Source organism: Nicotiana tomentosiformis, chromosome 4, assembly GCF_000390325.3.
Source record: "Nicotiana tomentosiformis chromosome 4, ASM39032v3, whole genome shotgun sequence".
In the NCBI taxonomy this organism is placed as follows: domain Eukaryota; kingdom Viridiplantae; phylum Streptophyta; class Magnoliopsida; order Solanales; family Solanaceae; genus Nicotiana; species Nicotiana tomentosiformis.
The window spans coordinates 137,600,378-137,672,286 of NC_090815.1; the positions used below are offsets into that span (position 1 = coordinate 137,600,378).

Genomic DNA, 71,909 nt, shown 5'->3' on the forward strand with positions numbered 1-71,909 from the left:
TTAAGGATATTTCGCCTACACCGTAATGAATAAAATTAGGCATATACCTCGAGATTCAACAAGCTCTTCCAGTTATTAAATTGGGAACAGAACTATCAGAAACCTCAAGAAAAAATCCAACGTATATGAAGAAAAAATGATTCAGAAAGTTGTATTAGAAAATGTGTCTGAAAGTGTATCTTTAGCACTCCAAAACTATATTTATATAAGTGTTGTTTCAACTGCTAATTAATGGTTAGCTTGACTCTATTAAATATAAAATAATTTATTAACTAATAAATACATGTAAGTAATATTTGTAAGAAAAAATATTTTCCAAATTAAGATGGACAGACAAATTAACAGTCTTCTTTGTCTACTATAAATCGGGAAAATTCGTGGAGTCAACTCTTATTATATTGCTTGAGTTTCAAGCCTAAATCGTTTGAGGCGGTTCTGCGTAAGAGCTGACACAACCATGTACACACACGCGCGTCACACAAATCTAAAATCAGCACGTGTTCCACTTGAATCTTCTACCCACAGAATAGCCAACCTTGACCCTTGGCCAGTAAAGTTAGTAAACTCTTGCTCTGCGCAATGACGGCGTCACTTCCGTCACCCCCTCTCGTTTTCACTTTTTACGGTACTTCTCATTTTTACTTGTTTATTATTAATTTTGTATATTCATTAAAAAATAATAAATGAAGTATATACTCATATTAAATATTAATTGTTATACATTTTTAATGAATTTTAAAAAATAATTTGAAATGATAATTAATATTGTGGGTATAACTGAAAATCGTAAATTCGGTAGGAATAATCCCAAAATGTTATAAAATAAAAACTGTAAAGTAAAGACAAGTATAGAGAGAAACTGATATATTATTCAAACTTCAAACTTATGTACATAATGAACTGAAAACTCCTTTATTTATAGAAGAAAGGAAGCAGCTGCGAGGCTTTTCAGGAAGCAGCTGTAAAGCTTTTCTTTAGCTGCTTGTAAGTTGTCTGCATGAACTGCTTGCAACCTGCCTGTTTAATAAAAAACTGTTGCAAATCATTTCATTGAGTTGCTTGCAACCTGTCTGCATCAGCTGCTTGTAGATAAACTTCAACAGAGTACTAAATGGATAATCTTCTTCACGAAGATTATCTATAGCGGAGTAATAAATGAACATCCACAATATAATTATTTTCATAACACTCCCCCTTGGATGTTCATTAAAAGGTATTGTGCCTCGTTAAAACCTTACTAGGAAAAACCAAGTGGGAAAAATCCTAGTGAAGGAAAAAGAGTACACATATTTAGTAATACGCATTTCTAGCTGCCTCATTAAAAACCTTATAAGGAAAACCCTGTGGGAAAAAATTTTAGTAAGGAAAAAAGAGTACATCGCATATTTTACCCCCTGATGAAAATCTTGTTTCAAATATTTGAGTCTCCGCATTCCAATCTTGTATACCATCTTCTCAAAAGTTGAAGTTGGCAAAGATTTAGTGAATAAATCTGCCGGATTATCACTTGAACGGATTTGCTGCACAGCAATGTCACCATTTTTCTGAAGATCGTGTGTGTAGAATAATTTTGGTGAAATGTGCTTCGTTCTATCTCCTTTTATAAATCTTCCCTTCAATTGGGCTATGCATGCAGCATTGTCTTCGTATAAAATTGTGGATCTTTTATCACACTCCAAACCATATTTTTCTTGAATAAAATGAATCACTGATCTCAACCATACGCATTCCCTACTTGCTTCATGAATAGCTATTATCTCAGCATGATTTGAAGAAGTAGCAACAATTGACTGCTTTGTGAAGCGCCATGATATGACAGTACCTCCACATGTAAACACGTACCCGGTTTGAGATCGAGCTTTATGGGGATCAGATAAATAACCTGCATCTGCATAACCAACAAGATCTGCACTACCTTTGTTAGCATAAAACAAACCCATATCAAGAGTTCCCTTTAAATATGGCAAAATATGCTTAATCTCATTCCAATGTCTCCGAGTAGGAGAAGAGCTATATCTTGCTAGTAAATTAACAGAAAATGCGATGTCAGGCCTTGTAGCATTAGCAAGATACATAAGTGCACCAATTGCACTGAGATAAGGTGTTTCAGGACCAAGGAGTTCCCCATCCTCTTCTGGAGGTCGGAACGGGTCCTTATTCACTTCAAGTGATTGAACAACCATTGGTGTACTCAATGGGTGCGCTTTGTCCATGTAAAAGCGTTTTAAGACCCTTTCTATATAGGCATATTGATGCATAAAGATCTCGTTTGCTAAATGTTCAATTTGCAATCCAAGACAAAGTTTTGTTTTTCCAAGATCTTCCATCTCAGATTCTTTCTTAAGCTATTTAATTGCGTTTTGGAGCTCTTCTGGAGTTCCAACAAGATTTATGTCATCAGCATAAATAGCAAGTATAACAAATTCTGATGTCATTTTCTTTATAAAAATACATGAACAAATAACATCATTTATGTGACCCTCTTTCAGTAAATATTCACTAAGGCGATTATACCACATGCGCCCAGATTACTTTAAACCGTACAAAGATCTTTGTAATCTGATTGAATACATTTCCCGAGATTTCGAATATGCTTCAAGCATTTTAAATCCTTCAGGGATTTTTATGTAAATCTCATTATCAAGTGACCCATACAGATAAGTTGTAACCACATCCATCATATGTATTTCAAGTCTTTCACGTAAGGCTAAACTGATGAGATATCGAAATGTTATGGCATCCATAACTGGTGAATATATTTCTTCATAATCGACTCCAGGTCATTGTGATAATCCTTGTGCGACAAGGCGAGCCTTGTATCTTTCAAATTCATTTTGGTCATTCCTTTTTCGCACAAAAACTCATTTATGACCAACTGGTTTTACACTAGCAGGTGTTTGAACTACTGGTCCAAAGACCTCTCTTTTAGCAAGTGCGTTCAATTCTGATTGAATTGCCCCTTACCATTTTGGCCAATCAGATCTTTGTTGACATTTTTCAACAGATCGGGGTTCACAATCCTCATTATCTTGCATAATGTTAAGTGCAACATTATATGCAAAAATATTATCCACCACTATTTCAGATCGATTTAAATTAATCTCATCACCAGTAGAACTTATTAAAAGTTCCTCACTCACTTGAGTCTCGGGTTCATTGATTTCTTCAGGAATCTCAGAACTAATAAAATCTTGGGTCTCTTGAGGAGATCCCTTCATAATATCATTTTGATCATTTATCGATTTTCTTTTTCTAGAATTTCGATCCTTAGAACTCAAAGGCCTACCACGCTTCAGGCGTGCTTTAGGTTCACTAGTTCTTATGCTAGTAGATGGTCCTGCTGGGACATCAATTTGTATAAGCACATTCTCTGCAGGGATATGTGACTTAGTTATCCTTTCCAAATCAGTAAACGCGTCTGGCATTTGATTTGCTATATTTTGTAAATAAATAATCTTCTTGACCTCCTGATTACATATAGGGGTACATGGATCAAAATGAGATAATGGGTAACTTTTCACACAATTTCTCTTTTGATTTCCTTTTTGTCTCTCCTTAATTGTGGGAAATTTGTTTCATCAAATCGACAATCTGCAAATCGAGCAGTAAATAAATCTCCCATCAATGGTTCAAGATAGCGAATAATATAGGGTGATTCAAACCCAATATATATTCCTAACCTTCTTTGGGGGCTCATCTTACTGCGTTGTGGTGGTGCTACTGGCACATATACAGCACATCCAAAAATTCGTAGATGGGCAATATTTGGTTCATGACCAAAAACTAATTTGTGACGGAGAATATTTATTATAATGTATTGGTGTGAGACGGATAAGTGATATTGCGTGCAAGATAGCATAGCCCCAAACAGTAGTGGACAATTTTGTTTTCATAAGTAGTGGTCTTGCTATCAATTGCAGTCGCTTAATAAATGACTCTGGAAGGCCATTTTGAGTATGAACGTAAGCTACAGGATGTTCAACTTTTATTCCAACTGATAGACAGTAATTATCAAAAGCTTGAGATGAGAATTCTCCAGCATTATCAAGGCGAATAGCCTTTATAGGATAATCTGGGAATTGTTCCCTTAATCGAATTATTTGGGCTTATAACTTTGCAAACGCCAGGTTGCGAGATGATAGTAGGCAAACACGAGACCATCTTGAAGATGCATCTATTAGGACCATAAAATATCTAAACAGCCCATTTGGTGGGTGAATAGGTCCACATATATCCCCATGTATACGTTCTAAAAAGGTAGGGGACTCAATGCCAACCTTCATTGGTGATAGTCTAGTGATTATTTTGCCTTGATAACAAGCATCACAAGAAAATTCATCATTTGTAAGAATTTTCAAGTTCTTTAATAGATGCCCACTCGAATTTTCAGTAATTCGTCTCATCATTATTGATCTAGGATGGCCCAAACGGCCATGCCAAAGCACAAAAATATTTGAATCAGTAAACTTCTTGTTTACGATAGAGTGTGCTTCAACTGTACTAATCTTTGAATAGTATAAGCCAGAAGATAAAGTTGGTAACTTTTCTACAATGCATTTCTGGCCAGAAATATTCTTTGTAATACAAAGATATTCCACATTCATTTCATCTATTCTCTCAACATGATACCCATTTCGGCGGATATCTATAAAACTCAACAAGTTTCTTCGGGACTTGGAGGAGAATAATGCATTGTCTATAATAAATTTTGTTCCCTTAGACAGAAATACAATTGCTCTTCCGGAGCCTTCAATCAAACTTATATTACGAGAAATTGTAGAAACATTTGCTTTTTCCTTATGCAAATAAGAAAAGTATTTCTGATCTTTGAATATGGCATGAGTTGTTCCACTATCAATTACACAAATATCTTCATGATTGGTCTTTGATCCAAACATAATTTGAGGATAATCCATATTCTTCAAAATGACATAAATAAAATAAATATGATAGTAAACATTATTATCAAAGCATAACTTTTATTTATGTACAACAATTACATAATCATACTATCTACTACAAACAACAAAAATTAAAATATTTACATTTCTACAGATTTACTACCGGTCACATGACTTGTTTCTCCTTCTAGGAGTGCAAAATAATCAGCTACATCCAAATGCATGAAGTCTAAATTATCTTCAGAAATAAAATTTACTTCAGTATTTTTCTCTGTCTTCTTCAGGAAGGCTTGATACAGCTCAACCAGGTGCTTTGGCGTACGACATGTACGTCACCAGTGCCCTTTTCCTCCACACTCTATAGCATGCATTTTCTGGCTTTACTTCTTGCACCGCTTCATGCTTTTGTTCCTTCCTTTTCCACTGTTGGTGGTGATGAGGGTTCTTTGGTGCATTGTTATTACCACGATTAGAGTTTCCTCCCCGACCACGGCCATGACCACGACTGGGGCCACGTCCTCTTCCACGCTTAGCTTGGTGGAAGTTCGTCTCATTCACTTTAGGGAATGGACAAGAACCAGTAGGTCGTCTTTCATGGTTTTTCATTAATAGCCCATTATGTTGCTCGGCTACAAGAAGATGTGAGATAAGTTCAGAATACTTTTAAATCCCATCTCTCGATATTGTTGCTGCAGGAGTATATTCGAGGCATGAAAAGTGGTGAAAGTTTTCTTCAACATATCATGATCAGTAATATTATCACCACATAGTTTCAATTGGGAAATAATTCTGAACATAACAGAATTATACTCACTGATAGATTTAAAATCTTGTAGCCTTAAATGAGTCCAATCATAACGTGCCTGTGGAAGAACGACCATCTTCAGGTGGTCATATCTATCTTTCAAATTATTCCACAGTATGACTCGATCTTTAACAGTAAGATATTCCATTTTCAGGCCCTCATCAAGGTGATGGCATAGGAATATCATTGCTTTGGCACGGTCTTGGTTTGATGCCTGATTTTTATTTTTGATGGTGTCTGCCATACCCATCGCATCAAGATGAATTTCGGCATCAAGCACCCAAGACATGTAGCTTTTGCCCGATATATCCAGGGCTACAAACTCAAGTTTAGAAAGATTTGATATTATTTAGAAAAAGAAAGTTCGTACCTTTGATACTTTCAAAGTATTTTCTCGAGATGGCAGAGTCTCGTGCTGATAACGTGTTATAAAATAAAAACTATAAAGTAAAGACAAGTATAGAGAGAAACTGATATATTATTCAAACTTATAACTTATGTACATAATGAACTGAAAACTCCTCTATTTATAGAAGAAAGGAAGTAGCTGCGAGGCTTTTCAGGAAGCAGCTGCAAGGTTTTTCTTTAGCTGCTTGTAAGTTGTCTACATGAGCTGCTTGCAACCTGCATGTTTAATAAGAAGCTGCTGCAAATTATTTCATTGAGCTGCTTGCAACCTGCCTGCATCAGCTGCTTGTAGATAAACTTCAACAGAGTACTAAATGAATAATCTTATTCAGAAAGATTATCTATAATGGAGTAATAAATAAACATCCACAATATAATTATTTTCATAACAAAAAAAACATTATACAAAAACAAATAGAGAAAGAGGAGTTATTAGGGGACAGAGTCGTCGTGGACCCCACTCCCCAAATTGAAGAAAAAGGAAGGACAACGCGAGCTCTTGAATCTTTAAAAGGCTGGTCACCGCCTCATTTGCAGCCACAACATCTTTCACATTATTCACCCAAACCTGTCTTCCTCCTTCATCCAATTACGTAAACGGAATACATACATAGATGGGTGCTTGTTTGTCTTCCTCTTCCGTCATCGATTCAAAAGATCAGAAGCCCTCCTCCGCCTACGTGATCTCAACCAACGGTGAGCTCCGTCAATATACAGTTCCAATCAACGTCTCTCAAGTTCTTCAATCTGAGATACCTTCTGAGGCTTCCTTCATCTGCAATTCCGACCGTCTTTACTTTGACGATTTCATACCTCGTTTGGATTCAGAATACCAGCTTCAGCCCGGTCAGATCTATTTCGTGCTCCCTACTTCCAAGCTTCAGTATCGCCTGAGTGCGTCTGAAATGGCAGCTCTTGCCGTTAAAGCAAGCGCTGCACTCGAGGACCTCAATAAAAACAACCGTCGCCATTCTAAGAAGTTTATAAGGAAGAATAAGAAGAGCAATTCTCGGATTTCACCAATGCTTCTCCAAGTGGAAGATGAATGTCGAGATAATTATACTCAAAGTCAAAGCAATTATAGGGCTCCGTCCATGGGACTTGGGGTTTCCATGAGATCTGCTTCTGTCAGAAAATTGCAACGAATATCTTCGCGGCGGGCAAAGATGGCTGTGCGCTCCTTCAGGAAGCTTATGACCATTCAAGAAGGATCCGTTCTCTTGTTTACTTAACTAATTAATTACTTCATTATTTTATTTTATTTTTCTTTTGACGGGAGCGTGAAGGATAGAGGTTTCTTCTCGAGTTGAAAGGCTTTCTCCTCATTTTCACTTTCCATGGGCAGTAACATGCTATAGCTAGGTTGTAACGTGCCCTCATCTTCTCTCGCTCTCGGCATGTAAATAAAAATATGTGGGAGTTGCAGAGCATAAGATCAAATTAGGCTGTTTCTAAACTTGTTTAAGAAGAAATGTCCGTTTGTAATTAACCTTTTTGTGCAATTCCCTATTTTCTTGTGAATTGAAATAGTAAATGATCAAAATTAAACTAGTTGCATCGCCAAAAACATGGCCGCCAAGATTTAATCATGATCTGCAAATGGGCAATACTTCTTCGATCTTATACAGCATGTGTTTGAATTGTAATAGACTCAGATTAGAATTTGAAACTTATATGTCCTTTAAAGTCATTGGTTCTAAATTACTCCCCTTTCAATTTAGACGGGTTGTTTGACTCGGTACAGAGTTTTAAGGAAAAAGTAAGAAGATTTTTGAAATTTTGATTCTTATATTCTTAAGAGGTAAAAGTTTGGTGGGGTCATGATATTTGTGCGATTATAAAAGCTTCTCATTAAGGATAAAACGGATAAAATGAAAGAGTTTAAAGTTTAATTATTTCCAAATTTATAAATATGTTATTTATTTTGGAACAGACTAAAAAGAAAAGTATTTTATCTAAATTAAAACGAAGTAATATATATTAATATATATTAAATAAAAATTTAAAGATAAATAATTAAATATAAAATTTAAACTAAAGTAATTGGTTTAGGCGAATCGTACTACGCTATATAGTGCCTCCCCTGGATAGACTTTATTTCGATTCTCTTAGTTTTCCTTATTAACGAATTAAAGTTGTTATGTCAAGTACGAGTAGGTTACAAATAATTGGAGCATCTCCTTTTACAATCTATATTTGGAAAAAGTTGTTCTAAAAAAAAAAAAAATTTAGTCACATGGGTATAGTATGTCTAGACAAGGTGGGTTGCTAAGCGCCCTCCACTTCCAACCAAGAGGTTGTGAGTTCGAGTCACCCCAAAAGCAAGGTGGGAGTTCTTGGAGGGAAGGATGCTGAGTGAGTTCGAGTCACCCCAAAAGCAAGGTGGGAGTTCTTGGAGGGAAGGATGCTGAGTGAGTTCGAGTCACCCCAAAAGCAAGGTGGGAGTTCTTGGAGGGAAGGATGCTGAGGGTCTATTGAAAACAGTCTCTCTACCCCAGGGTAGAGGTAAGGTCTGCGTACACATTAATATCCCAAGATTCCACTAGTGAAATTATACTGGTTGTTGTTGTTGGTTATAGTATGTCAAAAGTCATAGCTGGATGATGGATTTTAGGAGGAATGGAGTAGAAAGAAATTAACGTGTGGAGAAGTCGTCGCTTACTATTAATTAAATGGAAATGAGGAATCCTAGTGGGAGAGAACTTTCTCTAAGGGCCAGGCAAAAACAGCGGCCAATTCCATTCTTAGGCAAAACAACAAAAGTTCAAGTGTGGGGTTGGCGAATTAATTAATTAGATTGAAATTTTAGGATAACGGCTTTGAATTATTTTAGTTGTTCACATCCTTTACTACTTCTCCTCCAAGTTTTACTTTACATCTTCTGATGCATCACAACGGGAATTGCCGTGTCAAATTAATTACTACAATATTCTTGCAATAGTTTCAAACTTACAGATCTCGTGGTCCTTAAACTGCTTTTCCAATTCTTACGGCATACGGTTTTGTCCCCCAAATCCATTGCGAAAATTAGGGTACAAAACGAACCGGAAAATCGCACCAAATCGAAAAGTCAAACTAAATCGAGTAAAAAATCCGACTAGGTTTGATTTGATTTGATATTGAGTAAAAAAATCCGAACCAAACCGACATATAAATATATAATTTTTATATAAACTTTTAAGACTTTATATATAATTTTCTTTACAAAAATTTTAGAAATATTTGGGATTCTCTTATGGATGTAATATTTAATAGAATATGAACTACTCTATTTTTATTAACCTTAAGTAATGAGTTATACGATCACTTTCTTATAAATTGTTACTAAAATGCGTCAATCACTTTATTCTTCCATGTTCATATGTCAATATTTATTAAATTCTTATATCTTTTTCGAATTTGAAGTGATATTTCGACAATCTAAAATTAAATAGAACATATCATTAATTAGGTATCATATTAATTTTTATGTTTAATTAGTAAATCCGTTTAACCTTGAAAGTATACATCAACGAAAATTTATTGTCAGACGACTAACGTTACTACCAAAGTGTTATTAACAAAATTTTCCCATAAAATTATTTTAATAGATCATATGTTTGTCAATTTTTTAATTTTTACTAAACATATATTTACTTATAAAAAATTAACAAATTAATATTGAAATAATATTCATGTAAAAAAACCCGAAAAAATCGAAAAACCAAACCAATCCAAACCGATATAATTGGTTTGATTTGGTTTTAATAAAAATCGAACCAACTCGGTCCATGTACATCTCTGTCAAAAACTATGTGCTAGCCAATACACATTTCAATCGCGGACTTGAATATTAAGCAAAATTTCTTCTATCAAATATTAGTTTAGATGGCAGTTGGAGAATATTTGGGCTGAAGTTGGAGACAAGAGTTTTTGAATTGAAGGTAGATTAAAATTGTGGAAGACGTTGCGTCTAGACAAGAAATTCACTTGGCAACAAAATAGAACTTTTTGAATGAAAACCAATAACCTTCCCCCTAAAATATATCGTCAAACGAGTATTTCAAATTTCGTTTGAAATTCAAACATTGAAATCTGATAGTTGCAAATAGTACTCTTGGAGAAATAAATATATTTGCAAATGCTGAAATATATGACCAAACAGGCATTAATCGCTCAACATGCTCAAATGAACAGTAACTCAGGGCAATCAACTAAAGCATTTGCTTTAGGCCTCGCCCTTCTGGGCGCCCAAATTTTACCCATCGTAGACTTTAGTTAAATTTGTATTAAGTATTTTAAGTAAAAGGGTACAATTCTTTATTAAATAAAGAAGAATTAACCCGATTAGCCGATTAACTGATTAGCCAATTAGCCGATAAGCTGATTACCCGGTCACTCAATCGATTAAACTAAAAATAACTAGTGGAGATATAATATATATAATTTATGTTTAATATGTGTATAATCATGTATAGTCAATATATAAGCTATGTATATAGCTGGCTACTTGTGTAAAGATCCCTTAAATAAAAAAAAAAAAGTAACATTTTAATTTGTGATTGATTATATCGCTTCAGCAAAAAACTGGTAATGTAAATCTTCCCCCTAAACCCTTTAGGTGTGAATAAATTGAGGAATGTGTCTGCATGAGTTTCTCTCTTTACTTTTCCTCAACAGAAAATATGTAGTACATTTTATAATCTCTTTCTTGATTTTTCTAAATAATTAATAACCTTTTATACCTTTCTCATCAGAACATGTAATATATCATTTGTAATAAACTTCTTGAATCATATTTTATTATTTTGAATTTTCTAGTTTTGCTTTAGAGTTTGTGTTTTTGATATTTTTAATTAAGAAGTATTTTTTCTCTTTTAATTATTTATTATAATTTAAATATGTCAACTAAAAAATAATTACATTACTAGAAACATATATGATTTTAGGAACAAATGAATATTAGTACAAATTTAAGAGATCTATTAGTACAAGGGATTCAACAGAATTTTTCAAAGAATAAATTTTTCATGACCTAGCCAATGAACTGATGTTGATAAATGGATTGACTATCATCTAGAAACTTACTAGAAGAAATTCATTATAAAAAAATATTTACCTCTCAAAATGTTAAAAATATAGATTTCAAACAAAAATAAATATTTTTTTTTAATAAAGCCTCTCATTAAAGTTAGGCTTTAGGCCACCAAACCTATTGAGCCTCCCCTGACAGTAACAAGATTAAAAAGTTAATAAGGAAAGACAAATTTAAAAGAGAAAAAAGAAATTGAAGTTGCCTGTTTACTACGTATACGTATTGGTTTTCATCATCATCATTCTATAAAGATATTACCCAAAGAAGCTGGATAAGATGATATGATCAAACGCATGAAGATTGAAGGGTGTAGTCTATTACCCAAAGTCCTTCATTGAAGTTTTCAAATAAGATAAAGATGAGAGTATGCGACTATGAATGTTATTCAAACTAAAGCGACGCTATTAATTATCTCTATCTCTATAGCCAAAGGTAACACGGCGTTGTTTGGGAGTGGTCCTACATGTGTTCTTTTTCCCACGGCAGGAGAGGCTATGTTGACCCAAGGGGCCGATCTAGAGAGCTAAATGCGGGTTCGGCAGAACTTAGTAATTTTAGTTCGAATTATGTATTTGTTTTAAAAAATTCATCAAATATGTATAAATTATTATTTTAGAATCCAGTAATTTAAAATAATTAAAATTCCAAACTCATAAGATTGAAATTCTGGTTCCGCCTCTGGTTGACCCTCCTCTTTTATTTAGATTGCTTCCTGCCTTCTTGTGCTTCAAGGCACATTGCCTACTTTATTTTTATTTCTTTATTGTTATTTGACTTCATCAAAACAATATCAACATATTTCGTATAATATTTTTTTGTATCACCAACATTATCTTGGAGATGCAAAATGATTTCTTCCTTGCACCTAATTAGTGTAATATAATTCATAGCGAAACTTTCAGTTTAGATCTTTTTGCCTCATCTCTTTAAGTGGGAGTTTGGAGATAAGAATTGTAAAATTCCAAAATAGGGGGAAAATTTTTTCAAGTGAAAATAGTCTTTGAAATTTAGAGTTGTGTTTGGACATGAATATAATTTTGGATTGTTTTTGAAGTTTTGTGAGTGAAAATTTTGAAAAACAGATTTTTGGAGTTTTTTAAATTTTCGAAAATTTTCAAAATGCATATTCAAGTGAAAATTGGAAATTTTATGAACAAACGCTGATTTCGAAAAAAATAATTTTTTTTTAAAAAGGAAAAAATTTATTATGTCCAAACGGGCACTAAACTACTACAAAATTTAAAATACTGTACATAGATTTTCATATAGTTTAAATGATTTAATTATGTACATTTTTTAAAAATATTTTGTTCCGTGTTTAAGACATATAAAAACCATTTGTTTTTCAATGTTAGCGTTAAGATAGATCTAGTTCTCTCTGTGACAGAAATCGATGATATAAAGATAGTGGGATATTACCAGAGAAACAAGGTTTACTCCTCAGAAGACATTAAGCTCTTTTTCATTTTTAATTTTTAATTTTGTACCAAATGTTCTTATTCATTTAAGAAAACTACAAATTGGAAAATAGTATTTGGAGAAACGACCTTATTATTGTTATACAAAACACGCACGCCCAAATTTGATAGAGGAAAATGGTTTCTTCCTCTATCGCGTTGTATTTGACGGCGCCTTCCAAATCTAAACTTAATTGCTTTTGCTTAATTCTTCTAACAGGACCTTGCCTGGGTTTGACGACAAATACGCATGGGAAGCTGATCAAATACTGGGCCTTGTGCTCTTAGCTATGAACCAACATTTACTTAACGGGCTGGTGTTTGGAATTGCACAGGTATCTCACCCACCTATAAGGTAGTCCACAATCTGGGCTTTACCAAAGCAAATGCAGCTCTTATACAGCGGCGTACGTATAGATGTGTATCCAGAAGTTTAAAAACATGAGAGTACTATTACAAAGAGATGGATCTTCAACTTTTAGGTGAACTCATTACGTTTTTTTTTTATAATTATAGGTTCAAAATTATTATTATTATTATTATTAGTTATTATTTTAATGACTTTTTACATGTGTCCGTATAAAAATTCTTGAAATCAGTCAAACTCATTAACTATATGTTACATTCCTCCACCGCTGCTCATTTTAATGTAGACATTCATTTGATTATACAAATTTTAACAATAATGATAGAAGGAGAACATGAATTTTAATTGTCAAACTTGGGGATTTGAAAAAAAAAATTACTTAATATAATGCAAGAGGACAGATAATGCATGTCAGTCCCTATGGATGGACCCAATCCCCCCCCCCCCCCCCCAAACAAAAGAAAGATAAGACTCGAGCCTCTGGGCTCAATTCTAGAAAAAGAAGGAAAAAATAACAAGATAAACGTGAGATTTGGAGTTCAACTTTACGTGTAAAATTACATCCAATGATTATTGTACATAAGACTATTTGAACTTGGGTATACATACACGCACGCGCGCACATACATATATATTAAAAAATATAATATTGTTATGCATAATCTAGGAAGAATAAGTTGGTTCAAATAAACCCCTACCTTCCCTTGTGGATATGCCGTGCGTGGGTAGTTACGTAACTTCACATAGACTTCCTAGCTAATAAAGGTTATATGCATGCAGACGATATGATAATTTGGGATGTTGCTCTCAAAGAAATGGAGTTTTTCCTCCTCGTTGATTCAAACCATGTAGATTTTGAATGATATTAAGTAGCTAAATTATTTTTTACGCAACAATCAAACATCAGTAATTTATTTTTGTGATAATATATTTCATGAAAAGTAACTTCTGCCATATCAAATACATTCTTAGGGTTCGTTTGGTTGGGAAACAAATTATCCCAAAATTTATTATCTCGAGATTAGTTATCCGGAGATTATTATCCTACCATCCCATATGAATAAAAATAACACTATAATTTTGAAATAACTAATCTTGGAATTAGTTATATCATGATTTTATTTTAACCAAACATAGGATAAACTCATGTAAAATTTAATTTCGAGGTTAATTAGTCATTATCCCTAGTATCAAACGAGCTCTTTGTGTGTTTTTGCAAATGGGAAAAAAAAACCTCCAAAGAAAGAGTTGTTAAAGAGGAGGGAGTAGGCAAAAACAAAAGCAGCGAGTCTCGCTATCACCGGACATGGAGGACCCATTTCTCCTGCACCTGCACTCGGAATCATCAATGCTAATTGATTCCCCCCTACTACTCCCTCGCAACCCAATTACCTGCTGCCCCGTCATCCTTTAATTTGATTACCAGTAGCGTAAATGCGTAATATACTGAATTTTAAGAATTAAGTAGGCCTACTTCATTAATGCTACTCCATTACTCCTAATTTATCTATTCTGCCTACCGTAGTTGCATAATATATCAGACATTAAACTATTGCCCCACCATGCGTAATTATGATAGTATTATTATTGTTGTTGATATATTATTACACTTATTTTATTTTTTTTATCTTACAGATACGTACATGAGTAAAGATGTTTTATTAGGTAGTCTTTGGATGGTTTTGTGTTGTTACGTTTTTATTTTATTTTTCGGAAAACAACTTTGTGTATGTTGTAAGAATTGTTTTTTTTTTTTTTAATTTGCTTGAAAAAATAGTAGTTTGCTACAATTTATAGTCAGGGAGTATTATAAATGTGTGTTTCTCCATTCATAAAGTATTGGGGGACCCTCTCACGTTGGCCAGTTCACTTTTGCCCTGGGAGGAGTGCAAGTGGCTAATTAATTAGACATTACATGCGATGCTGTATTATATTTATTTCTAGCTCTAAATCCAACAACAATAATACAATAACTTTACTGTAATAAGAAATATAAAATGCTCACTGACATTGATGATAGTAATACACTGTGGGAATTTAATGCATTTGGTTTACCCACTAAATTCTCTAACTCACTTCCCCTATCCCTACTCCATCTTCTCCGCTTTCTTTGTCAATTCCCTACGAAACCTGGGCCTTGCCAGCTCTCAATGATTTACCTAGCTATATACACACAAGATATTTCCATATTCCTATTCCTATTCCTATTGTAGCAACAAGTTAACTGCTTCTGTCGGTGAAAGATGCTGCAGCTAGATTGTCCCTCTCCTGCTCCTTGCCATTCTTCTCCATCTTACCGGTTACGTATTCTTCACTCTCCATTCTCTATCTATTAGTATTTAGTACTAATTACTAAGAAGCTTTTTCATTAATTATCAACTTTACATGACTCGATTCATTCTTTATTACAGTACTAGTGCTGGTGGCCATAAGCTGCCCTGGGATCATGTGCTCAATATGTCGCCCCGACCTTCCCACCATGTAAGTCTTTGACTCTAGCCTTTCTTCTTGCTCAAAGTTATTCGAGCTTTTCCTGGAAGTGTGGCATTAGAAATGGTTGATTCCATTAATGATAGCGATTAAAATGGTCCAATGCCCATAAGTAGCTGAGCAGTTTCCTTCGCTTCCCACTTTGCTCACCGTATTGCAAAAAGATTACAGATTTTGGATCCCCCATTAACTCGATTAAGTACATTCAAGTCCTTACAGAATGATTTTGTTTACTTAGCTGCACTGCCTAATGATGACAGAGTGCCTTCTTACAGGATGTCCGTGCGGAGAGACCACTAGTTGATCACTCTTCTTTTTGCTGGGATTATAAGAAGGAGCACTCTCATACTCCTCTTTCAAATGAAACTCCAAAATTCGAGGTACTAGTTATACATTGCTTTCATGCCACAGGCCAGTGACATCATGTAGTAGAGTTATGGAGTTCTCAGCTAACTAATCCATGAATAATTATACTACTTTGTAGTTTGTATGCAGCAATTGTGTGCTGTTCTAAGATAGAATCTAATCTGTAAATATTGCTTTCCTGGCAGACGGATGTTTAATTTTTAGACAATTCTCAAAAATAGGAGCAACATTATGATTCAATGTCTGTTAATCTCTGTACACATGCAACTTCTTTTTTGTTGATATATTGTTGCTTTGCGCTGCTATTAACAATCAAATTCTTTTGGGAATATAGAACTACATGATCCTCTTGTTCTGAACTCATTCTTGGTTGTATCTGAAACCTTATGAGTTAAGCTAGTATTTAAAGTTTATTCTTATCTTATATGGCCGAGCATAAGTTTGACCTCATAATTTGTCTAATTGATGTGTCTCTATGCGTATCCATTTTTTTTATGATTTCCTTGAACATCGTTTTATTGCCAGCAATTACAAACTATGGTTTGTTATTTTCTCCTTTCTTTCATTTCATGACCTTTATGTCCACACTCTATTCTCTTAGATGGGAAATGATTTGACATAGCTAAGGGAACCAGTGCATTCAGAATGAATCCAATATTTGCTATATTCAAAACGAATCCAGTTTCCGTAACTGCTGTATTACATTGTTCTATGGAGAAAGCTGGCTTTCAGATTCATGATTGACTTATTGCTTCAGGTGTGTGGTCAGAGTTCAGCAAACTTCAAGCTGAACCATGCCTTATATATGAAACTCTTTGGTATTTCAAGTAAAGAGAGAGTTTCCTAAGTATCATATTGTGTGAACATCTGCGGGACAATTATCTTTTTAGTATTCTGTTCCATGAATGAAAAAAACGCAACTATGCCCCATCTCAACTCTTAACCACTTCCTTTAGACATTTTGTCTGATATTGGAACATTGGACATGATATTAATGAGTCTGTCATGACTTTGTTGCTCATATTTGAAGGGTCTTAATGGCATTACAGTTTCTGTGGTGCTTTTCTTTTTTCCAATATGCAATTCCCTTTTCAGCGCAACTGTGTTTCCTTGCAGTGTTCCATGGAATTGATGAAAGAGATTGCTACTCTCGAAATTGAAATAATGCGTTTGGAACGATATCTACTCTCACTTTACCGGGCTGCTTTTCAGCAGAATCTCCCAGCTTTATTGGAAACACAGAAAAGCCATTTACGGGGCAAGATAAACTCACCTACCCAGCGTACAACTGACCAATCATATTCCAGTTTGGAAATAGATATGTCAAAATGTGATACGGACCAATATGATCGAATCTCCACTACATCTGCTTTGGCTGGTTCAAGTGATCAGATGCAGAATGCTAAGAAGTCATCATCTAGAAGGGTTATACATCCAACTTCTGAACATTTACATATAGCTAAATTGGTGTTACATTATATGTTATTTCAGTTAGAATTCTCTCTGTTGTCTTTCTTCAAGGCATAAATGAGTGACAAAGTATCTATTATGAGTAACTGCAGGAAAAGTTTGCTGATTCTGTCCACCGTAGCCTTGCGGATCATCTTAGTGCCTCTCGCATGGATGACATTCTTAGTTATCCTGATAGGCTATCTGAAGAAATAGTCAGATGCATATCTTGTATATACTGCAAATTTGCCAGCCCTGAAATTCTAGCTCAAAAGGGGTTGTCAGTTTCTTCTAGTTCATCATTGTCATCATCAAGCACATTTTCTCCTAGAAATTTTTCTGGCAGCTGGAGCCCACATCACAATGAGGATATTACTGAGCAATTGGAATTTGAAGTCTGTAAAGATGATAGGCCATATTCTACAATGATAGAAATTCTGAAGATATGTCTAGATGATGATAGTTTCAATTATGCCACAACAATGCTGCATAAGTTCAGGTTATTCACTTCAAACACAAGTAGTTCAAATTTAATACTATTTCTAGAGTTTAAGAGTATTAGGATCTTCAATACCTGCTAGTGTGGACTTGATTAAGAAACGAATGTTAAGAACTGCTTGAGCCTTGAGAAGCTTACCTATATAAATCGATCAGTTTAAACTTCTCTTCCTTTTCTCTCTACTAATTTGAAAACCGTAAAGGTACCATCTGGGGAAAAAAATTATTGTAAGTTTTACAGCATCTGAGATTATTTCCAACTGTGTAGGTTGTTTTTCTCCCTCCCTTTCTCCACTAATCAAGGCTAAAGAGCGGATGCAACTTCTAAACGGAGAAATGATTAGAAACAATGTGGAAATACCCAATATATTTAGAAGTTTATTCTTACTAATTTTATGATCTGCAGGTCTTTGGTTAAGAGCCTTGAAAAGGTTGACCCAAGAAACATGAAGCGTGAAGAAAAGCTAACGTTTTGGATCAATATTCACAATGCCCTAGTGATGCATGTATGATTTTCTTAAAAGTTTCTTTCGAACATTAACTTATTACTCCATTTTACCTTAAAACAAAATGATCTGGATTATCCCATATATTGATGGAAAGAACTTACGAATCTACAAAATCATCTAAGGTGGCACTTTTGCTTTAGAATTTCAACCTTTTCAATTTTCATACTCTTTCTGGGAGAATGACACTCTCAGTTACAGTTCTCATCGACAGTACACCAGTATCATTCCAGGACTAAATGTGTTGTTCAATAATCATATAAAGTGCCAATCTAGAATGCAATATACTTCCTTTCAATTGGCTAAGTATAATTTGTACCTGTATCAACTATTCATGCACTCATTGGTCAAGACTAACATTTGATATGGCCTCTTGGCCTCCTAATCTGGTGGTTACAGTGTTTGTCTTTCTTTTTAACCATTTTATCTTTCCTTTTGAGACCTGTTATGAGGTTCTATATGACTTCTTCGCAGGCTTATTTAGCCTATGGAACTCAAAATTCTGTGAGAAGTCCTTCAATCTTGAAGGTAAAAGGAATAGCCTACTTTTTATACTCCTGTATCTTTACTAGTCTATATATAGATAGTATTAGGAAATTTGAGATTTGTTGTAAGAATATTGCAGGCAGCTTATAATGTGGGTGGGCATTGCGTAAATGCTTATGTCATACAGAGCTCCATATTTGGGATACGACCACACTATTCTGCACCGGTATGCTTAATTCTAGCAACATCTTATTACTACTAGGCTCACATGCATATGTAATTCCATGATAAAACCACAGGTTTCTTTAGCACTTCTAGATTCTTCTTTTTTGCCATCCATCTTACCTGACTCGAGCGTCAGCATTATATTTTTTAAGTAATGAATTGTTGGCGGATACTATTTTAGTTAGAGAAATGCTTGGGAATATTTGCATACTTTACTTGATAAAAAAGATGCTTGGTAATATTTGCTTAATATTTTGTCCTCATCAGTTTGAGGAAGGCGTGTTCTGACAAGGAGGAGATGCCAATAAAGTACAAATGTAATTTCTAACACCTGTTATCCTCGAACTTGAACTAGTATACTGGACGAACATGACTGTCATAGTGTTGCTGTCTTCAGTTTTGCTATAACTGTGCAACAGCATAGTGATGGTAACCTGGTTTACACGATAAGAAAAGAAAAATGCAGATGAAAACAAACAAGTATAGCTTGTTAAACAGTTAAAGCATACTTATGCTACACAACTTGCTCATTGTCTTATCCAACTTCTTTTTTTTCTAAAGTGTATTCCCGTTCCAGCTTTGCATCTCCGACGTTGTAACTTTTGAATTCAGATCCTAATGATATAAGATTCATGACCCATACGGACCAGCATTTTACATGCAAAAGAGTGGGATAGGGAAAAACTTTTGTCTAAAACGAAGAGGGGGGATCTTTTGTAGCATGCGTTGCTATTACTGTTTCAAAATTCTATATTAAATGTATATTTTATATTTTATATATGGACTACTGGATGGCTTCTCTAACACAATATTAATGCAGTGGCTACAGACGCTGTTTTCTCCAGGGAAAAAGCTTGTGGCAGGAAATTCCAGACACACCTACGGCATTGAGTACCCTGAACCACTTGTTCATTTTGCACTCTGTTTGGGTGCATCTTCTGATCCTGCGGTAATGTTCCTGCAAGCTAGCTAAAAGATTTTATGGACTTCACGTTATTAGCATGAATATTCAATGTCACCATGTGCATTGTGAGAATAAATTTCAATCTGACCGTATAATCTGCTGGGCATATGCAGATCCGGGTTTACACAGCGAAGAATGTATTTCAGGATCTTAAGGCAGCGAAAGAGGAGTTTATACGAGGTACTGTTTGCATTAACAAGGACACAAGGATTTATCTTCCCAAAATCATATGCTATTTCGCAAAAGATATGTCTCTGAGCATGGATGGACTACTTGAAACTGTCATGGGATCTCTTCCGGAAACTCAAAGGAAACTAGTCAGATCCTGCATGAAGAGCAGTCCCGATAAGTTCATTTATTGGTTACCACAAAGTTGGACGTTTAGATATTTGATTCAGAAACAAGTAATCCAAGGAAGATTATCTATTTAACTGTCAATATCAGCTTACTACTTATTCCTCTTCTTTAATTGCTAGGACGTGTGAGCACTCGTCTGTTGGATATTCATTAAATTAAAAGGAGATATGACAGTTTAAAAGATGGGGATATGTCTTACCATAGTAAATTAAGGACTCTTGTATCTTTCGCTTTACTACCACAGTGTCTCCAGTATACGGTATATACTTAAAATTATGTCAAGACGACTTGTCTATTTTGAACAATTACTCTTACTGTTCTTTTCCCCCGTGAAATTCTTGTTAAGGTTGTACGCCTAAATACACGATAAACTGGTAACACGATCCTCCCCAAATGAGCATACAGTTTCACAAGCTTTTTTTACTACACAAAAACGATTCCTCCCCGGTAAAAACTAAAAAGTGGTCCACCAGTGGAACTTGCCTTGTTGGGGTACGGCTTTTTCATGATTCGTGATGGGGGTATTTTTAACATAATAGCATAATATATCATACTTATTATTTTACACTTTGGCTTGTCAACATATACAAATAAATCAAATATCGTTTTGACTTACACTCTTGACATGCAAAATTAAGGCTTAAAGGAAAATAGAGGAGATGGGTCTGCTTCAAACCCTTAAACATGGGCATTCTAAAATTGAAAAATGAATTTTCCTTATACCAAGAGCTCCTTATCCTCCCCCTCCCCCTGCGTTCTCTATGTCAGTCATTAGTGATCCTAGGAGCTACATGTATCAAAGATGGCGCATATAACCATATCATTACCTTCTTCAAATGTTATAGTATCCTGAATACTAATGTCATTATCATCAGGTATGTATCTACAATACTAGTGTCATTACCATCAGAAGTGGAGCCTGAAAATCCATCAAATGATGTTAGTAGATAACAATATACATGGATAGATCATGCCAGGTGCATCAGAGAGTCGATCCATTGGATGGTGATAGTTCTTTGCCTAAGGATGCTTCTCCATCTTTGATGCTGATAGCGATTTGGTATATACTGCGTGTAATTCTAAGGAGATCAATGCATTGCATGGCCACGATTTGTGCTTCTCTTGAGATCCAATCAAATAGCATTTGGTCTTCTCCAAATAATATTGGCTCACTTTTCAAGCACTCCTGAACACATTAGGATGACACACAAGTCATCTTTTAAGTCACATATGCTCAACGAAAAAATAAAAATACGACTGGTGGCAATTTCAACAACAATTTAAAAAAAAAATGCTTTTTGAAAATTAAGAACTAAAATGAAACATATTGTCTACATTATGAACTATTTGGTAATTAACTTCGCCTATATCTTTTATGCAAACTTTGAAAAATAAGGTGGAAAAAACAGTCAAATAATCAAATAGATGCCTTTAGTTGCATGGATTTGTGTTCCCGGCCTCCCAACTTCATGAGATTTTATACACACACTTTAACTTGTTCAAAATTAATACTTTGAATACCCGTGATCAATGATCGAACTTTTGTGGCATTTTTAATTGAGCTGGATATAATGCATAGTATACACGTATGTACAAAAAGATTAATAGTTCAAAAAAAGAGGTTAATCCGCTCTCCCTCACCTTTCTCTTATTCTTCGAATCTTAACACAATTCTCTTCCTTATTTCTCTCAAAACCCATTATGAACCTTTGAATTAGACAAACAAATAATCCATCGGGAAATCTTTGAATCATCATTAGTGACGGAGATCACCAACGGGAAATGACCACCACAACCTTTTCTTCTTCATCACATCTTTATAATCGAAAACAAATTAAAATATCTTTCTTAGAAACTCCACAAACCACCGAAAATAGTGAAGAACTCACCGATAGTTAACTGAAAAATCTTCTCCAATGAGTCCACATTTGCCCCTACGTGTTCGTTTTTCAAAGTTGAACGCTATAGAAATGCTGAAAAGAAGGGTCTTGAGAAAAAAGAAGGAAACAAAGATGAAAAGGGGGCTCAAAATCTCTGGCTAAGATCGCTATTTTTATTTTATTTTGTGAGGATTCTGATGCAGATAGCTTTTTATAGTGCGCTGAAGTTTTTTTTTTAAATCATATTTTGTGGAGTCGCTTTTTTGACACTAAACAATGGTATGTGTATTTAAAATATTAATATCGTGACAAGTGACGTGGATCTAATGTGTCATTTGGACAAGTAAGAAAATCTAAGAGGTAAGACCTCCTCCAATCGACCCTAACTTTCATTATTGAGCTAAAGGAATTTTCTGGCCCTTCGAGTTTACATATTGATCCCTTTATAATGACATTCTTCCTTTACGACCCTACGATACAACGAAAGCTTACACTATCGTAGTATCGTTACACAAGGGCTAAGCCTAAGGGGTTTAAAATATGAATTTTGAACAAACTCAGGTGTCTTGATGATAATTCATGAAGTTAGAGGATAAGGAACACAATCCCGTGCAACCTGAAGTGCCTATTTGTCTATTCTCCCCTTGAAAAAAAGCAGAAGGGGAAAGTAAAGAAAACGAAGGAAACAGGGGGGAAGAAAACATAAGCGGAGGCTGCCTCGTCGGCAGTGAGACTACTAAGAATCGGAAGCTGTAGTGCCGGCAAAGCGCCGTCTCCTCTTCGAGGGCTTCCTCAGTAATCACGGAGCTTCGAGTGCCTTGAAAATGGTTCTTCCTTTCAACCCTTTCATATCTTTTAGTATTTTTTAACGACGTCAGTGACTGAATCTATCTTTAAGCTTTTACCTGTCAGAGTGAAGAAGACGATGCTATAAGACGGTTAGAAGAAGCAGTTGTGGACGATCCTTCGCTCCACTTTGATCTCGGGGTCTTGTTATGGGATAAGGGAGGAGACATTCAGGAAAAAGCCGCTCAACATTTTCTCATAGCGGCGAAGCTCAACCCACAAAACGGTGCTGCTTTCAGATATTTGGGACATTACTATACTCGAGTGGCTGTCGACTCTCAGAGGGCTCTCAAGTGTTATCTGAGAGCCGTCAACCTTAATCCCGATGATTCAATTGCTGGGGTTTGCCGCATATTTCTTTGCTAAATTACATTTTCTTACTCACAACAGAATCATATTGATTTTTCTCCCTCTCTCTATCAGGAAGCAATATGTGATATACTGGACGGAAGTGGAAAAGAGAGCTTGGAGATAGCTATATGCCGTGAAGCTTCAGAGAAGTCACCCAGGGCTTTTTGGGCTTTATGCAGATTGGGTTACCTTTTGGTTATTGCTCATCATCCTAATCTTCTACTTCAACTTGTACATTATAGGGTTCGGTTCCCTGAAACAATTCCCCCACCCTTGGTTAGGTCAACCAAAAGAAGTGGTCCGAAGCAGTGCAGAGTCTTCAGCAAGCCATTAGAGGCTATCCCACATGTGCTGATTTGTGGGAGGTTATTTTCCTCTTTTGTTTCTCATTAGTCCGTTTTAGTTGCTGTGTAGTTTATTCCGTCATGGTGTCTCTCAGTGTCTTTGTCCATCTTGCACTTATCCAGGCTCTGGGTCTTTCCTACCAGCAAATGGGCATGTTTACAGCCGCTGTTAAGGTAATTACCTTTGTTTTAGTTCACAAGGGGCAGTTAGAGAAGTTAAAAATCCGCGAGATGGGGGTGGGGGATGGGCGGTGGGGTGGGATGATTAGTTCATCTATGGAAACATTCAGTTCAAGTACATACGTAAGGAGAGCTAGTGACCTTTTTCTCCCAATAAAGAAGGATGGCATGCCGTAAAGGATATGGACATCTGTAAATATGCTAATATTACAATTTGTTTATAATTTACTGTTTCAAAGCTTTGGATTATAGATCCATAGATGTATATGTATTAAAAATTGTTGGATGGAATAAGATGTTTGTATAGTTTATTGCATTGTGTCACAATGATAGTACATCCCTTTGATGTCTGTTACTCGTTGCTCAATCTTGTCTTCTCATTATAACAGTCCTATGCAAGAGCTATTGAATTGGAGGAATCAAGAGTATTTGCATTGGTGGAAAGTGGAAATGTCCATCTGATGCTTGGTTCATTTCGAAAGGTAAAATTTCTCCTTGTGTCTGGACCATGCTCCATTTTATGCAATTATTAACAAGCTTGATATATGTAGTTTAATTGTGGGTTTGGATTGGTACTCCTAAACATGGGCTGGTTTAGTAGACTGTTGCTTGAACGCAAATTATCAGGTTGTCGGCATTATGTCTCTTGGAAATATCGTAGCACGTATTATTCTTCCAAAGAAAGTCATGTAAGGATAGACATAAAGGTTTTTTTTTTCTTATTAAAAAAAAAAAAGAAAAATTCTCCCACTAAAAGAAAAAAAAACTTCTCCTAGTAAAAGAAAAAAGAAAACTTCTGTTAGAGTAAGGCTATATGTCTATGAGCTCATATGAGCGAGTACTTGCATAAGCCTTATTTAGGCTCAGCCTCAATGAGTTACAGTGAGTAGCATAAAAGATCTCATGATAATTCAGCGCGATCATACCTATAAAAGATATTCGGATTCTTTTAATGTTTCTTTCTTTACTCTTCCATCCTGAATGAAGGGAATAGAGCAGTTTCGGCAAGCTTTACTAATCTCACCTCTGAATTTGTCTGCGCATCATGGGCTTGCCTCTGCACTCCTTAGTTTGGCAAAGGAATCTATTGATTCTGGTGCCTTTAAATGGGGAGCTTCACTCTTAGAGGTTAGTGATCCAGTAATTTTGAAGTTTCACCTGCTTCTGTAGTATTATGGTGCAGAAGGACATACTTATTCTATTCCTTCTCCCTTCTTCTTTTGGTTGAGATTTTTTTCAAGCGATTTGCTTAATTTCAGGAAGCCTCGAAAGTGGCTCTAGCAAGTACTTCCATTGTTGGCAATATGTCTTGTTCTTGGAAGCTGCATGGAGATATTCAGGTAGCGTCCGGTGAATTTTGTTTTTTCTTTGCATAATGCCATTCATTTTCGTGCAATTTTCTGTACTCTTCCATTTCCCAACCCTTCATGCCTTCCTACAGTGTCATATGGAGTTTGTCAAGCCTATCCCCATCAAATTACTTTACTACATTGATGCTTTGGTGTTGACTGGTTGACAATGGTGCTGCTTCTTTCCTTTGTTAGCTCATATACGCGAAATGTTTTCCATGGATGGATGAAGGATTGGGATCAGGAGCTGATGAAAAATCATTCAGTAGTTCAATCCTGTCATGGAAGAGAAACTGCTGCTTAGCAGCCAGATCTGCTTGTCGCTCCTACCAGCGGGCTTTGCATTTGTCCCCTTGGCAAGCTAATGTGTATACTGATGTTGCCATTGCATCTGAGCTTCTTTTATCGTTAAAGGAGAACTGTAAAGATGACATTAACTCTTGGTATATCTTTTGTTTTATTGCTTAATGTATAATTACATTTGTACTAGGATAAGCTTTTAAAGACACTAGTTCATTCAACAGGTTTGTGTCTGAAAAGATGTGCCTTGGAGGATTATTACTTGAAGGTTGCAATAGCGAGTTCTGGGTAGCCTTAGGATGTTTATCTGATCATTCTGCATTGAAACAACATGCTTTCATACGGGCGGTGCAGTTGGAAGTTTCTCTTGCAGTTGCATGGGCACATCTTGGAAAGGTAACATGCTGCATTAGTTTCCAAGATTATCTGTTTTCGTTTATCTCTCAAAGCTGTCAGAGTTTAGGAGGAATAAGAGATAAGAAGTTAACTCACGAAACTAAATATTTTAGTAGAGTAATTAATCTTTTTCTCTATATTGCTGCTTGAAGATTCTTTGGTAACAATAAGTGATTGATGGATTTGTATCATGGATCACGTAATTACTGTCCCATTTATTGAATATCGATGCTAGAATCTATAGAATTTGGACAGCACTTCTTCCTCCGATCTTGAGAACAACTCGTGGAGTTTGCCAAAATGCATGTAAATTGGTTTATGATAAGATATTCAATCACAAGAGTCAACAACAACAACAACAAACCCAGTATAATCCCACAAGTGGGGTTTGGGGAGAAATAGTGTGTACGCAGACCTTATCCCTACCTTGAAGGTAGAGAGTCTGTTTCCGATAGACCCTCGGCTCAAGGAAAGATGAAAAGAAAGCAGTAGCACAAGCATTAACAACAACAAGATAATAAGAAAACGAAGCAAAAGGAACAATACGCAGTATTAGAAATCTTACAATAATAGAACACCAGACTAACACTAATACTACTGGTATGTGAAACACCAGACTAACAAGAGCAATATGCCTGAAAAAAATCATTCTTTTTCTGCATGAACTGTTAGAAAATTTAGCTTGGGCGTGCAATTAGTTTCCTCATTGGAGTCTTAAAGGTGGATCGATTCCTCAATTTATTAATTTGGTGGTTTAGGGCTCAAACCCATGAATTTCCATGTTCAAATCCTTCAAATCAAATCTAACCTTTGGTATAATATCATCATCTAAGCTGAAGTATTTCACTTGAATCTTAAATATTGATTTGATACCCATCTCAAAGAGAGCACATGGATTACTAGTTACTATGAATGGAGATTACTGGCTGTTTTTTGGGGTTTGTTGAGCACGTCTTGATTTGTATAACTTTACTTAGATTTAGGCTCTCCTCTTTTCCCCCAAAACTTCTGTAGCTGCTGCAATGGAGAAGCTGTAGCACTTATTTTCCCCCATTCTCTTTCGCTGTCTCAAAGAAGACCAAGCAGAATGCTTGTATTTGCAACCCCAAGTTCAACCCTTCCTGTTGCCATCAGCTATACACCATAACATTTGGCTGGCCCCTTATTATTATATCATTATATATGTACCTGTGAAGCACTTATATGCTGCTAAATAAAGAATACCTTTCAGATCTGAAAAATTGCCCCAAACGCTCTTCCTCCCTTTGTCAATGTTCCAGCAAAGGAGGGAACTTGGTCTATTGGATTTCATGTGCAAAGCTTGTATCAATTCCCTCTTTTGAGACACCTCACATGTGACATGACTATTCTTTCCCAAACAATTCAGTTTTGAATTCTAATTCAAAGAGATATTAAACCATCACATAACATTTGACTTGCCCAAAACTTCACTTTATTACATTTCTAATTCCATTGCTCTTTTTGGACTTGCTAGCCACACTTCTTTTCTCTAAATATTGCTGATTTATGGATAAATATTAAGCACTATTTCCACCTCAAAGCCGTTATACAAAGTTTCACTTATCTTTGTCGTTAAAGGTCCAATTTTTCACCGTGATTGCCCATGGGTGTCAACGATCATTGACAGTAATTGTCATTCCATTTTTATTTTCAATAGTTGGGCAGAAGATGTCCAACTATAGGTATTTGGGTGGATCACAACCCGAATTTTTTTGGACGTGCTAAAAGAGGCATCCATGTCGGAATGGGCTTGCTCTCTTTCCCTAAGCGAGGATCCTCTCCCAAGAAAACTAGGATCTTAAATTATCAGTTTCGATTTCTGATTTCAAGTCCCACATGTTTTTGTTTTTGTTTTTGTGTTTTCGTTTGTCTATCGATCATGCAAATAACTTGTAAGGTTAAAGTTTGTCATGAATGGTCAACAATGGGTTTACTTTTCCAGCAGTTGTTTAGATGAAGTCTAAGATATTTGTTATCCCATGAACAACATGTAAAGCGATTATACTTTATAATGTTGATACTAAATGAGCAATTTGGTGATTAGTTCAATAAATTGTCATCCCTAATTCTTACTTTATCAAAAAAATTTGTCATCCCTGATTATTGTTAGTGAAAATAATATAAAACCGTGATTGCCACCAATAGCCTTCGGAACTCGGCGGTGATGGGCCCGCCCCTCTACCCTTCTCTACTGAAATATCATGCTTAGTTCGTATGTATGAAGGACACTCAATCTTCTATGCTTAAAGAAATCTCATGGGTACACCACAACATAATAAGAAAAAACATGTTACTCCTCAAATGTATAAAGTCCTTCTCTATTCCATCAAAAGCTCTCCTATTTCTCTCTCCAAATGATCCACATGATTGCAAGTGGAGCGACATCCCAAGGTTTGCGTCTTCTCCTCCTCCTTCTGAATGTCCAGTTGGACATTACTTCTTTACTGTGCCTGACATCACCCATTGAAGTCCAAACCAACCCAACACTTCACACCACAAACATTCACACCACAAACAAAATGCAATCTGACAATATAAAAGATGGCAATCTATATCTTCGCCCGAGCACTTGCACATGAAACCAACTGACACTTGTAACTCTCCTCTTCTTCAAATTCTCAGCCATTAGAATCACCCCCTCGTAGCTAGACATGTGAAGAAGCACACCTTTCTCGGTACTCTAGGAATCCAAACTGAGAGATAAAGAAAGATTGCTTCCCGTCTACCCAAAAGTAAACGATTAAATGTCCTTCAAACACCCCAAACAATTAAATGTCCTTTATGCTCGCAATGGCAAGCGTTACTGGGAAGTTGAAGAGGCTTCAATGGAATTTCTTGTGGGGCACATAAAAGGGGATAAAATGTCATTTAATGAACTAGAATGTGGCTACAAGCCCTATAAGGTATGAAGGGTGTGGAGTGCAAGATTTGAGGATGTTCAAGAAAGCCTTATTGGGAAGTGGCTCTAGAGGTTCGCTAAGAAATGTTAAGAAAAATTTACCTTCAAAAGTCAGCTCTTAGTCTTGCAGGTTTCCAAGACTATATACAGATTAGTTTTCCAACACATGTATTGCACGTGTATTCCATGCTATAAGTGTAAATTTCTTAAAATGATATAAATAATATTAAAATAAGTGTGCGCTGAGTTACACAAAATTAGAAAGTAGAAAGTGCAAGCTCAAACTGAATATCAAATATTCAACATAACAGTTTTCTTGTTTGTGATATTTAGCAACCCATGGTTTAAATTTGAATATGAGCAGCGTCGGCTATGGTTGCAAATGCTTCATGTCTTAAAGTTTGTGCCATGTCTTTAAGGAATTGTAACCTTCGCCTTTTTACAGTGGCATACATTTCAAGAAGCTGTTGTCGAATAAAAGTAATAGATACTTATTAGTTACTGACGTCAAAAGATTCAATTGATATATACAAATCATAATTGCCCGTAGAGTTATCCTTTGTCTGATTCAAACTTATAAGCCTTTCATATTATTAGTTTACAAATATGTATAGTGTAGTCTTGTCCCACATTGGAAGATAAGTAATATGTCCTTGTAGTGTATAGCTATAAATAGGGACCTCATGTACTGTATTCATGTTCTAATATCAATAATATATTTCTTTCTCACATGGTATCAGAGCAATTGTGAGATATTTATCGCTGTGCATAAATTTCAGCGATTCCGGAAAGAGAAATCAGTGAGCGGAAGTCTTTTTCCGGCTACTCTTTTAAGGCTGTTTTGCGTTTGCTTCGTCTCCGTCAGTGTTGTACAAAAACCAACACTACCCCAAGAGTTGTCATTGTTCGGCGACCAAACCCCAGTGAAAATCTCCGGCAGCAGCTTCCTCACGCGTCTCCACGCGCCACCAGAAGCTCACGCGCGTGAGCTCACGCGCCGGCGCATACGACCACTTCCGGCCATTTTTTGAAAAACTTCCTTCAGAACAGTTGGGTCGCCTGGTAATTCCGATCCTACCCCTACTGTTTTCATTTCATTCCGACCACTTTGAGTTTTTTCCGGTAGCTACAGTACTATTCTGACAACTACAGTAGGATTCCGGCAGCTACAATATTTCCTTATTCTGTTTCTGTGTTTCCTTACTCTGTTTCAGTGGATTACAGTTAATTCTTTCTCTTATTTGGTAATAATTTGCAACGATATCTTTGGGATTTGATGCTTTTGGGTCTAGAAACATGAGTTCTGGAAGCTCTAGTGCTATTATTACCTCGGAACCTTTAATGGGAGGTTCAAACTACTTAGCTTGGGATTCATCTGTCGAGTTGTGGTGTAGAGGCCAAGGTGTTCAAGATCATCTAATCAAAAAGTCTAGCGAAGGAGATGAAAAGGCAATAGCACTTTGGGCAAAGATCGATGCTCAGTATGTCTGCTTTACATACAAGTGGTACTTGGGAGCTTGTTCCTCTTCCTTCAGGTAAATCTACTGTTGGTTGTCGTTGGGTTTATGCAGTCAAAGTTGGTCCCGATGGCCAGGTTGATCGACTTAAGGCCCGTCTTGTTGCCAAAGGCTATTCTCAGATATTTGGGCTCGATTACAGTGATACGTTCTCTCCCGTGGCTAAAGTCGCATCAGTCCGCATTTTTCTATCCATGGCTGCGGTTCGTCATTGGCCTCTCTATCAGTTGGACATTAAGAATGCCTTTCTTCACGGTGATCTTGAGGATGAGGTTTATATGGAGCAACCACCTGATTTTGTTGCTTAGGGGGAGTCTCGTAACCTTGTATGTCGCCTGCGTCGATCACTTTATGGTCTAAAGTAGTCTCCTCGAGCCTGATTTGGTAAGTTTAGCACGGTTATCCAGGAGTTTGGCATGACTCGTAGTGAAGCTGATCACTCTGTATTTTATCGGCACTCTGCTTCAAGTCTCTGTATTTATCTGGTAGTCTATGTTGATGATATTGTTATTACTGGCAATGATCAGGATGGTATTACCAATCTGAAGCAGCATCTCTTCCAATACTTCCAAACTAAGGATCTAGGCAGATTGAAGTACTTTTTAGGAATTGAGGTTGCTCAATCTTGCTCAGGTATTGTTATTTCTCAAAGAAAATATGCATTAGACATTCTTGAGGAGACAAGGATGATAGGTTGCAGACCTGTTGACACTCCGATGGATCCGAATTCCAAACTTCTGCTAGGACAGGGGGAGCCGCTTAGCGATCCTGCAAGCTATAGGCGGCTGGTTGGTAAATTAAATTATCTCACAGTGACTAGACCCGACATTTCTTATCCTGTGAGTGTTGTAAGTCAGTTTATGAATTCTCGCTGTGATAGTCATTGGGATGCAGTTGTCCGCATTATGAATTCTCCCTTGTTAACTTTATCGAAGCTTTAAAAAAATGGAATAGCAGGAAAATTTCCTAAAACCCAATTGCAACTTTAGTCAATAATCAAGGTTTATTGACTATATTTATGAACAAAGTCAACAATCAAGGTTTAGAAAAGTAAATTCAGTTTGCTAATGTGTGAAACTATTCAATTATTTATTAACGTATTAAATACCATCTAAAAATAGGAATATAACAAAATTTTGAAATAATGGTCATTTAAGGTTTCCTCTTTCAAAAACAATTGTTAATTTACTATCCAAACGTTTAATTTAAAATTTGGAAAAAAGACAAAAATAAAGTATGCAAATACATTATAATCGGTTTTGGTACTCTGATTTTCCTATTTGTTGATGGTCACTTATTTTGTCTTCTTATGATATCTTAAATAAGTTCAATGTTATGGAATATTAATATTAATGTGAAAACTTAGCTAACGTTTGGACATAGATTTGGTTCAAACTTGAAAAACATATTTTTAAAATTGTGTTAAAAAATAATTTTGAAAGTTGAAGTTGTGTCTGGACATGCATTTTATTTGAAAAGAACTTGAAGTTTTGTTAGTGGACGAAAAAATCTCACCCAATAGCTACCGTAAACCAGATTTTGGGAATTTGAAAAAAAAGCAATTGTTTTTTCAAAAATCAATCATATTCTTTGAAAAAAGGTTACCAAAATCTATGGTTAAACGGGAGCTTAGTATAACGAATTTGAGTTATACTAAAAATAAGGATGTTATCCTTTATGATACCAATAATATTCTCTTTTATACACCACCGCGTTTTCAATTAAGTCCTTATAAAATTCACACAAAATTATAAAAGCCAAAGTAGAAACGAATTCAATTCTGTTGATTGTGTAGGATGAAAGTGAGTTTATTTGTCAACTATTTTTATTAGATAAATTGAGATTTAAAAGAAAAACTTACCCATTTCTGATTGGAGAAGCAAATATCATTTCTATTCCATGATAGTCCTTAATAAATTACGAACCTAAGAATAAATAGACAAAGTTCAGAGAAAAACCTCATCTGAATTGGCTTAATCACCACGAGAAGTCGCACATCTTAATTGACATCCAATAACTACTACAAACTAAAGTTTTATTGAACAATAGTTAATTGGAGGTTAATAAGCAGCCCTCGATTTGGCCGACATGTAATCGTATATGCCAGTGTTGTCAAAGGCTCATTTAAGACGCGCTTAAGCCCTGAAGCTCAGAAAAGTTCAGGGAGGGCGCTTCATCTCGCTTTAGCTGCGCTTCAGTGTAGGCAAGACACTAAGGTGTGCGCCTCATTGCCGATGAGTTCTATCTTGAATCGAGCGGGTACTGAAGACAATATTATCAGCGAATAAGTGTTTATTAGTTGTTGACGAAGACATTAGGAATGAGTTTGTTCCTTTTTCTTGAATGACATATGTATTTTTATTTTTTTCCCTTAGTTGCGCCTTTTTTTATTTTTTATTAAAACCCACATTTTAGTTGCGCTTTGCGTTTAAAGCCCCAATCGAACTGGAGTGCTTTTTAGAGCTTTTCGCTTTTGACAAGACCGGTATATGCAACATGTAAGTATTAAGTGTCAGATAATATGTTAAGCAATTTTTTTGGAAGCTTAAGTGTCATTAAAAGTTCGTATCTTTACACAAATGCCGGGTCATATTTACTGATTACTTTTTCTAGACATATACATAGATTATACATTATTTATACATAATTAATACATAAATTATGTATATATTATACCTCCACGGGCTATTTTTAGTTTAAGCAGTTGGACGAGCTGTTATTTGGGTTAATTTTTCTTAAAAGTTGGATCTGGACTCCACATGCTTTAGGCAAAAGTTGCATGACTTCTTCCATGTAGTACCTTGAATCATCAGGTTTTGTGGGGTAGTCTTGAAACTTGATCAACAAAGAGGGGCTATTATGGGCCAGACAAGCAAGCATGTTGATGACACGGATAGCTCAAGTAGCTCAACTGTGCCTTCTAATATATGTATATATTGTACCTCCACCGACTATTTTTAGTTTAAGCAGTTGGACGAGCTGTTATTTGGGTTAATTTTTCTTAAAAGTTGGATCTGGACTCCACATGCTTTAGGCAAAAGTTGCATGACTTCATCGACGGAAATCCTTGAATCATCAGGTTTTGTGGGGTAGTCTTGAAACTTGATCAACAAAGAGGGGCTATTATGGGCCAGACAAGCAAGCATGTTGATGACACGGATAGCTCAAGTAGCTCAACTGTGCCTTCTAATATATGTATATATTGTACCTCCACCGACTATTTTTAGTTTAAGCAGTTGGACGAGCTGTTATTTGGGTTAATTTTTCTTAAAAGTTGGATCTGGACTCCACATGCTTTAGGCAAAAGTTGCATGACTTCATCGACGGAAATCCTTGAATCATCAGGTTTTGTGGGGTAGTCTTGAAACTTGATCAACAAAGAGGGGCTATTATGGGCCAGACAAGCAAGCATGTTGATGACACGGATAGCTCAAGTAGCTCAACTGTGCCTTCTAATATATGTATATATTGTACCTCCACCGACTATTTTTAGTTTAAGCAGTTGGACGAGCTGTTATTTGGGTTAATTTTTCTTAAAAGTTGGATTTGGACTCCACATGCTTTAGGCAAAAGTTGCATGACTTCATCGACGGAAATCCTTGAATCATCAGGTTTTGTGGGGTAGTCTTGAAACTTGATCAACAAAGAGGGGCTATTATGGGCCAGACAAGCAAGCATGTTGATGACACAGATAGCTCAAGTAGCTCAACTGTGCCTTCTAATGTAAGAGATATCATATACAACATCAATAACTTATTAGTGTATTCATCTTTTTTTTTTTTTTGACAATGAAATTATTACTGTATTTTTATCTGCAGCAACAAAGTAAAAATGAACATGTTCTGGCTGTTCACTTGTTTTTTTTCTTTCTTTTCACCTGCTTCCCTCTTTTTCTATTTTTTTGGGGGTTCTCCTTCTCCAATGTGCTGAACTATTCAGCATTGCAAGTCATGATCATACTGTAGATTAAGGTTTGTGTTGTTATGTAAATTGATCGATCCATGTGAGATGATTAGAGTCGTCTAAAGTTGGGTATTTATAGCTTTATCGGCTGGAGGGGGAAAGTCAATTGGCTCAGCTAGCATTTGATCGTGCAAGAAGTATTGATCCTTCACTTTCATTGCCATGGGCAGGCATGTCAGCTGATGCTGCTGCAAGGTAAATTCATTTATGTTATATAAAAGATCATAAAGAATGATGCATTTACATCTTTTATGTGAAATATAAAGCTGAATACGCTTCTTAAACAGGAATCTGAAACCAGACGAGGCTTATGAGTGCTGTCTTCGGGCGGTTCAGATCTTTCCAGTACATTCTCTCTTTCAGTGTTGTTTTCAGAAATTTTTTGAACTTTCACTTTTTTTTTTTAACAAGATGTTTGAACTTTCACCTTGCCTGGGAGTTTTTCATGTTGCTTTTGTATCTAAAGTTTGTATCAGGTGAGCATCATGATGCTTCTGAAAACAAACTTTAGAGTTCAGATACAAACGTATATACAGGCGATTTTCCCAACAAATTGTACATGGTTTTTTCCAGTTGTTCATTGTCCAATTTGGAGGTTCTTACAGTGCCTGTGTATGAATAGCTTGCAGAATTCCAAACTGGTCTAGTTAAGCTTGCTCTGCAGTCTGGTTATCTGCGGTCTTCAGAGGTACTTAAGCACTCGGTTTACAATCGATTCTTGTCTGTTTAGGCTCTGAGTAATTGACAAGGGAGTACTTTGGATAGCATTGAGTCTATAAGAACAACAATAACAACAACAAATCCAGTGTAATCTCACAAGTGGGGTGTGGGAGGGTAGTTTGTACGCAGGCCTTACCCCTACCTTGTGAAGGTAGTCAGATAGCATTGAGTCTAAGTTTTTATAATTGTTATACCAGGCATTTGGAGCCATCCAGCAGGCTTTGCAGCGTTCACCTCAGTATCCTGAATCTCACAATCTGAAAGGGCTAGTTTGTGAGGCACGAGGTGATTATGAAAGTGCTGTTGCCTCGTATAGACTGGCACGCCTTGCTGCCAGAGTTTTTGCAGGAAAAGTTTTAAAATCGTATCCAGCATATATATCTATTAATTTGACCAGGTCGCTTTGTATGGTAATATACTTTATCACATCTTTTCAGGTTCAAATGGTTTTACTTCAGATTCAATTTGCAATGCTACTCTCTTTTTTTCTCACTGTGTCTGGGTGCTTTGATCAACTCTATTTTATGCAAGTTCTGAAATGCTATCCATACAGGCAGGAAATGCTGATGCAGCTATCCAAGAATGTAAATATTTGGAAAACAAAGGTATGATTCTACTGTTCTGCTTTCTGCTAAAGAAAAATATCTTGGTGAAGAAAACAATAAAAAACTATCATGGTGATGCATTAGTGTGCTGCTTGTCTGTGAGCAAATAATGATTATGAATTAAAATTTTACACGAGTGCTGAACTTCTTATTGGTGCAGAATTGTTAGGCATTGGTATGTCTTAGAGTTCGCTTTAGCTGGTTTTGCTGAAATCATGGAGTAGCTTCTTGTATAAAAATTTTATTTTTGAATTTTCTCTTTCCTGCTTGCCTGCTTTTGCTCTCATCCAATCTAGAGTGCTATGGCGATGTTTGGTCTCTTAAACCTGTAAATTCCATTTTCGCTAGGTCTTCTGGATGTAGAAGGTTTGCAGCTTTATGCGCTTTCTTATTGGAAACTTGGCAAGTATGACCTTGCTCTTTCAGTGGCAAAAAGACTGGCCTCGTCTGCTTTACCAACAGAACATTCATTGGCTGCTGCCTCCATCAGTTTCGTCTGTAGATTAGTGTATCATACGTCAGGGCAGGAATTAGCTATTAGAAACATTTTGCAACTGCCCAGAAGAGCCTTCGAGAGTTCAAAAGTTAGGCTTGTAGCATCTGCTATTCATGCATTAGATGAAAGTCATCAGCTTGACTCAGTTGTTTCAAGTGTTCGTGAGTCTCTTTCATCTAGCAAAGAGATTGCTGCACTGGATTTCCTAGCCACACTTGGCTTACTAGTAAGTCTTCTATTTCAGTTGCCTCTTTTGACTTGATGTTGGGTCCCTAAGTGTAAATCAGGATTTTCTTATCGGGGTTTTAGGTCAAACATGGATCTAACGACTGCTTAGGAGTTCAGAAGGGAGTCAATTATCTAAGAAGAGCTCTTCATGTTTCTCCAAACAGTAATTTGATAAGGTGGTTACCTGAGCAGCTACATTTTCATGTTCTCCCACTCTGTGCATGAACTAGTGAATTGTGATTGTTCGTAGCACTTCACGTTAGTGTTCTCCATTTATTTGAATTGTGATTTGCTTGAGATTGAAGGGTTGGCTAATTTTGAATGCAATTTTGGTGGCTCTTCCTGATTGAAGTTAGAAAAGAAGTGTGAGATTCTGTTTTTATATTAGAAAGCATCTGTTTCCTTTTCTTTTTTTAAAACAAAAGATTTTCTTGCCGTGGTTTTAGCCAGAAGAAATTTATTGGTTGTGCTCAAGTCCGTTTGTGTTTGATGAAACTAGCATGAGTTATCGTGGTTTTTTTTCATGTCAATTCGAAGGAGCTCAATTAAGCTCCTCGCTGAGACAGGGATGCAAAATGACTATTTGTACATGCATGTTCCAAGTTACATGAGACCCATCATAGAGAAGTGTTGGTGTCGACAAGTTTTGGCAGTACAGCTGTTTTTACTAGTAGAGGGCTCAAATGAACTTGGAAAGAACAAAAAGCTAATAAACAACAGAAGAGATGTCCTAATATGTGCAAGTCATATTCCAACACTTCAAAAGCTTTTTGTTCGTTTTCCTCCAAATTATCCAGTACCCACATAAGTGATAGCGGGGTGACATTCCACGCTTTACATTGTTTTCTTCTTCACATGAATACCCAACGATGCATTCCCCCTCCACTGTCTCAAGTATTACTCCCTATACTGCATACAAATTCAGGGCTGTCCACCATAGTTGACTGGCCACCTTGCAATGCACTAGTAGATGGTTCACTTTTCTACCCGAACACTTGCACATGAAGAACCAACTGACTTATTTGATTTTCGTTCTCCTCAAATTCCTGTCGTCAAGATTACTTCCCTAGCCGCTAACTATGTAACAAGCAGACCTTTCTTGGCTCTATCAGGATCTAGATTAATAAGTATGGAAATTCCGGATCCACCCTCTTCAATAGCCCGGTCTATAAGGACTATAGCATGTTAAGATTCAAGTCTTTTGACTTAGATACATAAGCCAAAAAACTTATGCTACCTTGGGACTTGTCAGTGTTTTTAAGCTACCCGGAAGCCGGAAATTTGTAATCTGAAGAAATATTGAACACAAATGAAAAGAACTGCAATACATAACGTTGCTCTGGTGGGACACCGTACACTTGACAGAAAGTCCAAAGATTTTCAATCAGGACATCTTTAATACTAGATATAATTTTGGACATGACATGTAAAAACATGCATGAACTGGATGCCCATTTCACTTCAGCATCAAGGTATGTAAAATCAGTCCAAAAACTTACCTTGAATATTCCAATTTAATGGCATTTAAGTTAGAGGAGAAATTGTTATTGAAAAGGAGTGGAGGAGGTTGTGGAGGAGAAGAAAAACCTATGTTTTCCTCAAAAAAAGAGAAGAAAGACCTAATTGTAAAATGTTTATCCCATAAATCTAATTTTCTGAAATAGTTTCTACTTGATCTTCACAGTGCCCATTATTATGTCTAAAACTTAAGACTGGCCTTTGGAAAAACTTCCCACCTTATTATGTGGTATAGGAATAATCCAAGAACTACATTGCTTTCTTCATAGACGTTATGGTGGTTTGTAGGAGGAGCAAGATTTCCACATTATAAGTATAAGTTATTGGCAGTACTTTTTTAGTGGAAGGTGTTCCTTTTATTTGGCAAGTAACAAAGTACTTTTCATAGCCTCCAGGGCTTTGTCTAGTGGTAAAAACACATTGGTGATATGTGGGTTAGGCACATGTCACGAGTTCGAGCGCTGCCGTAGACAAAAACTTGGTATTTAAGTGGAGAAGAGTATAGGGATGGACTCATTTTCCATCGAGTTTCAAACCTTGAGCCACTAGCTTGGGATTTTCTTGGTTATAAAAAAAAAGAGTACTTTTCAGTTTTCACAACTGCAAGCAGCAAAGTTGCTTCTACCTTTTGATTGTCTAATATGTTGAAACTTCGTCCTTATTAATGTAAATTATAAAAAAGTTATGGCTTTGCACACAAAGGTGTGGCCTAGCGGTCAATGAAAGTTGAAATGGACCATGGGAGTCCAAGGTTCAAATCTCAGCAAGATGCAAAAAAATGCTAGGTGAATTCGTCCCGTTATATAAGCCTTGATGAGCTGAGTTACTCTTGGGAGATAGTAGGTACGATTGGTCGAGGTGAGTGTAAGCCGGTATGGACACTATTGTTATAAAAAGAAAATAAATAAATTATGAAAGTTCTGGCTCTTGGTGTCAGCCTGTCAGTTTCTAAGTTAACTCCTGCAAAGAATTCAATCTTTCCATAGCTTCACTTAAGTTACACAGCAATGTCCAGTTGTCCACGGTTTTCTTTTAACTTGGGGGGTGGGGGTGGGGGTGGAGTGGATTCCCTCACCCTTTGAAAATATTCACATCGTTGCCCTGTTCTTCATGTTCAAGCATTCTTGCTGAATATCGTTGGTCAGTTTTCTCTCATTTTGCACAATTGATTTGTTCTGTTCATAATTTTCATTCTTGTTTTCCAATAATTGTAAATTTCAATTATGGGCTAGTTCGTTTGAATTACTTGCCATATTTATCTTGATACTTGATAGAATTTAGCAAATGTATTGTTGATTTGCTATTCCCTGTATGAAAATTCTTACCATATGTAAAGTTGCATTTTCTGCTCTTAGTATGATGATCAAAGTTGATTGATCTGCTGTAATATTCTGGTGAATAGGAACCTTCTTGGTTATCTATTATTATCCAGCAAAGAATGGAAAGATGTTCACATTTCAGCTCGATGCTTCATAGTGGATCCTTCTGAACATCAGAAGCAGGAAGGTGTTAAATCCAGTGTTGAGATTTTTGGTGCTGGAGCAGTTGCTTGCTGTACTATGGGGAGCAGCAAGAAGACATTACCCATGTTCATCTGTAGAGAAAGTTTGACATCGGGGTGCAAAACAATCCAGCTGCTGCAGAAGTACTGTTCTTTATCCACGTGGCTTCGGACTTCATTTATGAAATTATTTCTATTATACACTATGTGCAGCTTGCTTTACTGATATATGAATCTGATACTCCTGATGCAATGGAGGAAGACATGGAATTTTTGTCCATGACATATATGCCATAGCTGTTCCGTGCATCTAATTCGACTGTTTATCTTTATAGGTGTGTCCATCAGCAGCCTTGGGACCATACTTCCTATTACCTGCTTATACTAAACTATCTGCAAAAGGCGCGGGAGGAGAAATTTCCGCATAACATGTGTGTTGTTCTTGAGCGGTTAATAAGTGTGGCCCTTCAAAATGAGCTTTATGCGAAGGAAGACATTTCGTACCAATACCAAAAGTTCCAGCTTCTGCTTTGTGCTGCGGAGGTTAGTTTGCAATGTGGGAATAATTTCAATTGCATTATGCGTGCAAAAAGTGCTCTAGAGATGCAGCTTTCAGATAACTACCTCTTCTTTGCACACTTGCTACTGTGTCGTGCCTATGCTGTGGAAGGTAATTATATTGGGCTTCATGAAGAGTACGTTAGGTGCTTGGAGCTCAAAACTGATTATCATATTGGTTGGATTTGCCTTAAGTTTCTTGAAAGTCAATACAAGCTGCACTCAGATTCCAGTTCACTAGCCTTGGCCTTTCAAGAGTGTTGCAAAGAGATAAAGACTTCGTGGAACATGTGGATTGCTATATATAATTTGGTTCAAGGTCTAACTGCAGTTTGGAATGGGGAATTTATTGACGCAGAAGAGTCAATTGCACAAGCTTGCTCGTTAGCTGGTGGCGAGAGTGGCCTTTTTCTCAGCCATGGTAACATTTCCTGAACTAACTCCCTTTCTTTTGGGTGGTAATTGCAAATAATTGATTCAAATTTTAAATGGTCAATTATTGGAAATGGAGGGAATCTATCAAATATATTGGGCCAACAGAGAAGACATTCCAAATTTCTGATACTTTGAAAATTTAATTTTCCAGAATTGAATACACTTGATTTCTTTTGACTGGTCAAGTTGAGAAATGAGCATTTAAATATTATATGCTTTGATATCCTTGTAAAATGGGATCTTCCTCTCTCTATTTCTTTTTTCTTTTGATAATATAATACTTGTATTGATGTTGTAAAAAAATCTTTGGTATACAATTAATTGGTAGACAAAAATTAGAGAACTTAGGCCAAAACATGGTTCTCTTCAAAAGACAGCCAATCGTCTATACAAATTGGAATCTCATGGGTGTACCAAAAATGTAGAAGGAGCAAATGATGAGCTCTCTTTTTTTTTTCTCCTTTCCTTCCCTTCTGAAAAGGTAATAACTTTATATTTATAAGCAACACAAAGTTAGTGCTGGAGTTTCTGTATAGTGAGGAAAACACCAAAAGTATGGCTCTTCTTCTAATCCTAGAGAGCCTCTATGGTTCTAGCATAATTTCTGCCTCATTTACGTATTCCTTTTTTCATAAAAAATGAAATAACATGATAAGCTGTAACTTAGTCCTCTGAACTGATTTGTTCTTCTCTTTAAAACATCTTGAACTGATTTGTTTTTCTGTTCAAAACATCTGGAATCTTAATATAGCATTGAATAGCTTGGTGAACCTTTCTACTCCAACCTCTCCAAGACACTTCCAAGCCTCTATGGAGAAACTAGCTGGACCACAAGCTTTTTTAATCCTCATATTTTTCATGGTATCCTTTACCTTTGTTGGCCTAAGTTTACGAGTGTAGCTAAAGTTTCATGGCATCCTTTACCTCTATGCACAAACATGTGGAGGTCCAAAATGTCATTCTCTTGGTTCGAGTTGAACAATTGATCAAAATAGCCTCTCCATCTCTTTTAGACCTCAGTATCTCCTCTCAACACTTGTTGAGAATTGTCTTTAATACACTTCACCTGGTTTAAACCCTTACCCTTCTTTTCTTTCAGTCGTGCTATCTTTAACATTTCTTTCTCCGCTTCTCGTATCCCTAGCTTCTGGTACAAGCCATCTAGAGTTTCTCTCGGACTTTACTTCTGGCCTTCTTAGCTTCTCTCTTGGCTCTCTTATATTCCTCAAAGGTTTCTTCGTTTTTTGCCTTTGACAACTTCCTGTACCACTCTCGTTTAGCCCTAATAGCTGTTTATACCTCCTCATTCCACAGCCAGGATTCATGTAGTTGAGGTCATAGATCTTTAGACAAACGTAATACCTCAATTGTTACTTTTTTCTAATGCAACCTGACATTTCCTAGGATGTCCGCCTCCCCCTTAAGTCCCAAGCTCCCTTATCTCGTAGTTTTTCTTGAAATGCTAACTGGTTAGCGCCCTTTAAAGCCCACCACCTAATTCGTGATTGTTTGCAGGTCGTCTTGTTTTTCACTCTACTCTTGAGTTTTACATCTAAGACCATTAACCTATGTTGGGTGGTCATTGTTTCTCCTAAAATAACTTTACAGTCCTTACATGTAGTTCATCACGTCTTCTTTTAAGGATAAAGTCTATTTGGTTATGGTTTTGCCCTCTGTTATAAACTCTACTTGTGTGAGTTTGCTCACAAATAAGCTAAGGACCTTATAAATACCCATGATAGAAGCAAGTTCCCACTAAATAGATCTTTTTCGGAGCCACTATTAGGTGCATACACACTTGTCAAGTAGCAGGAACAGTATGTAGCAAAGAAGTTAACTTGATAGTGACACAGTGTTCCCCGTAGCCACCATTTCCCCATCCCAATTTCTCCTATCCCACATAACCAAAATCATACCCTAGTGCCACTGGCCTCCATTGCTTTTGTGACCCACATCTACTTGCCCAAATTTGTCTAACAAAAATACCTGAATCCCCTTCAAGTTGTTTCCTGGAGACATAAGAAGTCTGTTCTCCATTTATGAACTAGCATATTCACAACCCCCTCACAAATGATGAGCCATCATTTGGACAAAAGGGTATTCTACCTCTTTCAAAACTTCTCCTATTTCTCTCCCGAGAATCCACATAAGCGCCCAGGGGGTTGCATTCCATGGTCTGCACTTTGTTTCCCTCTATCCGGTTTCCTGCCTTTCCCTCTGTGTGTGTATCAAATGCTGATGGTATTTATGGTCCCGTTGGGTAATGGAGATTTGATTATTCAGGTGCTATTTGCATGGAGATTGCCAGACAACAGTCCGATTCAGAGTTTCTATCACTTGCTATGAGAAGTCTGAAGAAAGCAAAAGATAGTTCTTCGATGCCGTTACCCTTTGTCTCACTACTACTGGCGCAAGCAGAAGCTAGCCTCGGCTCTGAATCAAAGTGGGAAAAAAACCTCATTGAGGAATGGTCATCTTGGCCACCAGGTTTGATATTTTATCCCTTTGTAAATCAGTTTTGTTTTATTCCGAGCAGTTAAGTTTGGACTGTGGTTGAGAACATTGCTCGACTCAATACTGAGTGCAGTATCCAGTAATAGTGGGTTGCTGACCTTTTAGTCCATTCTTGCCAGAGTGCGAGCCTACTTAATCTTTATATTTTATGCTTTTTAAATATGATGTGGACATACATTTGGGGTTGAAAATTCTGATCTGAGACTTTCACTTTCTCGCACAGTGTTCGGTCAAGGTTTTCTAATATATGCATCTTCCGTTTGAATTCCGTTCCATTTCCCTGTGTTTCTGGACATAGCTAGTTGCCAAACGTGATATGCAAAAGAGGAATAAGAGATATTTATACATAGACTGTTTGGGAAAGTTGAGAAACCCTTTTGTCTTTATGGCAACTACCACACAAAGAAACTGAAAAGAAAAGAAAAGAGAAACCTATCTTCCATAAGTACCCAAATATCGGGTACATCATTGTCCAAGATTTGTGGTAAAATGATTGTATTGTCAAAGGTGCACTTAAGAAGCTCGGAAGCGAGGTGCAACACAAGTTGGGCACTTCGCTTCGCTTACGCAGCTCCTTAGTGAACGCAGTATTTTTTTTGGGGGCAATCCAGCCAATGAATTGCCCTTTTGAAAAAATAAGGTTTGTGGGTTCTGTTTTAAAGAAGAGACTATACAAAACAATAAATATTCTTATAAACGATATGTTAATTATTAGCAAAGTTTTAATGGATGAATATGTTAGTATAAAAAAAGCGATTAAAAAATTGATCAGAGCATTTGAATATAAGAATTTCTTTTATGAAGTAAGGGAAATTCATTAAATGGCATCAAGAAGATGCATAGCAAAAATTACAACATAAAGGTATTGTCTGCACATATACAAAAACTTACAAAACTTACTGGACAACTAAGGAGCAGACAAAATCCAGAAATAGTTCAACACTAGTTACAAGGGCTTGATTGAACAAACTAAATAAGTTAATTAAACAAGTGGCTTTAAGAGTGTGGTTGGGAGTTGAAATCCCATCAAAACATCTACGGTTCTTTTCATTCCAAATACTCCAAAAAATAGCATCAGGTACTATTGACCAAGTCTTTTTGATGGATTTCCCAACTCTCCATGAGCATCAACTCTCATAAGCTTCCTTGATACTGTTTGGCATAACCCAGGCAAGTCCAAAAACTGATACAAACATACTCCAAATGTCAGCTGCTACTGAACAATGCAAAAAAAGATGCCTCACACTGTCAGATTCCATCTGGCACATATAACATCTATTCACAGTCGGTATACTCATTCTGCTAAGATGGTCTTGAGTAAGACAAGCTTCATACAATGTTGTCCACATAAAGCCAGCTACTTTTGTAGGTAGTTTGGTTTTCCATATAAGCTTCCATGGCCATTTGTCGATCAATTCCTTGTTGGAGCATAGATTGTCATATCCTCTTTTGACAGTATAGGTTCTCTCTTTTGATTTACCCCATTCCAACCTATCCTGCACCTGGTAATTGACATTAGCACCTGATAATTTATTGAGCAAATCATTCAACTCCCAATCTTGGATGTCCCTTCTGAAATGTGGAGCTCAAGCACTATTTTGCCAATAATGTGAGATAGTTGCATCTTTATTACTAGAAAGTAAAAATAAAGCTGGAAATTCATCTTTTAGGGTCTCTGTTCCTAATCATTTATCTTTCCATAAAGATATATGAGCCCCATTCCCTAGCTTGAGTGATGACTTGAGCTTGAATTCTCCCCAAAACTTTGAAATGTGTTTCCAGGGGCCTGAACCGTGTGGAGCTCTCCCCTGCCTAGTGCACCAGTTGTTTGCCACGCCACGCTTTGCTTGAATTACTGTTTTTCATAGCTTTGAACTTTCCATGTTGTACCTCCAATGCCATTTCATCAATAAACTCTTATTATGCGAGGCAAGATCCTTTATCCCTAGCCCTCTAGGGTTCTTAGGAAGAATAACTCTTGGCCATTTAACCAGATGGAACTTGTGAGTGTAACTGTTGCCTTCCCATAAAAAATCTCTTCTTAATTGATCAAGTCTCCTTTGTACCTTAGCTGAGATTGGGAATAAGGACATGAAATATGTAGGTATGCTATCTAGCACACTATTAATGAGTGTAAGTCTGCCTCCAAAGGATAGGTATTGCATTTTCCAGGAAGCTAGTTTTCTTTCAAATTTTTCAATCACTCCATTCCAGATGCCTTGAGACTTGTATCTAGCTCCCAATGGGAGCCCCAAATATGATGTAGGGAAAGATCCCACTTTACAGCACATAACCTCTGCAAGCTCATCCAGATTTGGGACTGTGTTAACCGGATAGATGGTTCTTTTCAGCATGTTCATGTGTAGGCCTGAAATAGCTTCAAAGATCATTAGTGTGAGATTAAGATATAGAACCTGTGATTTTTCAGCTCCGCACAAAATCAGAGTGTCGTCTGCATATAGCAGATGCGACACTATCACATAATTGCTCTCTTCATTGCCCACCTTAAAACCCTCTGGCCAATGGAGCTGGTTAGCTTTGTCTAACATTTTGCTTAGGCCTTCCATAGCAAGAATGAACAAAAAAGGTGACGGTGGATCTCCCTGTCTAAGGCCTTTTTGGAGAGAGAAAAACCCAACAGGTCCACCATTGATTAGAATTGAGTACTTCACTGTGGTAACACAAAATTTAATCCATGTAATCCAGCGTTCACCAAATCCCATCTTCCTGAGTATATTAATCAAGTACGCTCAATTGAGTTGGTCAAATGCCTTTTCAATGTAAAGTTTGAAAAGTAGACCAGGTTGCCCAGACTTCGTCTTCCAATCTAATATTTCATTGGCTATTAGAGCTGCATCTTGCAGAAATGCAGTGTAAGGCTGCGTACGATAGACCCTTGTGGTCCGGTCCTTCCCCGAACCCCGCGCATAGCAGGAGCTTCGTGCACCGGGCTGCCCTTTTTATTAGAGCTGCATAGTGATCTGCCTTGATTTGATGAAAGCATTTTGATGTCCTGACACTAGCTTCCATATCACCCCTTTCAACCTCTCTGCTATGATCTTGGATTGCTTCAAGTATCCATCTCATATGGATTGCTTCAGGTATCCATCAATGTGGGTGAATGGCATTGGAACGAAGACGATTGTCATTGGAGTGGTGGACACCGGTGGCTGGTACAGATCTGGCAAGCAAGAGGTTGGAACTAAGATGGATCAAAGCATTCGGCATCCCGCTTCATGCTTGGTCACCGGATACCTTTAAAACTATTGGAACTAAGATGGATCAAAGCATTCGGCATCCCGCTTCATGCTTGGTCACTGGATACCTTTAAAACTATTGGTGAATTTTATGGTGGCTATGTTGAGGTTGATGAAGATACAAAACATATCAGTCATCTTCTCTGGGCTAGGATATGCATGAGGAACACTGAAGCCAAAACACCGGGTAAGATTAATCTTGATATAGGAGAATGGAAATTTGAAATCTCATTGGCGGATGAAGTTTCTGCTGCTCCTAGATTCGTCGGAAAATCTGATATGCATCCGTCTTGTTTGACCCCTTTAAGATGGATGGCTTATAGGACTTGTAGATGGCTCCAGATTGCTTCACCCCATTACAACAACAACATACCCAGTGAAATCCCACAAGTGGGTTCTGGGGAGGGTAAAGTGTACGCAAACCTTACCCCTACCTTGTGATGGTCAGAGTTTTAAATTTTAACCTATAAAAAAAATATTACATCTGAGTAGAGATTTAAATTTAGATGGTCTTTTAACTTGATTGACATGGTTTTTACTTAATTTATTTCACTTATTTGCAGTTTTTCAGATTGCTCTACCCATATAGTTGTTATTTATACTTAGTTATTTTGTCTTGCATTACATATGTGCGCACACACATTTTAATATCTTGCGTTTCCATTAAAGCATGTTTCTAAATGTGGTGCACTTAATATCTCAGTAGATCGTAGTGCTCTTCAAGGCTCTTTGTTTTTGACAAGACTGAAACTGACAGGGACTACCTATTTGTACCGTTACTCTTCCTAGCAAAAAGACAGGAAGCTATTATTGTATTGTTACTCTTTGGCGGATTGTTTCGCTGCTGCTTGGAAACAATGAGCACTATCCAAATTTATGGATCAGTGTCGGATGGCAGTATAAAGAACTGTAACTTAATCCAATATGCTTATCCGATTCGTGCTTTGACTTCATTATGTTCTTGCAGAGATTAGGCCTGCTGAACTATTTTTCCAGATGCATTTGCTTGCTAGACGGCTGACAGAAGGTTCTGGAGCTACATCCAATCTGGAGCCATCTACAAGTCCTCTAAGATGGATACTTGAAGCAATCCATATGAATCCGTCTTGTTTGAGATACTGGAGAGCTTTGTTGAAATTTATGGAGTAAATTGCAAGCTCCGCAAACAACTCAAATTCTGTCCTTTCTGCTATCAGCTAGGCATCTCTTTTTGTTTTTGCTTTCTAGAATAGGGCAAATATTACGGTTATATTTGCCTTTTGTATAGTTAATTTAAAATTCCGTCTTTCCTTGCTCATTTTGGATCTCTTTCTTTGCAGTTGCCAATTCCTTTCACCTAACATGTATTGTCATACGTGTAGTTCGACATGTGTGCACCATAGGCAATGAGAACTCTTTGTTTCCAACTAAGGAAGGGGTAGGTAAGGCACACTGGCAGCTGTGTGATTACAACTGTATCGGAGAGGAACGTTCTTTTAGCCTCGTACTTTTGAGTAGCTGTCAATAACTTTAGGGGAATTTTGAGCAATCTCAGAACTGTCAGGTGGTGAGGTTCAGCAACAGTTATTGGCAATGGAATAATCTTGTAAAGAAAAATTATCTAATTCGGAATTGTTCAGTCAGGTGTCTGGGAATCAATAGGCACGCAGTGAGTAGCGTCCAAGCTTCCTTGATTTAGGGAATGGGGAAAAACATTAAATTTTTATTATAGTTTGTCCATTTACGAACCAAACTGTAAAAGAGTTTTTATTGAGTTCCTCAGAGAAAGCACTTCCGTTAGCTAACCAGGTCACTGGGTGAAATTAAAAAATAGCCAGATTTATAACTGGTAATTGAAAAATAGCCACTAATTCATAAGTAATCAAAAATTAAGGAATAGGAAAATTAAAAATAACCTTGTACCCTGGCTGAAGTTATCTCGATTTAGAATGTTATGAACCAGGCAGATCTAGCAAAAGATAGGAAACAATGGAAGATCTATATAGTTGATACCAACTAGAGGACTAGTGCTTACTATAAGACTCTTCAGTACAGTAGAAAATTTCTAGCAATGGATAATCCTCAAGTACGGAGAATTGAACTATTATGAGCCAAAATAGAGCATGGATTCATACAATCGATTCTAACTAGCTTGAGATTAAGGTATAGTTGTATCCTCCAGCTGAATTGCTCTCCAAGCTCACCTACGACACAACAATCGGCTTGAGGAATCTCAAAAACTACCCATTATAAATGTCAGAATAAGAAGTCTTACTACCAGCTACATAAACTCACATATATAAGTGCAGGATCTATAGTTTAGTGTCCTCCTGGTACGTCGACCCATTTTTAGTCTAAATGGGTGGATTATGAAACTGATGTTATTGATTTTTTTGATGAAATGTTTATTCGAAAATGGATTATATATCGCTCATTTTATTGAAAATTTTCAAACATGGTAACTAAACATTGTTTTTATTGTGCTTTACAATTATTAGGCAAACTTCTAGAGAACTATGTCATCATACTACACTTTTGCACATTGCGTGTAGATCTTGGTGCTGAGATGTTGTGGATGACGAATGTTAAAATTAAAGATACACCAGCATTCCAAATACAAGCTACCACTTGTTCATAGTAGTTTAGGACTTATATTTTTGTTTATATAAATTTCAAACAGAAGATGTAAACTTTTTCATATCTGAGTTGTATTCTTATTCTTAGTCGCTCATGACTTGTACTACCAGTCATTGAGATAATTGTATTGAGATGATTCCCAGTTTAGGTTGTGACATATGTTAGTTGGCTTACCTAGCAAGATGAGTTAGGTGTCATCATGACTTGGTGAATTTTGGGTATCTACACTAACATTATTTTTTGGCATTTCGGGATTATGAAGCATGAATTAATAATTGTGTTCATTTTTTGTATATGTATATTTATTCCTTATTTTGGTTGACGGATTCTGAATGGCCTAAAAATTTATAGATCTATCAGATACTACCCTATGAGAAATATTCACCATGTCGAACATCATTTTTGACGTTTTGGAGTCTAAGAATACTATGCACAGCCACATGTAACCTATTCGTGCTATGTACGACCACTTGGATCCTACCGGTACTCAAAAAGTTAACGAACCTAAATTTAGTGGGTCCATCGAAAACAGCCTAATAAGCAACTTACCGTGACTAACAATATTTTTTGGCATTTCAGGGCCATGAAATGGAATTGATGATTATGTCCATCTTTTCATCTGTTTATATAAATGATGATTTTTATGACTCTAATTGACGAACTCCGATTGACTTAAAATTTGGTGTGTCTATTGGATACGATCATGTGAGTAATACTCACCATGGCTAATATTTTTTTGGCATTTTGGCGTCATACAAATACTGTACACGGCCACACGGAACCTATCCATGCTATACACGGTCGCTTGGATCTTACCGGTGCTCAAAATATTGACGGACTTCGACTGACCTAAAATTTGGTAGGTCCATCGAAAAAGGTCTAGTGAACAATACACTTTTTTACTTTTCAGGGTCATGAAACATAATTAATGATTATACCCATTTTTTCGTGTGTTTATACACATACTGATTTTCTTGAATTTTGTTGAATACTTCGATTGGCAAAATTGTTGGAATCATTGGTACTGACTTATGAGCAATACTTACCATGACGAACATCATTTTTTGGCATTTGAGGGTCAAAAGAATACTATGCACGACCATATGGAACTTACCCGTGCTATGCATGGCCACTTGTATCCTAGCGGTGCTAAAATATTGCCGGACTCCGATTAACCTGAAATTTGTGGGTTCATCGAAAATGACCTAGTGACTAATACTCATCACTTTGCCATGACTAACATTATTTTTCGGCGTTTCGGGGGTCATGAAATAGGAATTAATGATCACTACGTTCACTACTTTAATTTCTTAAGAAGTTAAATTGTACTAAAATACCCCTATTACTATTTTTTTTACAAAGTTATCCTTTTTCATTAAAAAAAAGAAGAAGAAATTATCCGTTAAAATGTTGTTCATTCTCGTGGCTTCATCGTAATGTTTTCCATTGTCTTCCCTGCTTTTGTTTTTGTAAATATTACCAATTCTCAAATTAAATAAGAAGTATTTTTATTATAGTCTTTTATAAAAAAATAAAATTATTTTTGTTTGATAGTAATTGTTAAATAGATATGTACACGCCCTTTTCTTAGTTTGACCTTAAAAATACTTTTTGAAAAAATTGTACAAATACAAACTATATTTCTAGTACTAACAAAGAATTCACAAATAATTTGATCAAACATAAATCATAGAGCTTCGAAATACTTTTTGGAAAATAAGTATTGACTAAGTGGGCGTTTGGCCATAAGAATTGTAAAATTCTAAAAAAAATAAAAAAAAAATTCAAGTGAAAATGGTATTTGAAAATTAGAGTTGTGCTAAGACATGAATATTATTTTGGGTTGTTTTAAAAGTTTTGTGAGTGAAAATTTTGAAAAAAGGCTTTTTGGAGTTTTTTAAATTATCGAAAAAATTGAAAATTCATCTTCAAGTGAAAATTGAAAATTTTATGGCCAAACACTAATTTCGAAAAAGTGAAATTTTTTCGAAAAAAAGTAATTTTTTTTATGTCCAAACAAGCTCTAAAATTATAACAATAATAAATCTAGTATAATCTTATAAGTGAGGTTTGAGAAGGATAATATGTATGCGACCTCAACCCTACCTTGAAAAAGTAAAGAGCCTATTTTCGAAAGACCATCGGGTCAAGAAAAGATGAAAAAGAAGTAACACTAGTAAGTAATAACATGAGCAAAATAGTAAAAAACCGAAGCCAAGGAAACCATAGTATTGACTAAGGACCCGTTTGGCCATAGATTTTGCCAAAATAAACTTGGGTTTTATTTGACAAACACATGTTTGGACATAAATTTTGCCTACATTTTGGCCAAATCCCAAATCTCAAAACCAGGGACCAAAATATCACTATTATATTTTTAAAAAATTGCCCCAAACATTTATATTTTATAAAAGATCCCATCATTTATTATTTTGTAACGATGTTGTTTCGTCTTCTCGGTTATTTGATAGTGTATCATGTAGTTCATTATAAAAATGATAATTTTGTATCAAATTTATTTATGTTCAGGATTATGGTTTGCGATAATATAATGAATGTTATTGATAATAGTACTGTTAGGTATTTGTGATAGTTTTTAGAACTTGTGTGTATAAGTCATGTTTCATATTTCCCAAACCAAACTTCACCAAAAATAGATGTCCAAACACATTTGCATCTTCAAATCAAATTTCACAAAAATCAGATTTTTCAGAATAAATTTGGGAATCTATTAACAAACGCTAGCTAAAAGTATTTTTTAAATTTGGCCAAACCGAAGCTTGATATTTATGAAACTCACCTTTGATAATTTTTTTGGTTACCTTTGATTCCGTTAAATCTAATATTATATTAAGGTTTTTAGGAGTATTATACTTTTTCCCTGATTAGATCTTATATTATATGATAATTACCTTTCGAGATTAAAGCAGAATTTAATACGGAGGAATTGCGGGAAGATAGGCGAAGTAGAACGACGGCCGTACGGGAGGAAGCTGAAATGGAATCGATGACTAAAGAGGACTCCTCGGAGAAAGACGAAATGGGTTCGCTGTTTGATGGGATGGTTCTCTTCAATCCGAGTGCAGATGTCGGGCAATTGTCCACCGTGGCCGATGCCGATGCATCAGCTTCTTCCCCATCTACATCTATGCAGCTTCCTGCTGTATCCAATGAACCCCTTGATGAGAACCTTTTCTCGGATCTCACTCTGATGACTCCCTCTCAATCTCTACTGCTCGATGAAGAAGAAGATGAAACCCAACCTCCATCTGATCTGCCGGCGCTATCTCGGCAGAGTTCCAGTAGGAGAAGAAAAAAGGCTGGTTTAAGGATAGGATATGGCAGAGATAGAGATTATGCTTCTGAATCTCACCCCTTACCCCACATCCATCTCAATGAGATAGTATCCGCATCCAACGAAGAACAAAAGCTAGAAGAGGAAGCTGAGGAGTGGAGGCAGCAAGAAAACAATATCCCCTCTTCTATTCCTGCAGCCACAGAGCAGGATTCCAATGGCACTGACCCTGACAGAAATGGTAATTTGGCGTCGGCTACTCCTATTACGGAAAATATGGATGCTAGTCATCTAAATGCGAAAGCAAACTCTGTTGAGTTGAAATTCGAGCAAATCAGGGCCAGCATTGCAGACAAGCTTAACTTGGCGCGGGAGGCAGTAATGTCGGTCTCCGCAATGCGGAAAGAATCTATCCGTAGGAGAAGAAAAGCTGTCGACGACTTCAATGGGGCATCTTCCCGCCATAGGGAGTTGGAGAAGAAGCTGGATGAAGCTTGTGAGGCAGAGGATTTTGAGACCGCTGAAAGGGTCAGTGAAAATCTTGCTTTTGCAGAGAAGGAGAAGGATCGGTTGGTCATCCTCCTCAGAGATGCCGAGACATACTGTGATGTCGTTGACACTAAGATGCAGGAGGTTCTTGACTCACTTATTCAAGCTGAGGAGGAATGTGTTTATTTGCTAAGAAGATTTTCAGAGGTGAGATATGCAGACTATTGGTTGCTAAAGATGATAAACCTTTTTTGTTTTCCTCTCCTTGTGTTACTATCCTCCATCTAAAAATGCTTCTGCAAATTTGTTCTAGTCATCATTTTTAAGTAATTTGGTGGCATTGCATAGCATAGCACTTATCTGAATGATTATTTTTCTCTTTTCTTTATTTCCCCCCCGCTTGAATTGGGATCTTCAGGTGAATCTACATGTATCTGTGTTTAGGCTGCTCAAACCATTGTCTGTATGGTAGCAAATTGTTCCCTTTTTATAAAATTGGTTTTATCTAATTTTAAACAAGGGATTCCTTTGGTCTATTGTAAATTCTTCATCTATGACATGTTATAATCTTTTTCATAAATACGGCACGTGTCATAGTTATTTCAATATTGTAAAGGCTTCTCTCTACTTGGTAAAATCTAGATCTTAATCCGTATTCAACCCTAAGGAGCTCATGTGAAGTTCTATATATGACCTTTTTCTCAAAAAAGAAAGTTTATATATTAAGGCTGATTACACACATCTGTGCTATAGCATTGAGCAAAAATGATGTTTGTTGAGATTGGAAGTGGTCAATTCAGATGAGATGGCAGTCCCATTTAATGGCTCATGAGGCGGAACATCTGGCACACCAAAGTAAGTTGTGTAAGTGTTCATTACTTCAGAAGTGGAGCCAAGTGGAAGAAGTTAAAGAGAATTTAGTAAGATGATCCAAGATCATATAGGAAAAAACTTGTGAACTGTCTATTCTAGGTAAGGTAATGCTACTTACCCCAGCAAGAGCAGATACAACAAAAACAAATTTTGTGTTTTCATATGGATATGGACTTGCTAGATACTCTGGCGTAATATAATTATGTATTTCCATTATTTCTTGAGTCACATAAATAAATGCATTGTATAAAGTAATTATTCCTCTTGAACTTTTTCAAATACTGTTCTCAAAAGATAAAAGAAAAAAAAAAGATCTTCTGCACTATTGTATTTCTCATGTTGTAAGTTTTACTGAATAAGCCGAGGGTCTATCGGAAACAGCCTCTCTGCCTTTAAGGGTAGGGGTAAGGCTGCGTACACACTACCCTCCCCAGACCCCACGTACGGGATTAAGCTGGGTTTTTTGTTGTTGTTGTTGTTGTTGTTGTAAGTCTTATTGAATACTGGAAACACGTATTGATGTTAGAACCATTTCTTGTGTGTAAAGTATTTTCAGCTGATTTAATTCAGATAGGTAGAGATTTTTGAACTTGATGATTTTTTTTTTCAGGAAGCTGCAAGTAATGCAGATTCGGTCCTCATGAATGCAGAAGCAATGTCTTCAAAAGACAGTGCTGAGTGGCTTTCATCAGTTGAAGCCATAGAAGTCACCAAGTTCGAATTAGAAATTCAATCCCAACTAGTTCATGAAGCTAAATCCATTTTGAATGAATCCATTGATCAATCAGTGGAGGATGACCAAAGGGAAATAGATGTTCTTTGCATGAGAAAAGAAGAATTGGCCGAAGAACTGAGGAAACTGCTTGCTTTAGTGAAAGAGAAGGAAGCAGAAATAGCAGAAAATGATGCTCTCATTCAAAAAGTTGAGAACAGGATTGATGGGGTTGTCTCTTGCTTTAAAGAGGTTCAAACAAGTATAGATAATAATTATGATAAACTGCAGTCATGCCTTTCTGAGCTAATGGTCGAGAATGAAGTTTTACTGAGAAAAAAGAAGGATATTGATAACTACCTTTCTCAAGAAGAATCCAGAGGAGAAAAGATTAAGAATCTTTCCAGGAGTTCTGCCGATGAAGCAAACATGTACGAAGAAGTTGCTGGTCTTAGAAAGAGTCTGTCGATGTTCATCTCGAAATCCAAGGCCTATAGAGTGAATCTTGCCAAAAGTGAAGAAAGGATCTCAGAGGACGTCCAAATTCTCAAACAGGAAACTTTTGCTGCAAGATCTTCACTTCAGGTTAGTTCTGCTTTGAGTATCTGTATTCAGATTCTCATATTAGAGCAATATCTACGTCAAATAAGATACTTGCACTATTTCTGCATTCTAACCTTAATGTGAAAGTATGTTGTTCATAATTTATTAGGCTTAAATTACGTAGAACAACAATTACTCAATCGTGAGCTACTTGGGATCAGTTATTTGCATCCTTATTATCCAGTCTATTCCACTTGAACCAGTTTCATCTCACCATTTCAATAGTTTGAGGTTCTATAACTCTGGAAGTTCAAAGTTCTATACATTTTCTAGTGACATACAAGTCTGTGGACATACCAAAGGACTCCTAATAAACACTGGACCTAGTGCAAGCATGCCAACATGACTAAGCATTAATCATCACTAGCCGGTACTGTCTATGGATCTTTTACTTCCATTGTATTTTATTATTTGTTAATTCTGCATGAATTCTAAAAGATTGCAAGTTTTAGACAACTTTCTCCACGAGACTTTAGATATTGCTCATTACACCTTTAATCATCATAGTTTAGAGTGGTGCATTTGGAGGTTTGAGGAGGACATGACCAAACCATCTCCTGTGACATTTTCTCATTTTATCCTCTGTGTATATTACTTGTGCCTTTCTGCTGATGTAATCATTTGAGGAGACATTCATTTTAACATTGACATTGCTGCGGCACTAATCTTATTGATATGGGCCTTAAAGTCACGACATTCTCTCCCATACAACATAGCTTGTCTTACAACTGTTCATGTCTTTCATTTTGGTAGGTATCTGCCTGTCGCATAGCATTCTCATAGCACACCTCCATTTCTGTCATTCTGTTTTAGTTTTCTGTTGTTACATACCATTCTCCTGAAATATTGAGTTTAAATATCTAAATTTTATGTATTTAGAATCCTCAATACCATCTAATCTCACCTCAACTTCACTCTTATTATGCTATCTAAATTTGCAGTGCATATTTTACTTCTACTTATCCTAAAATCCTAACTTATCAAGATATTAGGCTTAACTTGCTTTTACAAAACATTTGGCTCATTCTCCAGATAGTTTGGGGTAATAGATGGGCTGCATGGGCCGAACATAAAGCTGAAGGTAGCAGGGTTGGGAAGGATTTTAGTAAGTTGAGATAAAAGGCTTTTAAGTTTAGAACAACAACGCGGGAATTATTCTATCTCTTGTTTATTTGGAAGTGTGACGGAAGAATTTAGATGGTTTTTTTACGGTGGTATATTGAGCGCACACAAAAAATGAAAGGGATGAGTTGTGGATGGAATTGGCAGCAATAAGAGGATTATGAGATTGCCCTTGGTTATTGGGCGGACTTTAATGTTGCTAGATTCACCGAAGACAGGAGAGTATGTAGAAGAAGCTCAAGTTCCATGAGAGCTTTTGCTGATTTTATACACGATATTACCCTAATAGATTTACTTTGCAGGGAGGATTGTACACTTTGGGAGAGAGGAGATAACAATGCACAAAACCTATAGAATCGACAAATATTTAATTTCATCAGAGTGGAATGAAGTTCTTAGAGCCATTAAACAAGAAACCTTGACTAAGTTGTTTCAGAACACAAGCCCATATTGCAGGAATGTGGAGAGTGGGTCAGAAACATCTCGTATATTAAGTTTGAGAATATGCGGTTGCACTGGGTATAGAGCCGAGGGTCTACCGGAAACAGTCTCTCTACCTTCACAAGGTAGGGGTAAGGTCTGCATACATAACTACCCTCCCCGACCCCACTTTTGGGAATACACTAGGTATGTTATTGTAATATGCGATTGCAGGTTGAGGGTTTTCTTGATAAGTTAAGCAGGTTTTCAACCAAAGTTCATCAAATGTATCTTCTTGGTGTACTTGTGTCTCCAAAAAGGTTACAAATGCTATGATCCTATTACACAAGTACTTTATCTCAGCAGATGTAACCTTTTTCGAGACATCCCATGCTTCTCACCAAATTCACTAAGTCAAAATGCCTTCTCGAAGATTCTTCTTGTTCCAATTCTTTCGTCTCCAAATCCTCTCACTCTAGCCCCTCTCCTCTTCAAGTCTACTCCAGTCGACTTTGACCAAACCCTTCACTAGCTAATCCAGCAGAGGTTTCTGTTCATGATAACTAAACAAAGTCCACTGAGTGACTAGTTGCCTGCTTTAATGACATCCCCTGCTTTGGTCAAGCACTCATCTGATGATATTGATCTCTCTATTGCACTTCGAAACGATATTTACCATTTGTCACCTTCATTTCATGCCTTTGTTACCAATTCGTAGTCTCATACACTGTCAAAATAATTAAGACTGGCAGAGGCGATGGCTCATCTAGGTTGGTGTCAGGCTATGATTGTGGAAATGACTGTTGTTCATGATAACGGTACTTGGGAGATAGTTCCTTTACTGCCGGGCAAAACAGCAATTGGATGTTGCTGGATGTGTACTGTCAAGATGAGTGCTGATGGGGAGGTTGATCCTCTCAACACTAGATTGGTAACAAAGAGGTATACTCTGATTGATGGTTTTGATAATGGTGATACTTTCTCTCTAGTAACGAAGATTGCATCAGTTCACCTCCTTATCTCCATGACAGCCATGTTTTATTGGTCCCTTTATCAGTTGGATATCAAAAATGCCTTTCTTCATGGGGAGCTTGTCAAGGAGGTATACATGGAGCAACCTCCCTGCTCCGAGGGAGTCTGGGTTATTGTGTCTCCTGCCCATCTTTGTATGGTCCCACGCAATGACCAAGGGCATGGTTTGGACATTTAAGTATTGCTGTCTGATCATAAGAGCATTAGTCAATTTAAACAACATCTTGTCGATTACTTTCAGACCAAAGACATAGGTAAACTAAGATCCTTCCTAGGCATTAGGTGGCGCAGTACAGCAATGGAACTGTCATTTCACAAAGGAAGTATGCTTTGAACGTATTGAAAGAAACTGGCATGTTTAAATGCAAACCTGTTGATACTCCTATGGACCGAATGCTAAGTTTCTTCCTGGATAGTGGGAGCCCTACGGACTCCATTCGTTATCAAATATTGTTCGCGAACTCTATAAAACTTTACGATCTCATGACAAGACATCTCATTCACTATTACCTTAAAAAAAGTCATCACATTAACTATCAGTGTTCTTAGCCGGTTTCTCCAAGCTCCTTGTGACAGTCATAGGTATATCAGAGGTTCATTTATGGATCTCAGGCTGCTCAATAGAAGCTTTCTCTGCAAATGAAGAGGATCGTTTAAGGAGTTCTTGTACAGCTTCTCTGCTCATGTAACATGTGTATGGAAACACATTAGAGGGCTATGGGATTAGTTTTGCAAGTACTCGTATAAAAGTGGGAAATGACAAGAAAATTATGTCTTGATATTGATAGATGAATGAGACAGTCTCTGTTAGAGATACGATAGAGTTGGGCTGCTGTAGAGTTGTAGTTGTGTGCAAATGTGTTGTAACTGTAGAGATAAATTTGATTATATTGCGTTGTATTTAGATTAGAAGAACTCTAGCTTTTGGAGTCCTAAAATGACACCACTGTTGCAGCAACATGCATGTGTATATATTGCACTGTTGAGCATACCAGATGTATGAAAAAGGTCTGGAAGCAATACAGTTCGCGTGTGCTCCTAAGTTTATTTTCTTAAGAGTTTTCAATTCCTTCATGGTAGCAGATCATTTTCCAGATGGTATATACCTCAGTCAAGGTAAATATGCTCAAGAGATTTTGCAATGCAGCAACATGTTATGCTCTCGAGCCGTACAAACTCTTCTAGCTCAAAAGCATGGGCTTCATGAAGCAACTGGATCCTCCGCCAATCCCACCAGGTACCACAGTATTGTATGAAAGCGGTCAACCTACAAAAAAGGCATATGCCTTTGCACTGCCCAATGGTGTCTCAAATCTGGTAACTGCTCTTGAATATTTTGAGTAAGGTGAGCAATAGGCAGAACAATCAGGTAAACCTCTTCTGTTTGGAGGGAAATAAATTGGTAAAACTAGGAGGAGGACCTGGGAAACTCCCAGCTTGTGTAGGTGGTTCATTTGGGAAGAAAGGAAGGAATTTGAGATATTCTGAGAGCAAAGCAGAGAACATTCATAGATGAAAGCTCGAGTCCTTTTATTTTGGCTTTTTGGTGTAATATGGAGACGAGAGAGCCCGGGGGGGGGGGGCATGCGGTTTAACACATATTAGCTGGTGAATCTTATTTGAATAGAAACTTCACTAGCAATCTGGGGAGAAACCTTTTATCTGGATAGCAACTTCTTGCTCAGGAGTCGGTACTCAAATTAGCAGGCACCAGCATCCTGTTGCCTGTTGCACGACAGATTGCTATTATAGCTTTCTCGGTGTTTTGGCTAAGATCTCGTGTAGTGCACAACACTTTACTATATTAGCTGTGTAAACACTTAGAACGTCAGCAACCATATACGTAACTGAATTCTCTTTTTTTATTTTAAATCATGGAAATTGCAGTATTGTCAAATGCTGTCAGGGTTCAAAAGAGCGTCTTTAACGAAGTAGTTCCTCTTATAGTGTAGCTTTTTGTATTTTTTTGAAATCTTTTTATGAGAATTCTAATTGCAGAATTCATTTCAAAAGAGTATTAGAGTAGTTAAAATCTTAAGAGTAAGGTACACAGTGGAGAAGTTACATGAAAGCATCATCTATTGTGGTTCTAGTTTTAAACACTGCCAGGAAAGTACTTTGAGGTGCTTATAAAAAAACAACTACTACTCCTTAATCCCAAACTACTTGGTTATATGAATCTTTTATATTCGTTCCACATTTAGACTTGTCCCACTACCCAGTAATTAGTCCTCTGGAACAAATCACGAGTTTTATTTGGTGCGACTATAACAGATAATTTGCTTCCATTCTATCCTATGATTCACTCTTGGATTTCAAGAAATTGAAAGTCTTTTGAAATAACTTTCCTCCATGCGATTCTAGTGCTACCTCGTCTTATTTTAATATCTTTGACTATCATGGTGTCTCATGTACTGGTCAATGCATCTGGTCCTCGTATGGCATGGCCAACTATCTCAAACAGTTTTTCCTCCGTGTACTACTTGCACCTTTTGCCTGAGTCACACATCCATCTTAACATTTACATTTTTGCAACACTCTTCTTGCGTATACGGGCCTAATATTCGCTCATATATAGCATTGCTGGTCTCACAACCTTTTTATAAACCTTGCTTTTCACTTTGGTAAGTATCCTCTAATCACATGATACGTCCGTCTAGCACTCTTTCATTTTAGCCATCATATTTTAACTTTATATGTTACATCTTCATCTATTTTCGTGTTCCTAGATCTTTGCTATTACACACTTTGCCATTTGCTTCCGTTGCCTAGTATCTTGTTGCTGCTACTATTTGTTTATTGCTTCCTTTTCACTGTTCTTGAGCCGAGGGTCCATGGGAAACAACCTCTCTACCTTCATAAGGTAGGAGTAAGGTCTACGTACACATTACCATCCCCAGACCCTACTTGTGGGATTCCACTGGGTCTGTTGTTATTGTTGTTTTGTTACATCTTCATCGATCATGCAAATCTCTTGAAAAACTGAGGCGAAATATCTAAACTGTCCGCATGTAGGCATCCCAATCCCATTTAATCTCACAACAATGCATCTGAAATGTTTGAGCTTCTTGGGATTGGCGACCATGAAGTCACCAAATGTATTCATGGACGCATTTTATATGCAACTGATAGCAACACCAAGCAAGACTTATTTTTGCAACCTAGTATCTGAAGGTTGTAAGCATGACTACTGACTTTCAGCCTAATGAAGGTCATAGTTTTCATTAATTTAATGTGCAATGCTTGGAAAATGCTTTAACATTTCTTCAATTTCCATCTCTCTAATATTCTTTTGCATCTCCACTTGCAGGAGTTATCTTCAACTAAGTCAAGTATCCAGCAGGAAGTTGAATCCTGTAAGCAGCGGCTTCTTTTCATTGACAGGAGAATTCCAGAGTTGGAGGCAGAGAAGAAGGTTGCTGCTACTACAAGAAATTTTAAAGAAGCAGCACGACTAGCTGCAGAGGGTAAGGCCTTGTGCATTGAAAAGGAAGAAATACAGTGCAAAAAGGACAGCACTAAGTTAGAGCTTAAGAAGCTTGAGGATAAAATATGCCACACCGTTGATAGGCTGCAGGAAACTGAAGTGCAGATTTCATTGAAGGAAAAAGAGTTGGCTATGACTAGATTCCAGAGGCTAATTCTAATTGCTAGAGCGGCTAGAGCTGAGAGATCAGCGGCTTGGGAGTTGGGTCACCAGGAAGAAGCTGAGGCTTTAATGGCAGAGGCTGATGCTGCCGAGGTTGAAGCAAGAAAACTTCAACCAATTTATAATTTCAAGGAAGAAGAAATTGAAGATTTACCGAAACTTTTCATATCATCTGAGCTTGTATCCATGCTTGGTGGCAAGCAATTGGCAGAGTTGGCTGCTTCTGCAAATATAGTGGCATCATGAATCTTTTGCAACTTAACTATGAAATTTGGAAGACTTATGGCTTGGGTTTACTGGGAGCTTTCCCTGACCATTAATAAAAGCATTTGTGGGGGAGCTTTGTTGGTGGTGATGACTTTTGTCAAGGGTGTAACTGACAAAAATGGCCTTCTTGGAGAGAACATAGCGCTAATGATTATAGGGCGTTTGATTCCTTTGCATTACCTTGCTGAGGCGGAGACTGGATGGCGCACAAACAAATAGGAAGGCTCAACATCGTCTCTCTTTTTTTCATTTTGGCTTACTTTTACCTTGTGTGGTAACTAGTATCGTTTTTAGTATAAAGGTCTCCATCTAAGATCATTTCTTAGCACCACTCTTTTTTTTTTTGGAAGAAAAAAGTCAGCAAGTCCTTTTGTGTACACGAGAGTGGGGAAACGAAAAGAAAAGGGCTCTTCAGTTGAATGTGAATTGTTGAATATGTGCAGATCTATAGAAGTTGGAATTGGTTTGATCAATGTCTTTTCGCTTCTTGTCAGTATTGATAAATGAGAAATTTACTTAGCTATATTTTAATAGAAACTTATTTATCACTTTTATTTAGGGTCATACAAATTATATTCTATATCTATATTTACCATTTATGTACAAAACCATAAAAAAGAAGAAAATAAAAGATTCCTTAAATTTAGCACTCCATTCTCTCTTTCACCAACCCCTTCCTAAAAATTCGAATTTCATCCATTTTTCAAAAGATTTTACATCTCATTTCCTCTCCCTCGTACTTATCACCCAAAATTGGTACTTCTCTCACAATGCATATGAAAATGGTGAAAATTGTCTCTAAAATTAAGTAGCAAATGGTTCTCTATTGATATCCATTAAAAAGTTCCGAAACTTTGAATTCAATATTCGAAATTTACGAATCTGTGATTTGTTTTGATCGACTGTTCTTGCAAATGACAAAAGAATATACCTTCTTTATATCTCAATTTTGAAGGAAATTGGTTAGAGTTGGTTTTTGATAAAATTTCAGATTGAAACTCAAAGAAAACGAAGTTGCAGGAATTGTGTGATGATTTTATTATAAATGTATCACAATTATTTTAGAATTGTGTCATAATTGTATGTTACTTGTATCTGATACATCAATACCTAAAATAATACTTGATACAATACTAATACAATCACCAATAATATGTTATTATTTTTAGGTTCTGGGGATTATTTAAGGAAGTATACTTACCTCTCTTCCTGTCTCCTTACGTCCACAGGTTATGTAAAAGCATTATGTAGGCGATTTCAAGCATGTTTCTCCTGCAAACCATGTTAAGAGTGACGACGACATTTTCTCTAGAGTGGGAACTTTGAGACTCAGTCGGAATATGACCTTGATTTGTCAAGCTCTGATGCAGAGATTTTGCTTGTTGCTTTATTTTTACCGTTCCTTAAGTCGATGGTCTATCGGAAATAACCTATCTGCCTTTATATGGTAGGAGTAAGGCTGCGTACACACTATCCTCCCCAAACTCCACGTATGGGATTAAGTTGGGTACCTTGTTGTTGTTATTGTTGTTGATGCAGATATTGAGTACAAGAGAGGAATAAGCTTGAGAGAAGCAAAAGGCAATCTTACATGGAAGGACTAATCATCTTAAGAACATCAAAGTTCTACTTGTAAAGTTGCATGGTCTTTTGCTGATTTCGTTGGGAGTCTTCTTTCGTAGGTGAGCTAACGTCTGATCTGACCTTTGCTCATATTATCTGTTCTGCTATACCATTGAAGAGTGTATTGTCTCTACATTTTATGAATCTCTTGAGGTAATTATGTCAAAGAATCATAACTACACATTATCAACTACTATTTTTTGTCCTTGGGAGTGAAAGATCCTGGAAACTTGTAAAGTGGTTGTGCATGCTTTCTTCAAGATGGCTTATGATGTAAACTAAGAGTCCACCAAACTATATAGAGAACCCGATCCTCTATCAGTTCCCACAAAACACACACCCACAACGGTTCTGCTATACCATTGAAGAGTGTATTGTCTCTACATTTTATGAATCTCTTGAGGTAATTATGTCAAAGAATCATAACTACACATTATCAACTACTATTTTTTGTCCTTGGGAGTGAAAGATCTTGGAAACTTGTAAAGTGGTTGTGCATGCTTTCTTCAAGATGGATTATGATGTAAACTAAGAGTCCACCAAACTATATAGAGAACCTGGTCCTCTATCAGTTCCCACAAAACACACACCCACAATGGTTCTGCTATGCCATTGAAGAGTGTATTGTCTCTACATTTTATGAATCTCTTGAGGTAATTATGTCAAAGAATCATAACTACACATTATCAACTACTATTTTTTGTCCTTGGGAGTGAAAGATCTTGGAAGCTTGTAAAGTGGTTGTGCATGCTTTCTTCAAGATGGCTTATGATGTAAACTAAGAGTCCACCAAACTATATAGAGAACCAGGTCCTCTATCAGTTCCCACCAAACACATACCCAAAACGGTAAGTAAATAACATAACAATATTTTACATGGAAAACTCCCAGCTCACGGGATTAAAAACCATGACCTACACTCGTAGGATTTCAATTTTACTTTTTTAAATTTATTTATTTAAAAGCCTTCATCCATGGAGAGGATCTTGAGGTGTTGGGGGGTTTGACTTGACCCCTACCATGAATATAGAAGGTAAAGATGACAAAAGAGAAGTGGGGCATATACCTGACCTTCCATTTACACAAGACTGTAGCTGCAACAACCTTAAAAACTCATGAAAGAGCTAATCATATAAAACTTCTCTTCCATAAGGAAAGAAAATACATTAACTTACAAAAATATTGGCTTTGTCAAATCTACTTTTTATGCCAGGAAACTGCCATTTATCTAAGCAAAAAGGACACTTAGCTTCTCGAGGCAACTACTGGAATGTGTAGTAGTATGAGCTATTGCCATTGTTTGCAGCTTTTTTGGCAAGAAGATCAGCCACCTGGTTGGCTTCTCTATAGCAATGGGTAATTTGAACTTCTGCATGGTCTAGAATCTGTGTGATAGCACAAATTGTATGCTGCATCTTCATGTGGTTAGTGTTCCTCTCTTTTAACATATTAGTCACTGTAATATAGTCAAGCTCTAAGCAGAATTTGGTATATCCCTATTGAATGCACCACTCTCCACCAAACTTGGCTGCTATTGCCTCTGCTTCATTGTTGCTTCTATGGTGTATTGTAATGTTTGGCTTAATGTATGCATATTTCGATGTATATTGCCTCACATTGTGCTCATGTATCGTAGATTTGAGATGTATAATATAATGATTTGTGCTAATTCATGGTATTTCTATGTGTAGGAATCATTCGGATGCGATTTGGGACGAAAGTGCGCGAATTGGAGCGAAAATGGGACGAAAAGGCAAACGTGCACGTTTGAGGGCCACAGACAGCGTGGGGAGCTGCTTGTGGCGCACTTTACAGAAGCTTGGGAAGCTGAGCGCCAGGGCCAGCGCCCCACGCTGCCCTGGGTTCCCAAAATAAAAACATGTCCTAATTCGACTAGGACTCAGTTATTTCGACCCCAAAACGCTCCCAACTCATATAAAAGCCAACCTAAACCTATTTTGAGGGGATGTACGTGAATTTGAGAGGAGAACAAAAGTACGATACACTCGGGAGCACAAAGTTGATCAATTCTTCCATCCTTCTTCTATTATTCATTGATTTTATGTTTGAAAATATTATTTTTGATGATTGTATGAACATGAATGGCTAAGAACCCTATTGTTCTGGGGTCATAGGTGCTACATGAATGTTGACATTTGAAGTTTGAATTGAAGAATTTGATTTTATCATATTGGGGTGTTTGTTTAATTCTGTTCTTAATTATTTTGCTGAGTAGCTAACAGTGAAATACTATCTACGAATCTGGAGTTGAAATCGAAAGTGGAAATTCTAGATTGCATATAGAATTAAATAGAGCAAGTTCTTGAACCCGGGCATCGGGGAACGGATTTGAAATTAGGATAGAAATATACCTATTTGCCTTGCTTGGTTGAAATACAGGAAGTGTAAATGCATTCTTGTTAATCTTTATTTCATAGACATATATGCATTAAGTTATCTTGAATATGCGAATAAGAACTCGACAGATTCTTATGAGTAATATCAACCCTGTCAATCAACAATCCAGATAAATCAATTAGTCATTTTAGGCCAAGAACACAGCATGATTGTTAGCTAGCCTGTGACCCTCGAATATCCTCTCCTACTGATTGTTATCTGAAATTGCTTAAGTGTTGTGGTTGATTTCTAGTTATTTCATTGCTTGATAGTTTTAGGTAGTAAATTAGTCACTTATATATTTTTTGAGAAATCTCTTGAATCGATAAGTTGTTTGAGTTTGAATTAGTCAAAAGTTAATCATAAGTCTTCGTGGGAACGATACTCTACTCACTACTTTATTACTTGACGACCACGTATACTTGCATGAGTGTTTTTGGTCGCAACAAGTTTTTGGCGCCATTGTCGGAGACTTAAAAATTAGCTACTTGACTGAATTAAGCTTTTATTAGTTATTTATTCAAGTTTTAATTTTCAGTTTGCCTTGTTTGTGTTAACGCATGCTCTTCTCTTGAATGCAGAGGAGTAGAAGCGCAAACAACGTCCTTCCTCTTGATCCTAAAATTGAACGAACACTTCACAGAGTGAGGAGGGAAGTCGAAGCTAGAACTAGAATAGAAAGAGAGTTGGACATCGTAGTTCAACCACAACCAATAGAGATGGTAGTTAATGAAGAGCGTCCGGTGATAGAAGCCGCAAGGCCCAATCTTGCTAATATAATTCAGGCTATTGTGAAGCGTGATATCACGGGGCACTTTGAACTCAAACAGTACATGGTACAGCTGATTCAGTCCATATGGAAATATATGAGTCTATCTCATGAAGACCAGCAGAGGCACATTCAGAACTTCCTGGAAATTACGGACACTTATAATTATCCGAACGTTTCCAGGGACTATGTCAGGCTGACATTGTTTCCTTTTTCACTGCTGGGGGAAGCTAAGGAATGGTTGCAAAAGGAGCCTGCGAACTCAATCCACATTTGGGATGATCTAGCAAGGAAATTCTTAATCAAGTTTTTCCCCACTAAGAAGAGAAAGTCGATGAGGAGCCAGATTCTTGGGTTCAAATAATGGGATGGAGAGACACTTCATCAAGCTTAGGAAAGATACAAGAAGCTACTCAAAGACTGCCCGCATCATTGTCAGACTGATGAGGTGTTGGGTCATACTTTTGTTGATGGGCTAGACGAGACATCAAAGATGAATCTTGATTCAGCTTGTCGGGGTAGTTGCATGGTGAGGCCGTATAGTGAAATCCAATTCCTGCTAAATAACTTCACTGCTAATGATCATAATTGGCAAGGAGATGAGGACTCTCGAAGACCAATTAAACAGAAAGCAGCCGGTGTAATTGAGCTTGATGACTTCTCAGCCATGAGAGCAGATATAGGAAAATTGGCAAATAAGATGAATAGAATGACAATGCACCAAAAACAACAGATGCAACATGTACAATAGATGTCTACTTGTTGCAAACTATGTGGTGACAGTTACACGAGTGACATGTGCCTCACGAATCCTGAATCTATCTACTATGTGGGGCAATAGAGCAGAGGTACGATGAATCAACATGCACAATATGGGAACACTTATAATCCAAATTGGAAGAATCATCCTAACTTCTCCTGGGGTGGAAATCAGCCGACTCAGAATCTTTATAGGCCCCAAGGAAATTTCAATCAACTTCAAAAGCCACCCAATAAATAGAAGAGAGTACGAATGACTTGTTGAAGAAGTTGTTGCTTGACAATCAACAACTCAGAACCGATTTTAGAAATCTTGAGAGGCAAATGGGGAAGTTAGCATCGAATCAAAATACTAGGCTTGCAGGCGCTCTTCCTAGTGATACAGAGAAGAACCCTCAAGTTAATGCAGTTACACTTAGAAACGGGAGGGAAGCAGAAGAAGTGCCAAAGAAGAGAAAGGATAAGCTTGTACCTTAGGGGGAGTTGATTCATAAGGCAAAACATGAGTCAAAGAAAGATGATGCAAGTTCAAAGCCAATGGAGGCTGTAAGGCCACCACTACCTTTCCCCCAAAGATTGCAGAAGAAGAATGATGATCGCATGTTCAATAAATTTCTCTCTATGTTGAGCCAGGTTCAATTGAATATTCCATTGGTAGACGTACTTCGTGAAATTACAAAGTATGCTAAGTACATAAAAGATATAGTGGCTCACAAGAGGAGATTGACTAAATTCGAGACAGTCACACTTAATGAGGAGTGCAATTCAAGGGTCCAAAACAAGCTTCCTCAAAAGCTTAAGGATCTTGGCAGCTTTACCATCTCTGTGCGAATTGGTAATATCGATGTGGGTCATGCTCTTTGTAATTTGGGGGCGAGCATAAATCTGATGCCCTTGTCCTTGTTCAAGCAATTGGATCTGGGAGCTCCAAGACCAACCACTGTAATGTTACAACTAGATGATAAGTCCATAGCCTACCTTGAAGGAGTGATTGAAGATGTGTTGCTGCAAATTGGGAAATTCATCTTCCCAGCTGACTTCATTATCCTAGATTATGAGGCTGATGAACAAGTTCCGATCATATTGGGACGACCTCTCTTGGATACAGGTGATGCGATTATTAAAGTGAGAGAGGGAAAAATAATTATGAGGGTGGATAACGAGGAAGCAGTCTTTAATGTCTACAAGGCGATGCAACTGCCCCACCATTATAAGGAGCTATCTATGATATCTGTTGTGGAGGTGGATGAGAAACTTCTCGACACGAGTGTATATCTAGACGATTCTCTAGAGAAAGAACTCATGTTGTTCGATAGATTGGAGATTGATGATGAAGTTGAGGAGATGATGCATATCCTAGATGCATCCTGTGCGTACATGCAGGGATTAAACCCCTTTGAACCCCTAAATAGGCCAAGTGGGCCTCCTCCAAAGACGTCGATTGAAGAAGCTCCAAATTTGGAGCTTAAACCCCTACTCCCTCACCTTCAATATGCTTATTTGGTTGGTTCTGACACTTTACATGTCATTGTTTCTTCTGACTTGTCTAAATTGCAGGAAGAAAAGATGTTGAGAGTGCTACGTGAGAACAAGCGAGCAATTTGGTGGACGATGTCTGACATTAAAGGCATTAGTCCAGCTTTCTGCATGCATAGAATTCTCATGGAGGACGGACACAAGCCAAGTGTAGAGCAACAACGCCGCCTAAATCCAATCATGAAAGAGGTGGTAAGAAAAGAAGTGATTAAGTGGCTTGATGCAGGTATTGTATTTCCAATCTCTGATAGCAAATGGGTAAGCCCCGTCTAATGTGTGCCTAAGAAAGAGGGGATGAGTGTAGTGGGTAATGAAAATAATGACTTGATTCCCACAAGAACTGTCACTGGGTGGAGAATTTGCAGAGATTATAGAAAATTAAACAATGCCACCCGAAAGGACCACTTTCCCCTCCCCTTTATTGACCAAATGCTTGATGGATTAGTTGGCCAGAAAAACTACTGTTTCCTAGATGGCTATTCGGGTTATAATAAGATTGCTATAGCCCAAAAGACCAAGAGAAAACTACACTTACGTGTCCCTATGGCACATATGCGTTTAAGAGAATGACTTTTGGTCTCTGTAATGCACATGCAACTTTTCAAAGGTGTATGATGGCTATTTTTACTAACATGGTTGAAAGATTTATAGAAGTGTTCATGGATGATTTTTCTGTGTTTGGGTGCTCTTTTGATAATTGTTTAATGAACCTTGATAAAGTGCTTGCTAGGTGTGAAGAGACAAACTTGGTACTAAGCTGGGAAAAGTGCCATTTCATGGTACGTGAAGGTATAGTCTTGGGGCACAAGGTGTCCAAAAATGGCTTGCAGGTGGACAAAGCAAAGGTGGAAGCGATTGAAAAATTTCCCCCACCGACATCCGTAAAAGGCATTCGCAGTTTCTTGGGCCATGCAGGTTTTTATCGTCGTTTCATTAAAGATTTTTCAAAAATTTCTTCTCCTTTGTGCAGGCTTCTTGAGAAAGATATCCCCTTCAAGTTTGATGATGCCTACCTGAAAGCATTTGAGGAACTGAAGGGAGGATTGGTGACTACACCAATTATCATTGTCGCGGATTGGGCGCAACCATTTGAGTTGATGTGCGATGCGAGTGACATAGCAATCAGAGCCGTTTTGGGGCAAATGAGGGAAAAGATCTTTCACTTCATTTATTACGTGAGCAAAACTCTGAATCTAGCCTAAATGAATTACACTGTTACTGAAAAAGAGTTGCTTGCAGTGGTGTGGGCGTTTAACAAGTTCAGATCCTATCTAGTAGGAACCAAAGTTATCGTCTATACAGATCATTCAGTTATCATATACTTGTTTGAAAAGAAAGATGCCAAGCCGAGGCTGATTCGTTGGGTCCTCCTCTTGCAAGAATTTAACTTGGAGATTCGAGATCGAAAAGGAACAGAAAATCAAGTGGCTGATCACTTGTCCAGATAAAAAAATCGGAACTATGTAGCTGATGGGGGTTTGATCAAAGAAACATTTCCTGATGAGCAGTTATTAGTAATCACCTCGAGTGAACCCCGTGGTATGCAGATTATGTGAATTTTATTGCAAGTGGGGTGACGCCACCAGAATTAACACTCGATAATAGAAGAAGGTTTCTACATGATGTGAGGCTTTACATGTGGGATGAGTCATTCCAATATAAGTAGTACGCAGATCAGTTGGTACGAAGGTGTGTCCCTGAGGAGGAGATGAATGCAATATTGCATGACTATCATGTTTCTCTATATGGAGGTCACCATGGTGGGGACAGAACTGCCCAAAAAGTGCTGCAATCGGGTTTCTATTGGCCAAAATTGCTTAAGGATACACACGCCTTTGTTAAAAAGTGTGACATGTGCCAAAGAACCGGAACAATCACGAAGAAACACGAGATGCCCTTGCAAAATATACTGGCAGTAGAGCTCTTTGATGTTTGGGGGATTGATTTCATAGGACCGTTCCCATACTCTAATGGTCACAGGTACATCTTAGTGGCGATTGACTATGTGTCTAAGTGGGTGGAGGCCATTGCTCTTCCTACTAATGACACAAAAGTAGTGGTAAACTTTGTAAAGAAGCACATCTTCACACGCTTTGGGACTCCAAGGGTGCTGATAAGTGACGGAGGAACTCACTTCTGTAACAAATTATTGAATAATGTTCTAGCAAAGTATGGAGTTAAGCACAAGGTTTCCACCGCATATCACCCCCAAACGAGTGGTCAAGTGGAATTGTCAAACAGAGAGGTAAAGCAGATTCTGGAGAAAACAGTAAGTGGAAATAGAAAGGACTGGGCCAGAAAGCTGGACGACGCATTATGGGCATATCGAACTGCATACAAGACCCCCCATAGGTACTTCTCCGTATAAGTTAGTTTATGAGAAAGCGTGCCACTTGCCCGTCGATCTTGAACACAGAGCCTATTGGGCGATTATAAAGCTGAACATGGATATGGACTTAGCCGACGAGAAGAGGTTGCTACAACTCAATGAGATTGATGAGTTTTGCTTGCACGCATACGGGAATGCCAAATTGTATAAAGAAAAGGCCAAGAGGTGGCATGAAAAGCACATCCAACATCCCGAGTTTGAGCTAGGTCATGAAGTTATCTTGTTTAATTCGAGGTTGAAGCTCTTCCCTGGAAAGCTTAAGTCTCGATGGGCAGGTCCTTTCATTGTGGTAAGTGTGAGGCCTCATGGAGCGGTGGAATTGCGTGATACGAGCTCAAGTGGTACCTTCTTGGTAAATGGGCAGCGAGTGAAACATTATTGGGGTGGTGACATTGAACGTCACAAGACCTCGGTGGACTTGGCCGATGCTTGAAAACGTGTTGAGTCGTGCCGCGACGCTAAATTAGGCGCTTGTTGAGAGGCAACCCAATTTTTATTACTTTCGTAGCTTAGTTTTTTGTTTTCTTTTAGTCAGAGTAGATTAGTTTTTTTTTTCTTTGTAGTTGTAAAATTTTTATTTGGAAATGGTGTGGTGTGTGTATAATGTATGTATTAAGTGCTCGGGTAGGAGGGAATTTATATCGAAAAAAAATAACAAAATGTGTGAACGAGCGCCTAGGCCAGCACCCCACACTGCCTGGGACGCACTTTCCAGTGTCATCAAAATTACCAACACCAGCCCCAGCGTGGGGCGCTGGGCTGGGGGGTTAGGTAAGGTTTAATTTTTTTTATTTTTTGATTTTTTCAGTTTCTTTGTTTATTTTAAAAAACATATACCCATATACACACACAACCTTACCCATACCGAGTTACCCAAACCCTTCCCTGATTTAAATTAATTTAAAACAATAATTACCCAAAACCACTCTCACTCTCACCTCCATCTCTCTCTGTCCGCTGCTCCCTCCCATTCCCTCTCAAATTCTTCAACTCTTATTGCTCACTTTCATATTGCGAGAACTTTCTATAATCTCTGTACTAATTGATCTACCTCGGCACCACCAAACCTTAATTTTCTTTAGCAAAATTTCTCCGAGGTCATTACACATAAGTTAACATCCGGTCAA

At 37.1% G+C, this 71,909-nt stretch overlaps 4 protein-coding genes across 10 annotated transcripts; all 4 read left to right on the forward strand.

Moving 5' to 3' along the window:
* The first annotated feature begins 6,656 nt into the window (after positions 1–6,656).
* LOC104102697 (uncharacterized) lies at positions 6,657–7,665 on the forward strand. The gene has a single exon (XM_009610480.4). It carries the CDS (start codon positions 6,729–6,731, stop codon positions 7,344–7,346), a length of 618 nt encoding a protein of 205 aa, XP_009608775.1. The 5' UTR covers positions 6,657–6,728; the 3' UTR covers positions 7,347–7,665.
* A 7,449-nt stretch (positions 7,666–15,114) lies between these two features.
* LOC104102698 (uncharacterized) lies at positions 15,115–20,658 on the forward strand. Of its 3 annotated transcripts, none has more exons than XM_009610482.4 (10): positions 15,115–15,311; positions 15,424–15,493; positions 15,778–15,882; positions 16,985–17,293; positions 17,431–17,816; positions 18,222–18,321; positions 18,796–18,849; positions 18,947–19,033; positions 19,853–19,981; positions 20,110–20,658. In XM_009610482.4, the coding sequence occupies exons 1-10, from the start codon at positions 15,256–15,258 to the stop codon at positions 20,425–20,427; spliced, it is 1,614 nt and encodes a 537-aa protein (XP_009608777.1). In that variant the 5' UTR covers positions 15,115–15,255; the 3' UTR covers positions 20,428–20,658. The 3 variants fall into 3 exon arrangements, with proteins under 3 accessions (XP_009608777.1, XP_009608778.1, XP_009608779.1); XM_009610483.4 differs by having other exon boundaries at positions 15,124–15,311; positions 19,862–19,981; XM_009610484.4 differs by lacking the exon at positions 15,778–15,882 and having other exon boundaries at positions 15,124–15,311.
* Positions 20,659–22,863: 2,205 nt separating this feature from the next.
* On the forward strand, positions 22,864–47,988 carry LOC104102699 (tetratricopeptide repeat protein SKI3). Of its 5 annotated transcripts, XM_070200318.1 has the most exons (22): positions 22,864–23,060; positions 23,146–23,421; positions 23,503–23,625; positions 23,712–23,795; positions 23,898–23,948; positions 24,344–24,436; positions 24,942–25,082; positions 25,214–25,294; positions 25,499–25,746; positions 25,828–25,999; positions 34,479–34,594; positions 34,687–34,744; positions 35,022–35,087; positions 35,317–35,529; positions 35,673–35,724; positions 36,073–36,446; positions 36,530–36,624; positions 39,369–39,611; positions 39,803–40,446; positions 42,744–42,947; positions 47,199–47,426; positions 47,551–47,988. In XM_070200318.1, exons 1-21 carry the CDS (start codon positions 23,058–23,060, stop codon positions 47,378–47,380), a joined length of 3,519 nt encoding a protein of 1,172 aa, XP_070056419.1. In that variant the 5' UTR covers positions 22,864–23,057; the 3' UTR covers positions 47,381–47,426; positions 47,551–47,988. The 5 variants fall into 5 exon arrangements, with proteins under 5 accessions (XP_070056419.1, XP_070056418.1, XP_070056420.1 ...); XM_070200317.1 differs by lacking the exon at positions 47,551–47,988 and having other exon boundaries at positions 47,199–47,528; XM_070200319.1 differs by lacking the exons at positions 47,199–47,426; positions 47,551–47,988 and adding an exon at positions 46,076–46,444.
* Positions 47,989–51,746: 3,758 nt separating this feature from the next.
* On the forward strand, positions 51,747–61,782 carry LOC104093655 (protein CROWDED NUCLEI 3-like). Its single transcript, XM_070200322.1, has 3 exons — positions 51,747–52,838; positions 54,115–54,801; positions 60,704–61,782. The coding sequence occupies exons 1-3, from the start codon at positions 51,846–51,848 to the stop codon at positions 61,286–61,288; spliced, it is 2,265 nt and encodes a 754-aa protein (XP_070056423.1). The 5' UTR covers positions 51,747–51,845; the 3' UTR covers positions 61,289–61,782.
* The last annotated feature ends 10,127 nt before the right edge of the window (positions 61,783–71,909 follow it).

Coding starts and splice junctions, on each gene's coding strand:
- LOC104102697 (XM_009610480.4), top strand. CDS start 6,729: ATGGGTGCTTGTTTGTCTTCCTCTTCCGTCATCGATTCAAAAGATCAG.
- LOC104102698 (XM_009610482.4), top strand. CDS start 15,256: ATGCTGCAGCTAGATTGTCCCTCTCCTGCTCCTTGCCATTCTTCTCCA. Junction 15,494..15,777: donor CGCCCCGACCTTCCCACCAT/GTAAGTCTTTGA, acceptor GCCTTCTTACAG/GATGTCCGTGCGGAGAGACC. Junction 19,982..20,109: donor GTGCATCTTCTGATCCTGCG/GTAATGTTCCTG, acceptor GGGCATATGCAG/ATCCGGGTTTACACAGCGAA.
- LOC104102699 (XM_070200318.1), top strand. Junction 25,295..25,498: donor AGCTGCATGGAGATATTCAG/GTAGCGTCCGGT, acceptor TTCCTTTGTTAG/CTCATATACGCGAAATGTTT. Junction 34,595..34,686: donor TCAGCTGATGCTGCTGCAAG/GTAAATTCATTT, acceptor CTTCTTAAACAG/GAATCTGAAACCAGACGAGG.
- LOC104093655 (XM_070200322.1), top strand. CDS start 51,846: ATGGAATCGATGACTAAAGAGGACTCCTCGGAGAAAGACGAAATGGGT. Junction 52,839..54,114: donor TGCTAAGAAGATTTTCAGAG/GTGAGATATGCA, acceptor TTTTTTTTTCAG/GAAGCTGCAAGTAATGCAGA. Junction 54,802..60,703: donor CTGCAAGATCTTCACTTCAG/GTTAGTTCTGCT, acceptor CTCCACTTGCAG/GAGTTATCTTCAACTAAGTC.